General features: G+C 37.9%; 2 long non-coding RNA genes across 3 annotated transcripts in view; both read left to right on the forward strand.

The window, feature by feature from the left end:
- Positions 1-5,324: 5,324 nt before the first annotated feature.
- LOC136872015 (uncharacterized) lies at positions 5,325-35,017 on the forward strand. 2 transcript variants are annotated; one of them, XR_011018053.1, is made up of 5 exons: positions 5,325-6,241; positions 6,399-6,545; positions 7,145-7,291; positions 11,727-11,872; positions 30,288-35,017. It is a non-coding gene; the product is annotated as an uncharacterized lncRNA (long non-coding RNA). The 2 variants fall into 2 exon arrangements; XR_010859858.2 differs by lacking the exon at positions 11,727-11,872.
- A 29,006-nt stretch (positions 35,018-64,023) lies between these two features.
- The window catches only part of LOC136872016 (uncharacterized), a 47,460-nt gene continuing 39,394 nt past the window's right edge, over positions 64,024-72,089 (forward strand). The window contains exon 1 of the long non-coding RNA XR_010859859.2: positions 64,024-64,131. This is a non-coding gene — a long non-coding RNA (uncharacterized lncRNA). The remainder of the gene's footprint in view (positions 64,132-72,089) is intronic.

Genomic DNA, 72,089 nt, shown 5'->3' on the forward strand with positions numbered 1-72,089 from the left:
TGGATAAATTCATGCACATCCTAAATGAGGTTGAATCCGACGAAGACTTCGACATTATTGACAAACGTCTGCAAAATTTATTGCCAACCATTCAGGCCCGCAAATCTGCATTTTCACTACCTCCAGTTTCACCAGCAAAAAAAAAAAAAAAAATCTAAATTTGAACCTCAGAGAAGATTTAACCCTGAAATGGTATGATACTTAAAACTTACATAATTGGTATGATGTCGTATTTTTTTACGATCTTAAGAAAAAAAATTTTTTTGTTAAAACGGAAATGAAAAATCAAACTTGTAGAACATATTTTGATTTTACATACTTTTAAAAGCTGAAAATACATTCAATATAAAAGAAAAGTTCATTGAGGAATAAAGTCAACCATTGTCTATTCGTCGACGTCACCTAGTAGTTAGGCCCGTCTGAAAAATTAAAAAAAAAATAATTTGAAATTACTATATTTAATTTTTAAAAAAGAGTCGGGATGTATAGAACTATCACCGATAGAGCACACTGCTGTTGTACTGGGTAAGCGCAATGCGCTTTTCATTTGTCTCCTGTGTACTCATGCCGCTAAATATCCACAAATTTAAGTTGTTTAAATTGTTATTTTCGTGACTATGCCGAGCTATTGCAGTGTTCCTCTTTGAAAAAATCAGGGAAGCCCATTTTCGTTTCACGAGTTTCCACAAAATACAGAAATGAGGAAGAAATGGTTACATGCTATTAGAAGAAAAACCCTCTGCGGGTGGGGGACGCACATGTGGAATACACCCGCGGTATCCCCTGCCTGTCGTAAGAGGCGACTAAAAGGGGCAACCAAGGGCTGACTGAATTAGAACCATGAAACTAATTTTGAATCGTACCATCACGCGGGGAACACCATAGGTTGCCTGTACTTGCGAGTAGTACCACTAAATTTGGTACGAAATAGGTTTGTGATTAGTAGCAGTAAAAGCCTGGCCTGGTGGATTCCAGTACCCATGTGAGCAACACCGCGGGTCTGGGCGTAGCCTGTGAGTTGTACCACTATATGAGCAGCACCGTGGGTCTGCGTTGCCTGTGATTAGTACCCACTATGTGAGGAACACCACGGGAATACTGGCGCCCGTGTTTAGTACACCTAGGTGGGGAACCTTCTCGGTTTGCGTTGGCTATGACTTGCGCCATTGTGTGAGACATACCATAGGTCTGCGTTACTTGTACGTATTGCAATACTTGTGAGTAGTACCACCTTTTGTGGAACACCGTGAGTCTTTGCTACTTCTGATAAATACCCCAACATGACACATACCATGGTTCTATTTTACTCGCGACACGTATCATTCTGTGGGGCCTTAGACATGGATTTTGCACCCCCTTTAGACACCAAGCATCATTGTGCTTTATAAGTGGTTCCTTGGTCGGTAATAATGTTATTTTCGATCTGTTTTGAGTCTGATCCACTGGTTTTTGTTTGTTTGTTTGTTTGTGTGTTTGTTTGTTTGTTTTGTGTTTTGTTTGGTTCCTGTCCATCCATCCATTCATTCTTCATGACATATTTTATTTTTATTTTGGTCTGTGGATGCCTTTGAAATTTTTGTTCTTTCATTTCGTACCATTAGGGGCCGATGACCTTCGATGTTAGGCCCCTTAAAACAACAAGCATCATCATCATTAGAAGGGAAAATGTAGGTAAGTCGAATCTGACCAAAAATATTAAAGTGTGTTCCCATTCTTTTCAACCCAGTAACTTCACAAAAACTTTGTTGGGTAAGTGCAATTTACGTAGGGAAATAATTCCTATTTCCTACCTATAAACTGATCAGGCATTTCGATAACAACCACCGAATTTATGCATTTGTATTTAAAGGCAAGAGAGCAACGTTAAAACCGGGCCCTTGCCGGATTACCATGATAAGGCTACAATATAGGAATATGCTGAAATGACCTCCTTTTAAGTACGGGTAGAAATCGTGAATATACCCAAAGAAGTAAATGTAACATTTGTGACTCCCATTTTCAAAGATATCAGCACTCAAACATATACTGCGGGTAATTTGGTTGTTGAGCAAACAATGCGTAATCCTGATGCCATATTGCTTTATACAGGATTTGTAGACGTGCAACATTGTAATTTGGTGTTCAGTTTTCTGGGAGAAAACAGATACAATTTACAGATATTCCCTCTTGAACCCAGACTGTGTAACTTCTTGACAGTTATGAAGCTAAGGACCAACAAGTCTGACAAGGAACTAGGCCTTAACTTCGGAATCCATAAAACTACTGTTGGGGGAATATTTAATTTCTGGATTAATTTCTTGTACTGCCAATTTAAAGAGTTGAACATTTGGCCTGATAGAGAAAATTTCCTTGAAAACAGCCCCCTTGCATTTAGACAGAAATACCTCTAGACTAGAGTTATAACTAGTGCAGCTGAGATTATAATAGCAAAACTTGTTCCAAGGGCAAACATTCCACTTTCATAGGGCTAACTGGCCTCAACCGTTTGGTAGGGGGATGCTGAAAAGTTTATAAATCTTGGCTGCATGTTTCTAAACACTGAATAATACCAGTCTTAGGGAAGTGCTCTTATGCATAGCTTACAGCAGCAATATGCTTACAACATCCCTTGGGGCCTGATCCAGCAAAACATTCACATTCTCCTCCTATAATATCACCAGGTATGCCTACTCCTAAAATAAGCTTCACATTATAGGTCTTATGTTTTGTGTGTTCGGATTTCACAGCGCTGCATTTTAGAATTTCACCTGATTGAAGTTAACCTTTTATAAACAAAACAAACTTTTCACTGAGAAGTATGTATCCAGCATAACACAATGATTTGTAGTTGGAAACAGGTGCTCCATCTATTTCCGATTTTCTAAATACGAAATAATCCATCAGATGCAAATTTGTGATAGTGATCTTCACCTTATGGCTGATGATCAAATCTTCAAAGGAACCGGCACTGAGAAACTCAAGAAATTCACATGCCTTTGGTGGTGGACAAGACTGTATCTGCAGTTTCATGTAAGCCATCAACCTTAAAAAAAATACATGAATCGAAGTCTATAAGCGAGGGGAGTAAGTGCGTATTTAAATCTCTATTTATGATTTAAGTCTTGTGGAGGTATATTTACATATTTATCAAGGTACAATACTCAAGTTATTGTAATATTTAGGAAAAGGCATACTGACTCCTATTAATTATTTGGATAATAAAGCGTGTTAGAATTTTCTAATTACTGCTGCACTAATTCTTCCTTCCTCCCGCTAGTTTTAGCGTCGCTGGTCCGTAGCTCATTTTGCAGCTGTGTAACGCTTAAATGCTGAAAATCGTCCGTAATATACTAGGGGATTTACCTACACAATTAATTAATATAGTCTTGGAGTAAAATTAGAGAAGATATAATCGGCTTTAGCTCAGAAAACTCGGTCACATTCTCTACATTACTCGCAGCTGACTGGGAGAAACATAAGGCGATCGCCTTGCGCTTACCCAGTACTACACGAGCGCTATCTGGGGCGAACTTTCTCTGCCTACATCCCTATTGTATGTTAAAACAGAGGGCAAAATGATCAGAAAGTTTTGGTAATAACTTTTTAAAAAATCTTACTTGCAATGATATGATGTCTTGATGATGCTGCAGTTGATTCAGGTGCTGCAGATTTTGCAGATATTCCCGAGGTGCTCCACGCAGAAAGCAGTGTTGCACTTGCTGCAGTAGTTGGCTGTCATTCTTCGCTTTTCAGCTGGGCCTAGTTTACAAGTTGTTGTTTTTTTTATCCATCGTAGGAAGAACTGGATCTGCTGCTTCTTTTCGACCAAGAACACTGAAGATCATACTTCTTAGCTCCCTTGAAAGATTTCTGATAGTCAAGCACTGTTCTAGCCATGGAAAAACCAACTGCTGATACAACTGATTCAAATAAGCTGATCTTGTCATGGTTTGTTCTTTTCTAGAACGCAAGACCCTGTTCAAAGTAATAAGTGAGTTAACTCCTCCAATGTCGATCAAGTCATAAAAAATGCACAGTGGCCATCTTTTTGTTTTCCTTATGCTAGATCTGACTGAAACCTTTTGGTCAAGAGTATCTACTCCTCCTTTGGTCTGGTTGTAATGGTCAATCATAATTGCTTTGCCTTCGTGATTCACTCCCTTGTCTTGGTGCATTGTGGAAATAAGGCAAACTACCTTGATCTTCTTAGCCTTGTGCGATAGAAGTGTTGTCGTGTTGCTGAAAAGGTATTTTGCATCACCAATGTCCCTGTTCTTTGTTGATCTCATACTCAAAGGTATCTCTGCTTTGTTTAGGCGGATTGTTCCTAAAAGTGTCAGCTTATGAGGAGCCTTGAGCAATTCGTCAACCAACGGAACGGTTGTGAGCCAGTTATCCATTGTTATGTTGTGGTTCGATCCGTGAAACGGAGCCGTTAACTTTTTCACATAGTAGTGGGAAACAGGGCCTTCGACGGTTGTTTTGTTTCCCTAAATATGGCTCAGCAGCTAACATATACTTAGAACCAGCATCACAAACCGTAACAATTGTTAACCCATATTTAGCTGGCTTTTTAGGCAAATACATTTTGAATGGACATCTGCCCCTAAATGCAAGCAGCTGCTCATCAATGGTGAGATACGGGCCAGCCTCATAGTTGTCTATGCATGATTTCATGAAAGCTTCCCAAAGGTTCCTTATAGGTGCGAAGCAATCCGTCGCTACTCTCTCAGCTCGGGTAGTTTTGTCATCGAATCTGAGACAATCTAATAAAAATTGGAATCGCTTTTCACTAAAGCAAACTCTGTAAACATTACCACTTACAAAAGAATCAAACATTATTGCTGTATTTAGGCTATTGTCCTTGTGGAGAGCAGAGAATATTAGAATGCCCAAGAGTACCTTTATCTCTGTGGGAGAGGTTTGACTGTTTGAAAACTGAATTGTTTTGTATTTGGCTTGTTTTCTCACTATTTCTTAATTTGTATAAGTAACGATTGAGTTTACCATAGTATCAGTAAAGAACAACTGAAACTCATCAAAAGGGGTTAGAACATCTTTACCGCTACCTTTAGGCCATTGTCAGATATTCACAATATTTCTAAGAGTACTGTATTTCTTGTACTTATGGTTGGAAGATTTTCAGTCCAGGATTAACCGTTTTTTCCTTTGATTATTTTTGTTGTTCATTGTGGAGTCGACCTTGCAGATCCTAAAGAACCAGTAATAGTAGTAGTAGCAGTAGTATTACTACTATCAGGTCTTGATTCAGCAGATAGAGTTGTAACAGATTTTGTCCCACAACTACCAGAGGGATGAGAGGTGTAAAGAACTTGTGTAGTAGTGCTGTATGGGCCAACCACTCCTGATGTGAACATTGAATCTTTTTCATTTGTTGAATGAACACAACGTTTTCTCTGCAAACGTCCACGAAATTCATCATCTGAGGATGAAGGTATATAGTCGTCGCTCCCAGAGTATTCTAAAATGTTACTTTCTGACTCACTTCTGCTATCTCCTTCATCTTCATCAGTATCAAAGCTATCATCATTTAAAAGTTTGTCAGTCTCTAATGGTGACAAAGCCATTTTATAAAAAAAACTAGTAGTCTAAAAAACAGTGTAAAACTTGACAAAAACAAATAAAAAGATGTACTTAATATAGACTATCGCACTAATTATCAACACACTAAGTCAACAACAACGATGAATATTTGATATAACAATTAAACTGAAACACAACACACCGTAAAATAGTTACACCATCGGCATGATATCATAACATTCACAAACTGACATCAAGAGCTCAAAAACCATTGGGAGGGCCAGAACAGTCCATGCAGCAACCTGTCTATGCAATCAAATTTATGTTACGTTTCGTAAAAATTACGACATCATACCATTCCAGGGTTAAGCCAACCAAGAAACCTCATAAAAAGATGTCGTTATCCATCGCAAAGCCCACGGCCACAGAAGAGCAAGACATTGCAATAAAATTACTGTTACCTAAATCTGAACTGCAGTGATCAATTATGGGTATTCTAAACACGATAGAAGGTGATAAATAGGAATATTTATATTATAATTATTGGCAGAAGTGTACTTCAAAAATAATTTTCAATTAGCCACCAATAGACTGGTAATTAAGTTAGTGAAGTATGTGATTTGTGAATTTACAAACTCTAAAATTCATACATACAGTATGAACTTAAAGTATGTCATCTGAAATCATCATTCTTCTGCTTTCCTCGAGACAAAACAATGTAAGTAAATTCCAATATTGTAAAATATAACATTAGGTTTAACATTCAGTTGTCAACAAGTATTCTTATCATGGATGAATTACATAAATTGAAAGTTGACAATCGCATAATAGTTGCAGGCATATGTTAGATTTCATTTTGTTATTTCTTTTTGTAGGTGTGATCAGTGGGTTATCAAGTTATCAAGTGATTTGGATAACATTTACAAGAAAGAAGGACCTACCTACTTCAATAGCACATACATGATATGTTGAGATCACTTCCAATCCACAGATTTTAGGAATCCTCGGCTGTATAGTCAGGGGTAAGTTATGAATTAATCAATCACTACTGAACTGCATTTAATGCAATCGCCTAGGTGGCAGATTCCCCATTTGTTGTTTTCCTAGCCTCTTTTTAAATGATTGCAAATAAATTGGAAATTTATTGAACATCTCCCTTGGTAATTTATTCCAATCCCTACCTCCTCTTCTTATAAACAAATATTTGCCCCCATTTGTACTCTTGTATTCCAGCTTTATCTTCATTTTGTAATCTTTCCTACTGTTAAAGACACCACACAAACTTATTCATCTACTCATGTCATTCCACGCCATCTCTCCTCTGACAGCTCAGAACATACCACTTAGTCCAGCAGCTCGTCTCCTTTCTCCCAAGTTTTCCCGCCCAAACTTTGCAACATTTTTGTAACACTACTCTTTTGTCAGAAATCACCCAGAGCAAATCAAGCTGTTTTTCTTTGGACTTTTTCCAATTATTGAATCAAGTAATCCTGGTGAGGGTCCCATACGCTGGATCCATACTGTAGTTCTATTCTTGGATTAATTACATAAATCAAAAGTACACACTGGCATAAATGTTGCACTCATAACTTAGAATTTAATTTGTTTTCTTTTGTTGTAGGTGTGATCAGTGGGTTATCAAGTTATCAACTGATTTGGATGGCATTTACAAAAAAAGAAGGACCTACCTACTTAAATAGCACCTACAAGATATGTTGAGATCACTTCCAACCCCAGATTTTAGGAATCCTCAGATATATTGTCAGGGGTAAGTTATCAATCAATCACTACTGAACTGCATTTAGGGCAGTCGCGCAGGTGGCAGATTCCCTATTTCTTGTTTCCCTAGCCTCTTCTAAAATGATTGCAAGGAAATTGGAAATTTATTGAACATCTCCTTTGGTAAGTTATTCCAATCCCTACCTTCCTTTCCTATAAACGAGTATTTGCCCCAATTTGTCCTATTGCATTCCAGCTTTATCTTCATTTTGTGCTCTTCCCTACTGTTAAAGACACCACTGAAACTCATTCGCCTACTATTGTCATTCCACGCCATCTCTCCACTGACAGCTTGGAACATACCACTTACATATCAGATGTAAGGCTTTTCAGGTGTTTGCTCTATTAACCAGCGTTTCGTCTTAGGTCTGATAATAGACTTGTCAGAGTGGGATGTGTCAGACCCTACCCACTGACGCTGGGTGTATGCAGGTGGACTTATCAGAAGCCTTATAAGAGGCACAGTCTGATAACTGCATACGGGAGATAAATCTTCACAATGGAATTATTGCCCGCCTAGCAATTCCGAATGGAAAATTCTAAATTCCCATGGAGGGAATTAGATAATTTTCACCAATAGAGCATGTCAAAAACATATCACATTTAGAGCTTTTCAGGCGTTTGCTTTATTAACCAGCGTTTCGTCTTAGGTCGGGCACTAGACTCGTCAGAGTGGGATGTTTAAAGTTAAGAACTTCATTTTGGTCTGTATTGAATCTAGATTTACGCTATAAATTGAGGATAGTTATGTCCACCTTTTCAATACAAAACAATGTGACGTCATTAACACATCACATATTTATTACCTTTCAAACATTGGGACCGGTTTCGGCATTATTTGCATGCCATCATCAGCCATAGGAAACTTAGTGACAAGGCCTAAGTACAATATTAACATAACTTACAACATATATATATATAAAAATGAACATATTCTTACAATGACTATTAAAATTTTTGGTGTACACCATAAAACCTTAGATTAAAATTGGTAGCATATTTTATGCGACATATTATGACTTTATACAATTATTTGACTAAAGTTAAAGCTTTTGTCAGTTTTTATAAATATTACAAAATGTTAATAGAGCATCCAGATAACAATTTTCAATCTTTAAAAAACTTTTATAACTACTAGGCGTTAAAGATAATAGTGCATTTGTTTGGTCGATAATACTAAATTGACATGCATTCATTCTCGACAACATAGTGCTTAGGGTCGAGATATTTCTAGAACCTCAAAGACCTTGAATGTAATGGTCGAAGAAATTTTAGTTCACCAGTCCACTTCTATCAAGTCGATCTACATTTTATGAACATTAGCATAAAAGACGGAATATTACATTACGAACATTGCTCAACGACATTAAATTACGAAATAAGAAATTTATTCAATCCAAAATCCACCTAAAATAGAGTGAACCTGCAATCAATTCTAAGAGGAACTGTTTTGCTCACTATATATCTTCACTGAAAAAAGGGACCTCTACAATGGACTATTAATGTTTTATAGTTTAAAATATCAGCCGATTTTATAATTTTATTCGACTTGTTATTAAATAATCAAACTATATAAACGCAAGTTACAGAATTACTACAGACTTATAATGTAACTTATCCCCATACCTAGTACAAATAGGTCACTGTTTTCCAATCTGACAGTAGGCGATTTCATTTTAATGCATGTCAATTTAGTATTATCGACCAAACAAATGCACTATTATCTTTAACGCCTAGTAGTTATAAAAGTTTTTTAAAGATTGAAAATTGTTATCTGGATGCTCTATTAACATTTTGTAATATTTATAAAAACTGACAAAAGCTTTAACTTTAGTCAAATAATTGTATAAAGTCATAATATGTCGCATAAAATATGCTACCAATTTTAATCTAAGGTTTTATGGTGTACACCAAAAATTTTAATAGTCATTGTAAGAATATGTTCATTTTTATATATATATATATATGTTGTAAGTTATGTTAATATTGTACTTAGGCCTTGTCACTAAGTTTCCTATGGCTGATGATGGCATGCAAATAATGCCGAAACCGGTCCCAATGTTTGAAAGGTAATAAATATGTGATGTGTTAATGACGTCACATTGTTTTGTATTGAAAAGGTGGACATAACTATCCTCAATTTATAGCGTAGAGTGGGATGTGTCAGACCCTACCCACTGATGCTGGGTGTATTCAGGTGAACTTATCAGAAGCCTTTCAGAATTGCTAGGCGGGCAATAATTCCATTGTGGAGATTTATCTCCCGTATACGGTTATCAGACTGTGCCTCTTATAATGCTTCTGATAAGTTCACCTGCATACACCCAGCGACACATCCCACTCTGACGAGTCTAGTGTCAGACCTAAGACGAAATGCTGGTTAATAGAGCAAACGGCTGAAAAGCCTTACATGTGATATGTTTTTGACATGCTCTATTGGTGAAAAATATGTAGGTAATTCCCTCCATGGGAATTTAGAATTTTACATACCACTTAGTCCAGCAGCTCGTCTCTTTTCTCCCAAGTTTTCCCAGCCCAAACTTTGTAACATTTTTGTAACGCTACTCTTTTGTCGGAAATCATCCAGAGCAAATAGAGCTGTTTTCCTTTGGATTTTTCTCCAGTTGTTGAATCAAGTAATCCTGGTGAGGGTTCCATACGCTGGATCCATACTGTAGTTCTTATCTTGGATTAATTGCATAAATCAAAAGTACACAGGGCCGGTTCTACCACCTACTGGTAAAGTAGCGCTTAATTTGCCCTCCGCGTAAAAGGATGTTTCCGTCCAACCACTCCCAGGTAGCGCTATCGGCAGCATAAATCGTCGTTACCCAGCGCGTAATTTCTCGGCCACTTCGAGGGCCCGATAAGACTTTACCTGCCGGGCAAGTTCTGAGAGCTGAACATTATTAGCTGTATTTCTGGTGATATGCAACTCAAATTAGCTTAGTATACTGAAAAAAGCAGTATATTGTAACAGTGATAGATATTGTATTGCAGGATTTTGAACATTAATGCTTCCCTTTAGTTGCAACGGTCACACCAGCCTCTCGCATCGGTAGCGCAGGGAACACATTTTATACGTCAAGCTTTCGTAAAGAAACTCTAAAAGGATGTAAAATCAAAATCTATTTGGAAATCATTTCAAATGGGCTTTAATTTTCTGCTTTTTCAGTTTTCGGACACGAGATATATATTACAGTATGTATCCTACATAACTCAAGCGTTTTCGTAGTGTAGTGGTTAACACGTACGCTTCGTAATACGAAGTGTGGAGGTTCGAGTCTTTATTATGACGAATCTTTTTTATTTCCATTATAGCGTTGTGTTAATCTGTATGCCTCTTTTCATACGTTCTTATCACAATATTATGTCTACTAGGAAAATTGCTTTATATGTATGCTACCTATAGCAAGTGATGTTATGATTAATAGCATATAGGACTGTCGCCCAGGCAGCAGATTCCCTAATAGTTGTTTACATAGTCTTGTAAATTATTTCGAAGAAATTGGAAACTATTCCATTCCCGAATTAATCTTCCTATGAATGGATATTTATCCCGATTAGTTCTTTACATTTACAGTACCTTCCAACTTTATCTTCATAAAGTTAAAAATTGAAATGCTTTATCAATAAATGGAAGCATCTGGAACTAAGCGAGGTCACAGAACTAGTTGCAAATAGAGCATCGCGGAGATACTTAATCAATTCACAGAAGCCTGCAGATAGAATGCTCAAAGGCAATAAGTCCGTAAAGAAGATGTGTGTGTATATATACGTATATGGAAGCGCGTAAAAGAGAGTTAAGAACAACGGCAGGGAACGGAAATACACTTTAAAATGTAAATTAGAAATACGATGAAAACCTGCGTACCTTCTATTACAGAGCGAGTGACTTGACCAGTCTACTACGAGAATACCTTTCAAAAACGCTGCCTTGCATGGCAGGTTATAACTGGCGTAAGAAAATGTAATCTCGAGATTTTAATCCCAATTAGGTATTGATATTGAAGATCATAGATTAAAATCACGAAAGCTTGACATGAATCGTTGTCCATAACTCTTAAGACTCCCCTTATTAGGCTTTTTGGTGATAATCAGCAGACGCAAGCACAGGGAAATAAGACAATCGAAATGGGTTTCATGCATCTGACGATAGATAGGCACCACACTCGAAAGCGAGAAATCGCTGAAAATCAGTCTAGCCAACTTCGTATATCGGTGTCTAGCTCCGGGTAGCTACCTAGCGCTTGCGCGGAGGTGGTTGGACGCAAGCCAAAGTACCAGCCGATTTACACCTCCAGGTAGTTTACCTCCCGGGCAGCTGCCAGCCACTTTACCAGCAGATGGTAGAACCGGCCCACAGTGGCATAAATGTTGCACTCATAACTTAGATTTTAATTTGCTGTTTCCTTTTGTTGTAGGTGTGGTCAGTGGGGTATCAAGTTATGAACTGATTTGGATGGCATCTACAAGAAAGAAGGACCTACCTACTTAAATAGCACCTACAAGATATGTTGAGATCATTCCAATCCACAGATTTTAGGAATCCTCACCTATATAGTCAGGGGTAAGTTATCAATCAGTCACTACTGATCGGAATTTAGGGCAGTTGCCCAGGTGGCAGATTCCCTATTTCTTGTTTCCCTAGCCTCTTTCTAAATGATTGCAAGGAAATTGGAAATTTATTGAACATCTCCCTTGGTAAGTTATTCCAATCCCTACCTTCCCTTCCTATAAACGAATATTTGCCCCAATTTGTCCTCTTGCATTCCAGCTTTATCTTCATTTTGTGCTCTTCCCTACTGTTAAAGACACCACTCAAACTTGTTCGTCTACTAATGTCATTCCATTCCATCTCTTCACTGACAGCTCGGAACATACCACTTATAATACGCTTACAATATCGTGATTTTTTATTCCACCTTTTCAATACAAATAATTTTATGTTTCTAGACAATCATAATGTTACAACACTATTTTATAGTGACATGTTTCGCTTGATTTCAAGCATCCTCAGCCTATGTAATCATCTCAAGGTTAAGACCTGTCATATTTAATTTGCTTTGGCAAATTTGTGCTTAATTATAATTCTAAAATTAAGTAGTTAAATACATAAACATATGAATTTGTGAACATATTAATAATTTAACAATATGAATGACTATACAGTAGAAGTCCATTATAGGGAGAATTCACAACAGCGAAAAATTTACTCGCTATAACGGATTGTCGTTATATCCGTTTTTTTATAAAAGTCGTAAAACCCTCCATGCACTTTAAAGTCGGTATGAAACGGCAATCAGTTTGTTCAAAACTTGCGTTTCCGCAGATGATATCCACATGACTTACTTGTTTGCTGATTTTCGTAATCCGATACTATGTGAAAGTGTATGTTTAATTTCATTCTGAAAAAAATATAGTTCTGTATTCCTCTGAATCCAAGATTAACCCCACTTTTTCCTTCAAAAAATTTAAATCAGGCTCAAAAAGTTTGTAAAATCATACAAGCCTATGCATTTTTAGACGCCGAACATTGACTTTCGTCACGCCGTATTTCATTTTTTTGCGGCTGCACAATTATTCTTTATTTCCGCGGGTTTAAGGACCATTAACTTAACATTGGCATCATAATACCGAAGATAACTCGTTGAAAATTTTCCGGCAATACCTATTCCATGCGTCTCTACAATACAACGAACCATCAGGAAATTATTCTTGCTGTCTATAAAACTGTTACTTTTATGCAGCGTCAGATATAACCGGCTACCGCTACACGCACGTTTTGCTTCTCGTGTGCGGCCAAATTCAACGGCTAGCGATGTATAGGCCTAATCGCGAACGTTGAAAGTCAACGAACGAGTTTATTGCGCCACGGTATGGCCAACCGCCCTTGCGTTTTTCGTGCACATACTTCACAATTGCATCATCGACTTCTTTAAAGCATCCTTGTTGCGGACCACTGAATGCATTTTTTGTACAGTACCTACCGGTACGCATTTTTTCTTTTTTTTTTTTGTCTTCACGCTAATGCCAAATATTGGCTTTAGTTAGGCCTATGCCGTATTTTCTTGAGGCTGCACAATTATTCTACATTTCCGAGTGTTTAATAAACATTAACTTAAACTTGGCATCATAATATTGACTAGAACCTGTTGAAAATTTGCCGGCAATACCTTTTCCACGTATCTTAACAATACGATTGTCCATCACGAAAATATTCCTGCTGTCTATAAACCTTAATTTTACTAACCGTCAAATGCAATAGACGCGTTATGACTTGGCCACTGAGTAGCCATGGCTTTTCTAAGAATTCGAAGGGTCGCATGTTTTGATGCCATTCTGCAGATTTTGAGAAACACACAGGCACTGTACGCTGTACAACCAGTAGCGATGTGTAGTAAAGAGGCGGTCGTTTATTGTCAATGAGTTCTGTGCGCGTGTGAAAAGAAGCAGCGTGGTTACCGCTGTAGTTGCCAGTGGTATCCATTAACTTACTGTTAGGCCGCGAATGCAACAACCCTTGAGTTTTCGCATGAGATACTGAGAAAAAAAGTCTTGGAGTCGGAGAAAAACGGTATCACTCCAGAGTTTTCTGTGGCAAACACCTGAGCTTTCTTCTTCAAACAGTGTCACCTAACCTAACCGTATATGTAGCCTATCATGAAAACATATTTGAAACGCATGTAGAGAAATAACCTCCTCGCGAAAAATTTACATGTAAATAGCCGTAACTAGACGCGAGAAGATATGAAATATCCTCTGAAATCAGTGATGTACTCTGCCATATCTTGAGGTGTATGACATTCTGACGTAATTTCCGTATATAACATTAAAATTAAGATATTGTTTATTCAGTCTTTAATTTTACGAGTTAACAACTGCTATCGGCCACGTCATTTACGCATTTATTATGAAAACGTGCTATCCTCTTTTTCATTTCGAATTTTCTTTAGAGAACAGCAGTCGATGGGTATTACTAATCAACTCCAACATCGCCTTTGAATGTCAACGAGAGAGCTCGCAAATGCACAAAGTGAAAAAACTATACCGTACCGAAGATGATCGATCGCATTTTGTTGCAAACGTTTCAGTTTTCTTATTCAAACAGCGTAACGTATCCTAACTTAACCGTACTAAACATATGATGAAAACACACTTCAAGCGCTGGTAGAGAAATTATACCTTTCTCGCTATAAATTTTCATAATGGCCTTTCCGTAATTTAACCAGATGTGACAAACTACAAACTAACGTATGAAATCAATTAAGCACTCTGCCATATCTCGAGGTGTATCCCATTCTTACTTAATTGCAGTATTTAGCCTCAAAATTAAGCGGTCGCTTAGTCAGCCTTAATTTTTAACGAGTTAACAACCGTTATCGGACACGTTATTTATGCATTTATTACGAAAATATGTTTTCTTTCATTTTGAATTTTCTTTACGGAACAGCTGTCGACGGATGTTGCTAATCGACTCCGACATCGCCTTCGAATGTTGACAAGAGAAATCGCTAGTGCACATAGCGAGGAAACGATGCTGAAGGTAATCGATCACATGCAATATCATCGCTGGGGTGCATAAATATCGGTAACGGAAAAATGGGCGCGCTTAATCGCTCGTAATAACGGCTGCGCCAGTGATCGGGTTCTCCCTGTAACCGAAGGACGCTACACAGTTTAATATAGGAATTTTGAAGGGACAGAAAAAAGTCGTCGCTATAACGGCGTTCTCGTTATAACGCCATACTCGCTATAGCGGACTTCTACTGTACTAAAAATGGAATATCCGTTAATTCTAAAGTCATTGACGTCCAAAACACAGTATCTTCAAAATGTTGAAAATTTGGCTAAAATTGTTTTCCCAAAGTTCTAGTTTATTAAAACAAAATAAAATTAATTGTATTGGAAAACGTGGAATAAAAAATCATGCTATTGTGAGCATATTATAGCAAATTTCAATACAGGACTAAACATGAGATTAATTACATGTAACATACAGTCGAGCAGCTCGTCTCCTTTCTCCCAAGTCTTCCCAGCCCAAATTTTGCAAGATTTTTGTAACGCTACTCTTTATCGGAAATCACCCAGAACAAATCGAGCTGCTTTATTTTGGATGTTTTCCAGTTCTTGAATCAAGTGATCCTGGTGAGGTCCCATACACTGGAACCATACTTTAGTTGGGGTTTTACCAGAGACTTATATGCCCTCTCCTTTACGTCCTTACTACAACCCCTAAATACCCTCATAACCATGTGCAGAGATCTGTACCATTTATTAACAATCATATTTATGTGAATACCTCAATGAAGGTCTTTTCTTATATTAACACCTAGGTACTTACATTGATCCCCGAAAGGAACTTTCACCCCATCAACGTAGTAATTAAAACTGAGAGGACTTTTCCTATTTGTGAAACTCACAACCCGACTTTTAACCCCGTTTATCATCATACCATTGTCCACTGTCCATCTCACAACACTATCGAGGTCACCCTGCAGCTGCTCACAGTCTTGTAAATTATTTATTACTCTGTACAAAATAACATCATCTGCAAACAGCCTTATCTCCGGTTCCACTTCTTTACACATATCATTGATATACATAAGAAAACATAAAGGTCCAATAATACTGCCTTGAGGAATTCCTGTCTTAATTATTACAGGGTCAGATAAAGCTTCACCTAGTCTAATTCTCTGAGATCTATTTTCTAGAAATATAGCCACCCATTCAGTCACTCTTTTTTCTAGTCCAATAGAACTCATTTTTGCCAGTAGTCTTCCATGATCTACCCTATCAAATGCCTTAGATAGGTCAATCGCAATACAGTCCATTTGGCCTCCTGAATCCAGGATATCTGCTATATCTTGCTGAAATCCTACAATCTGAGCTTCAGTGGAATAACCTTTCCTAAACACAAACTGCCTTCTGTCAAACCAGTTATTAATTTCGCAAACATGTCTAATATAATCAGAAAGGATGCTTTCCCAAAGCTTACATGCAATGCATGTCAAACTGACTGGTCTGTCATTTTCAGCTTTACGTCCATCACACTTTCCCTTATACACAGGGGCTACTATAGCAACTCTCCATTCATTGGTATAGCTCCTTCATGCACACAATAATCAAATAAGTATTTCAGATATGGTACTATATCCCAACTCATTGCCTTTAGTATATCCCCAGAAATCTTATCAATTCCAGCAGCTTTTCTAGTTTTCAACTTTTGTATCTTACTGTAAATGTCATTGTTATTGTTCCGGGGTATCTGTGGAACGCAGAGGTGAAAGAAGGTGCGGGCTTGAATGGGTCTATCTACAATATCAAAAATTGAGTTAAAACTTCAGAAGGTTATATTTATTTTCCGAATACAAACTTAACAATCTTTTTCATAACAATTTTACCGGTACCAATAGCGATCATTAAACAAAATTGGGAAAATCCAAGATTATGATATATACAGACTGGGCTTCAAGCCCCTAGTTTTACAGTTCCGGAGATACCAGATCCAGTTTACACAATTTAAGTTTTTAAAAATCGGGAACCATTAAGTCAAGGGCAGAAATCCCCCAAATCAAAAGCACTTGCTACCAAAATACAATATCTAGCGTTCCAGAGGCACACTTTACAATTACAAAACTTGAAAAAGAACTAACAGGCTCTCCGTTTCTTTCAGCCTCCTCGAGGCAACATCAAAAATCTTACACTCTCTGGCATTCCATGGCTCAACTTACAATTTGAAACAGGGGTATCTCGTATCCAACCTATAGGGCGTTTGCGGAAAAGAACAGGTTAAGTAAATGGCCCGAAACACAAACTGAATGGAGGCGTACTGCGCTCCAAGATAATGAACACTAAAAAACCTAAAGGGCTCTAGGCCGATGAAACAGGGGCTATTCCCAAACTACTGAGGTGACTCGTATAGAAATTACATTAACACATTACAGTAGGAAAAACAGTTAGAGAAAAATCTAGACACCCCAAACCAAGATGAAGGGAAGCTCGAGAGGGTACTTCACTCTCTATCCATGGTTTACAGTTAAAGATTTTATGAAGTTTTTACATTAGCCGGAAGAAAGTTACATTTTAGAAAAGTTGTTACATACTAAATAGTCGGACCTTTCCCTCGGGTTAAACTGCGGAGATAGCAAGAAAGAATAAAGTTATTTGGCCATTACCTTATAGATGTTCTGCTGCCGACGAAAGAGGCCGCCCTTCTCTTGCTTAATACACACACTCGGATAGATGGCAATCAATTGGCCAAGAAACGTGAAAATCCGCAGTTCATAAACCCTCAGGGAAGGTTTGAGATCATTCAAGACTAAACTAGCCACACCCCCTCGATTTTATTGGTAGAGTTCAAAAGTAACACTCAGAATCGAACAAGAAGCTTGTGATAGGTGGAAAATTAATTACAGAAATTAGTGAATGGCTAGATTCAAAACTGGCGGAAATAAACAGGAAATATTGCCAACCAAAAAATAAATGAACATCAATCAGTTACAAAAACCTAGAAATACAAATTTTCTTAAAATTATAAGCTCTTTCACTTTGCACCAGGGTGCGTGATCATAGTCTTTTGGTAGTGTCATCTGTGGAAAAATGTCCAAACTTCTTGATGAATGGCAAACAAAACAAGGAGAACTTCACTCAGGTTAGGAAACTGCACAATAACAAAATTACATAATATTTTGGGGGTGACATCTTCTGATTAAAATTCTAAGTTCCTGTTGTAGTGGTTTCCACTTTAGTTCGATAGAGGAGTTTATCTAGGTGCTAATTTTGAATGCGCGGTGTTGAGGTGTACCTCCCGGTGCAGACCTCCCCCCCCCAAATGTCCTTGCTTGGGGTGACACAGAAGAATTTTAAGAAAACATTTCCAGTTGAAAATTTCTAAGTCTTTTTCGGACGTTGATTTGTAGAAAAAATTATTAACTGCAGATTTAGATTGTCCTTGTTGTTGTAGAATATTAAATGCATGTTGATAGATTTGACAGCAAGTCCTGCCACTGCTTGCCGATACCCAGATGAAGGTTGCCCGGACCCCCCGAGTACTCTGAGATACACCTCTCCCGCTACTATGAGAGGGGTAGTCGTGGTTATGGTCGCCACAGATTAGAAGTTAAAATACAGTCCCCAGATGAGTTGGCGGTAGGGTGACCGCACTTTGGCCTCTGCCGGGAGATGGACTCCGGCGCGCCGTTCACAAGGAGGCATAATTAGAGCGAAGTGGGCCCTTTCTTCTCTCTTGTGTCCCTCAAAAGATGTTACAGTACGGCGGCAGACAACTGAGGGGGCACTGAAACAGTAAGATCTAGGCGACAGAGAAGAGTTGTTGCTTGAAATTAGAGTGTGCAATGTTTATTGGTGATGCAGAGGGGCGGGCAGCGTGGAAGGTACTTATGTGCCAAATGTGCGTAAATGCAGGAGACGGGGGCTTGGTAATGGCCACCAAGGAATTTGACAGCAGGAAAACCAGAGGAGAAGATCGTACATAACAGGTCATACACATAAAAAAATAAAACCATAGGGCAGAAGGCCTTCAATAAAAAAAAATATAACCTTCAAAACTCCTGCTAAATTTTAATGGCAAAAGGTACTGCAATTATACATGTTTCACCTGGGAGAGGTGCACTCTAAAGATCCTCTCTGTGGCTGGATTGCTTACCAATAATGTAACTGGCGTCAAAAAATCCAATATAATGCACGGCCCATGAAATCTGGGGGCAAGCTTGCCTGCGGGAACAAAGTTTCTAACCATGACTTGATCTCCGACCTTTAAATTGGCCGGCCTCCGTCCACGATCATATCTTTTCCTAAGCTTTTCATGAGAAACCTTCAGGTTGTGCTTAGCCTTCTTCCGTAGATCCCTAATATTATCAGGATCTATTGTCTCTGGTAAAATATCGAGTGACCAAAGGTTAGAGAGCGGCGTGTTAGGAACAAATTTAAACATAAGAGAAGCTGGAGTAAATTTATGGGACTCGTGAACCGCCGAATTTAAAGAAAAGGCCAACCAATGCAGGGACGTATCCCACCTGGAATGATCTTCATGATGAAATGCGATGAGAGCCGATCGGAGATTACGATTGACCCGCTCAGGCAGAGAAGGTTGAGGATAATAACGCCGAAGTAGTTACGTGTGATATAGACAGATCAAAAGAGAATTTACGGAAGAGGTTGGATGTAAAGACTTTAGCATTGTCAGAAACTGTATATTGACAGGGACCAAAAGGAGCAAATATGGTATTTAAACAAGAAATGGTGGACTGAGTGGTTGCCAGCTTAGTCGGAAATAACCAAGAAAATCTCTTGAAACCATCTACACACACTAGAATGAATTTGTTGGTGTTCCCCTTTGATTGGGGGAAGGGTCCGACGTAGTCTATATAGAGGCGTTCCATGGGGCGCAATGCTTGATGAGAAGACAATAGACCTAGCTTAGTGGACAAGGTGGGCTTACTAAGCCAAAAAGATTTACAAGCTTTTACCAGTTCACGAATTTCCCTGTCCATACCCTTCCAAATGAACATTTCTCGGATCTTTTCTCAGGTTTTGAAGATGCCTATATGCCCGCCTAATGGGGTCTCATGGTAGTACTTGAAGATCATAGGTACAAGAACAGCTGGAACCACAACTTTCATCTTCTGATCATGCCTCGACGGGCAACACAAAACCCCATTCCTCAACACATAAGGGAGGACATGTTCCCCAGAAGAAAGAGTTTCCATAATAGGAGCCAGCAATGTATCTTCACGTTGATACATTTCAGTATATCCCTAAACAACATGGGGGCATCAGTTAGAATGGCATTTACACCAGGAGGTATGGGCACGGGAAGAGAATAACTATCTTCCTGTTCAGTGGTCTCCAGATCATGAGAAAACATGCGGCTTAGTCCATCCGCAACAACATTTTCAGATCCTCTGATATGCCTAACATCAAACTGGAAGGCAGAAATCCTGATGGCTCAACGGGCTATACGACTTGTACGATGTGGCCTAGCTAATACCGAACTTAAGGCTTGATTATCTGTTTCCAGGTCGAACTTGACATGTTCCAGATAGAGTCGGAACTTCTCTAGCGCAAATAAAACTGCCAAACCTTCAAGTTCATAGATGGAATATTTGGCCTCTTGGGCCGATAATGTCCTAGTCGCATAGGCGATGGGTCGCCTTCTGAGTTCGGTTTCCTGAAGAAGCACAGCAGCCACGGCCGATGATGAGGTGTTGGTTTGAACGATGAATTTCTTCGAAAAATCAGGCATAGCAAGGGCAGGGGCATTGCAAAGAGCTAATTTCAGGTCTTCAAAAGTGGCTTGTTGAAACGGTCACCACTCAAATTTGACGCCTTTCCTACGAGGTAAGTTCAAGGGTGCCGCTCTGTTAGTTACGAATAAATTTCCTGAAGAAATTCACCATGCCTATGAACCTGGCAATACCTTTGATGTCCTTAGGAGGTTTGAAATCACGGATGGCCTGTGTTCTGGAATGATCAATAGAAACACCATCGGGTGACACAATATGCCCTAGGAATGACATAGAAGGCTTAGCAAAGGCTACCTTGGATAATTTGACAGTTAACCCAGCTTTACGAAGGCGATTGAGTACTTCTCTCAGATGATCTAGGTGTTCTTCAAGGTCTCCGAAAATACGACATCATCAAGATAATGATACAAGTATTCAAATTTGATGTCGGCGAAAACCCTATCTAGCAGTCCAGTGAGAACAGCTGCCCCCATGGGGGCCCGAAAGGCACGCGGTTGTACTCATACAAGTTCCAATCCCTGGCAAAAGCTGTTAGATGTTTTGATTCTTCAGCTAGAGGGATCTGATTGTACACCTGATTGAGATCAAGGATGGTAAAAAACTTAGCCTTCCGAAACCACGAAAAACAAGAGTGAAGGTCGGGAAGAGGCACAGATTGTAACACCACCTTCCGATTTAAAGCCCTATAGTCAATCCCAGGCCTGAAGCCACCTTGGGGTTTCGGCACCAGAAAAATGGGTGATGAATACGCTGACTTAGAGGGTCGGATAATACCATCTTTGAACATCTGGTCGATGATCTCTTTAAGAGCCTTCATTTTAGGTGGAGATAGCCTATAAGATGGAAACCTAACTGGGATCGAATCCGTAACCTCAATCTTGTATTCAGTAAGGTCAGTAACACCAAGAATATCAACAAATGCATCCAGAAATGACTGACACAATTTATGAATACTGTCAGCCTGCTCCTCAGGTAGATGTCTAAGGTCTAACAACATCTCATCCTGGGTAGGCGAAACAGATGGACATGACACAGAGTTACATTTTAGCAAAGGAATCTTACAATTATTAGCAAATTTGAAGGTACACGACTTGCTCTGACTGTCGAGCACCAGACCCGTAAAAGACATGAAATCCGCTCCCAATATTATGGGGCAAGACAAGTGCTTAGCCACGAATAATTTTATTTTCCAAGTGAATTTAGAAATGTGAATTCTGGCAAAGATGAAACCTAAAATTTCTAATGGAGAAGAATTAGCCAAAACGCATTGGACCAAAGACGAACAATATTCAGGAAACTTACAGACAGACTTTAATTTCAGATCAAAAATTAGATGGATGGCTTTTCCGGCGTTTGCTCTATTAACCAGCGTTTCGTCTTAGGTCTGACACTAGACTCTTCAGAGTGGGATGTGTCAGACCCTACCCACTGACGCTGGGGTGTATGCAGGTGAACTTATCAGAACTTCCATTTAGACTTTAATTTGGAATATCAGTCGGTGGAAATAATAGAACAAACACTCCCTGAGTTTAATAGAGCAGTGACTGGTTCACTATTCAATTCGATTTTGAGAAACGGTACAAGTGCGGGGGTCACCGCCGCAATCCTGAGGCATTCTTTAGGACCTTCAAATGATAGATTAGAAGAACCCTTATCCTTGCCAGAGCTTTCGCTACGTGTAAGAGGGACTGAGCCTTGGGAAGATGAACATGCCGACTCAGCCGATGATACTAGTCATTTCCATTATTGGAGTTCGCGGAGGTTGCACCGGAAGTTGAGCAGGAGGGGGTGCTATTGGCATTACGGCAATTTTTAGCGAGGTGGGTAAACGAACCACATTTGAAACATACTTGAGATGACCCTGCTCCATTCTTTGTCCCACTCGATTTTATCAAAGGGCACTTATTACGCATATGTTCCGTAGACCCACAAGCGTAACACTTGCGGGTGGTGAATGTTCGGCGAGGTGAAGGGCGAAAATTACTAGAAGACAGAGGTGGCTCCATAGCGACTCTTAAGGTGTCGGCATACCGCACTCCTTCGGTTGATACAGCCATAGCCTCTAATTCTGCCAAGGTTTGAGGACGAGACTCAAAAACATAAATAGGATCTATAAGGTGGTGAGATAACTTCAACAATCACTTGCACTGTTGGGTCTTCCGAAAAAATGCAGGGCGAACACTCGGGTATAAAATTTGATATCTTGGATGTAATCTGCCAGATTTTCGTCCAGGTGTTTTACCATACAATAGTACTTCTGGATTAGAGAGGACATTGCCCTAGCTGGAATGAAATTTGCCAGAAGGTAAGCCTGGAAGTCTTCTATGGATGATTTGTCCAGCTATAGCTTTAACTATCTCGTCCGATAGGACACCTACAGAATATGGGTACATGATTTGAACAATTTGGGAGTGAGAGAGAGAAAACACTAGTGCGTGATCCTGAAATTCAACTAAAAACCTGAGAAAAGAAATTACATCATTAGTGGAATTTACTGAAAATTTTGAAATTCCCCTAATCAACATAGCCAGTGGATGGGGCAGACCACTAAAACAGGGTGACATAATTGGTGACGGCCTAGATGGTTGAGAGGCTTCAGGCACAGCATTGTTCAAAAAGAGTGGTGGAATTGGTGTACGACGATCAGACTCGTTTTCTATTGGAGCAGAAGTTTGTTGAGTTGCCACAGATTTTCTACTTTCTACACCCTTGGAAGAATCCTCCTCACTTACAATGTTTATCGTCAGGGCTTGGTCGGTTTTGGGAGCAGCTGCCACAGTTAACAATTGACTGACTGTATTTGACATTTTAGAAAGGTGTTCAACAGGATTACTAGCCTCCTTAACATGAACTTCTTTCAATTTTAGAGACAATAGTTCGCCAACCCTGTTATAAAAAGGGAATCGTCTAGCCTGTACTCTCTTAAGTTGATTAGAAGATGGATCACTTACTTCAAAAAACTAACTACATGTGCTAGCTCGGTGGTATTGTCGGTGATAGTGGAGAGAGCCTCATCAATTTCTTTTTCCCCCAAGGTTGGGATACAAATTGGTAATTCTAATGATTCTTTAAGTTTGGTAGTATCTGCCGCAACCGTGCCTCCAGATTGAACATTTCTAAGGAGTAACTCATAGATCAATAGGGATGTAGGCAGAGAAAGTTTGCGCCAGATAGCGCTGGTGTACTACTGGGTAAGCGCAAGGCTATCGTCTTATGTTTCTCCTAGTCAGCTGTGAGTAATGTATAGAATGTGACTAAGTTTTCTGAGCTAAAGCCGATTGTATCTTCTCTAATTTTACTCCAAGACTATATTAATTAATTGTATAGGTATATCCCCTAGTATATTACGGACGATTTTCAGCGTTTAAGCCTTAAACAGCTGCAATATGAGCTACGGACCAGAAACGCTAAAACTAGTGGGAGGAAGAAAGAATTAGTACAGCGGTAATTAGAAAATTCTAACATGCTTTATTATCCAAATAATGAATAGGAGTCGGCATGCCTTTTCCTAAAGATTACAATTACTTGAGTATTGTACATTGATAAATGTATAAATGTACCTCCACAAGACAAATCATAAATAGATATTTAAACACGCACTTGCTCCCCTTGCTTATAAACTTTGGTTCATGTATTTTTTTAAAGGTTGATGGCTTACATGAAACTGCAGATGCAGCCTTTGTCCACCACCAAAAGCATGTGAATATTCTTGAGTTTCCCATTGCTGGTTCCTTTGAATATTTTACCATCAGCCATAAGGTGAAGGTCACTATCACAAATTTGCATCTGATGGATTATTTCGTATTTAGAAAATTGGAAATAGATGGAGCACCTGTTTCCAGCTACAGATCTTTGTGTTATGCTGGATACAGACTTTTCAGTGAAAAGTGAAATCCGAGTACACAATTAAGACCTATAATGTGAAGCTTATTTTAAGAGTACCTAGTGACATTATAGGAGGGGAATGTGAACATTTTGTTGGAGCAGGCCCCAAAGCATGTTGTAAGCATATTGCTGCTGTAAGGTACGCATTAGAGCACTTCCCCTAAGACTGGTATTATTCAGTGTTCAGAAACATGCAGCCAAAATTTTTAAACTTTTCAGCATCCCCTTACCAAATGGTTAAGGCCAGTTGGCCGTATGAAAGAGGAATACTTGCCTTTGGAACAAGTTTCGCTATTACAATCTCAGTTCCACCAGTTATAACTCTAGTCGAGGGGTAATTCTGTCTAAAAGCAAGGGGGCTGTTTTCAAGAACATTTTCTCTATCAGGCCAAATGTTCAACTCTTCAAATTGGCAGTACATGAAATTAATCCAAACATTAAACATTCTCCCAACAGTAGTTTTATGGATTCCGAAGTTAAGGCCTAGTTCTTTGTCAGATTTGTTGGTCCTTAGCTTCATAACTGTCAAGAAGAAACACAGTCTGGCTTCAAGAGGGAATGTCTGTAAATTGCATCTGTTTTCTCCCAGAACAGCAAACACCAAATTACAATGTTGGATGTCTACAAACCCTGTATAAAGCAATATGGCATCAGGATTACGCATTGTTTGCTCAACAACCAAATTACTTGTAGTATTTTTTGAGTGCTGATGTCTATGATAATGGGAGTCACAAATGTAACATTTACTTCTTCGGGTATATTCACGATTTCTTCCCATACTTCAAAGAAGGCGATTTCTGCATATTCCGATATTGTAGGCTTATCGTTGTAATCCGGCAATTTTTTGGTGTATGACCTCTTCCTTGTTTTTGTTGTGTTCGTGGTCCATGGAAAAAGCGATGGAACAGCGCCCGGTTTTAATCTTGCTCTCTCACCTTTAAATTCTAACGCATAAATTCGGTGGTTGTTATCAACATGCCTAATTAGTTTATAGTTAGAAAATATGAATTATTTGCCTTTGTAAATCGCACCTACCCAACAAAGGTTTCGTAAAGTCATCGGGTTGAAAATAATGGGAACACACTTTAATGTTTTCGGTCAGATTCTTCTCACCGAATTTTTTCCTTCTAATAGCATGTAACCATTTCTTCCTCATTTCTTTATTATGTGGAAACTGGTGAAATGAAAATGGGCTTCCTTGATTTTTTTCAAGGTGTTACACTGCAATAGCTTGGCATAGTCACGAAAATAACAATTTAAGCAACTTAAATTCGTGGATATTTAGCGGCATGAGAACACAGGAGACAAATGAAAGGCGCATTGCGCTTACCCAGTACAACAGCAGTGCGCTCTATTGGTGCTAGTTCTATACATCCCTATTCCTCCTTGCGCAAGTAGCCAGGATGGAGGACTTCGTGAGGGCCAGACATGATGAAAGAAAATTTACAAATTTAGAAGAAAAAAATTCATGCGACTGAGAAAATTCTTAGAGTTCGAAACGGATACTATGATTAGCCGTCAAAATGTGCTTAATTAAGACCCATTCAACCACGCTCTGCTACCACTTGTTCCGGGGTATTTGTGGAACGCAGAGGTGAAAGAAGGTGCGGGCTTGAATGGGTCTATCTATAATATCAAAAATTGAGTTAAAACTTCAGAAGGTTATATTTCTTTTCCGAAAACAAACTTAACAATCTTTTTTCATAACAATTTTACAGGTACCAATAGCGATCATTAAACAAGATTGGGAAAATCCAAGATTATGATATTTACAGACTCTGGGCTTCAAGCCCCTAGTTTTACAATTCCAGAGATACCGGATCCAGTTTACACAATTCAAGTTTTAAAAAATCGGGAACCATTAAGTCAAGGGCAGAAATCCCCCAAATCAAGATCACTTGCTCCCAAAATACAATATCTAGCCTTTCAGAGGCACTCTTTACAATAACAAAACTTGAAAAAGAGCTAACAGGCTCTCCGTTTCTTTCAGCCTTCTCGAGGCAACGTCAAAAATCTTACACTCTCTGGCCTTCCATGGCTCAAATTACAATTTGAAACAGGGGTATCTCGTACCCAACCTATAAGTCCTTTGCGGAAAAGAACAGGTTAAGTAAATAGCTTGAAACTATGGAGGCATACTGTGCTCCAAGATAATGAACACTAAAAAACCTAAAGGGCTCTAGGCCAATAAAACAGGGGCTATTCCCAAACTACTGAGGTGACTCGTATATAAATTACATTAACACATTACAGTAGGAAAAACACTGTAATGTGTTTTTCCTGTCAGCGTACTGACCTTCGGTTCAGAGGGTCCCGGGTTCGATTCCCGGCTGGGTCGGGGATTTTAACCTTAACTGGTTAATTCCAATGGCACGGGGGCTGGGTGTATGTGCTGTCTTCATCATCATTTCATCCTCATTACGACGCACAGGTCACCTACGGGTGTCGAATAGAAAGACCTGCACCTGGCGAGCCGAACTTGTCTTCGGACACTCCCGGCACTAAAAGCCATACGCCATTTCATTTCAGTAGGAAAAACAGTTAGAGAAAAATGTAGACACCCCAAACCAAGATGAAGGGGAGCTCGAGAGGGTACTAGACTGTCTATCCCCGGTTTACAGTTAAAGATTTTATGAAGTTTTTACACTTGCCAGAAGAAAGTTACATTTTAGAAAAGTTGTTACATACTAAATAGTCGGACCTTTCCCTCGGGTTAAACTGCGGAGATAGCAAGAAAGAATAAAGTTATTTGGCCATTACCTTATAGATATTCTGCTGCCGACGAAAGAGGCCGCCCTTCTCCTGCTTAACACACACACTCAGATAGACGACGATCAATTGGCCAAGAAACGTGGAAATCCACTGTTTAGAAACCCTCAGGGAAGTTTTGAGATCATTCAAGACTAAACTAGCCACACCCTCTCGATTTTATTGGTAGAGTTCAAAAGTAACGCTCAGAATCAGACAAGAAGCCTGTGATAGGTGGAAAATTAATTACAGAAATTAGTGATTGGCTAGATTCAAAACTGGCGGAAATAAACAGGAAATATTGCCAACCAAAAAATAAATGAACATCAATCAGTTACAAAAACCTAGAAATACAAAATTTCTTAAAATTATAAGCTCTTTCACTTTGCACCAGGGTGCGTGATCATAGTCTTTTGGTAGTGTCATCTGTGGAAAAATGTCCAAACTTCTTGATGAATGGCAAACAAAACAAGGAGAAATTCACTCAGGTTAGGAAACTGCACAATAACAAAATTACATAATATTTTGGGGGTGACAGCTTCTGATTAAAGTTCTAAGTTCCTGTTGTAGTGTTTTCCACTTTAGTTCGATAGAGGAGTTAATTTAGGCGCTAATTTTGAATGCACGGCGTTGAGGTATACCTCCCGGTACAGTTATCATAGGTATATTTTAATACTTCTTTAGTATTACTCATCTCCCCTATCTGGACATTATCTTTGTAACCAACAATCTTTACATACTGCTGACTGAATACTTCTTCCTAGCATACACAATCCCCTTGTTCATTAATGATTCCTGGAATGTCCTTCTTTGAACTTGTTTCTGCCTTAAAGTACCTATACATACCCTTCCATTTTTCACTAAAATTTGTATGACCCCCAATTATGCTTGCCATCATGTTATCCTTAGCTGACTTCTTTGCTAGATTCAATTTCCTAGTAAGTTCCTTCAATTTCTCTTTACTTCTATAACCATTTCTAACTCTATTTCGACCGAGCTCCTTAGCTGCAGTCGCTTAAGTGTGGTATCCAGTATTCGGGAGATAGTAGGTTCGAACCCCACTGTCGGCCGCCCTGAAAATGGTTTTCCGTGGTTTCCCATTTTCACACCAGGCAAATGCTGGGGCAGTACCTTAATTAAGGCCACAGCCGCTTCCTTCCCACTTCTAGCCCTTTCCTGTCCCATCGTCGCCATAAGACCTATCTGTGTCCGAGCGACGTAAAGCAACTAGGAAAAAACTCTATTTCGTTCCAACCTGCACCTCCTTAGTCTCTTTACTTCTCTGTTATAATATAGTGGATCTTTAAAGGTACAAACCTATTTTCACATTCCTCAACAATTGCTTTAAACCCATCCCAGAGTCTGTTTACATTTTTATTTACCATTTTCCAGCGATCATAGTTACTTTTTTTAAACTCCCTCATGCCTCTTTTATCAGCCATATGGTACTGCCTAATAGTCCTAATTTTAATACCTTCCTTTCTTTCATATTTATTTTTAACTACGACAAAAACAGTTTCGTGATCACTAATACCATCTATTACTTCGGTTTCTCTGTAAAGCTCAATAATAATAATAGTTATTATATAATGAATGCACCAAATTTAACATTTCACTATTCATAATGAATTGTAAATATTAGTTGCAGCAGAAACATGTCAGCGATTCTTTTCTCTGAGGACAGATGAGAGTGTGATACCTATCACAAGCTTTACCGCGTGGAGCGCAGATACACTGCGTACTTGGCCCGTGGTAACTGAATGCTGAAACCTGCCCTCACTTTGTCATTCCTACAAGATTTTGTTTTTTACTATCTTTACAGAGGGTTGTTCCTAGGCATTCCCTTGCTGCTTTTACTACCGCATCACTGTGTGCCACCCATTCTCTTTCTATATCGTATGCCTGTATCTTGGACTGCATTACTTCCATAGGTCCGAGGCTTGCTTGAATTGTTCCAAGCTTCGTCGATTCCCCCTATGGGTGGGGGTGGTAGAATAACGACCCCGGTATATCCTGCCTGTCGTAAGAGGTGACTAAAAGGGGCCCCAGGGGCTATGAACTTTGGAGCGTGGGTTCGCAACCACGGGGCCCTTAGCTGAGTCCTGGCATTGCTTCCACTTACTTGTGCCAGGCTCCTCACTTTCATCTATCCTATCCAACCTCTCTTGATCAACTCTTGTTCTTTTCCTACCCCAACGGCATTACGGACAGGGCTTAGGACGTTTTTCACGTTTATGTCCTTCGTGGCCCTTGTATTCCTTTGGCCGATACCTTCATTTTTCGAAGTGTCGGATCCCTTCCATTTTTTCTCTCTGATTAGTGTTATATAGAAGATGGTTGTTCAGTTGTACATCCTCTTAAAACAATAATAACCACCACCACTCTGTGTCCTGCTCCATGGCTAAATGGTTATCGTGCTGGCCTTTGGTCACGGGGGTCCTGGGTTTGATTCTCAGCAGTGTCGGGAATTTTAACCATCATGGGTTAATTCAGTTGGCACTGGGGCTGGGTGTATGTGTCGTCTTCATCATCATTTCATCCTAATCACGACGCATGGGTCGCCTACGGGCATCAAATAAAAAGACCTGCACCTGGCGAGTCGAAGTTGTCCTTGGACACTCCCGGCACTAAAAGCCATACGCCATTTCTATTTACCACCACTCTGTGAAGCAGTATGCTACCTTACTTCTAGTCCTAGTGAGGACCTCTCCCCTAATGGATCGTAGCCACCTGAGCGCAAAGCAGGCCATGACTCAGAAAATGTTAGGGTATCTCGAGTCTGAGGACCACGTGATAGGCCACTCAGCCGTTACCCATGATTCTTGAAGTAGGAGGTGACTGCAGTAACCCACACCATGAATCACAAAAATTAATAGTATAATTATACATCTTGGGGGCTGTTACACAACTAGTATGAAATTTAATGATATTTCACAACAGTTCATCATATTCTTGTAATTTATATGCTGTATTATTATAGCTTGCCAGTTTTTATTCCATAGTACTAGAACATGGGATTATTCAAAAAGCCATGTGTATAATTAATACGAATATTAACTTTGTTTCAATAACCCCTTTTTTTAGGCTAAAACCCAATTCTGCGCCAACACAAAATCTTCCCAGCAGCAGCGTGAAGCGCATTTTGGGATCAAGAAAAAGAAGGAGTTCAAAGAAGAAGAAGAAGTGGAACACAATGGAACATCTCCATCCACCAGTACTGCTCACGTGCAGCCAACAGACAGACTTCTGCAAGGTGTCCGAAAAGTGTTAATAACGAAGTTAAACAAATTGAAGGGTGAGGTGTGCAGGTTAGAGAAAAGTAAAGTGGAAACAGTCTGCCTTAAGTAAGTACTTTGGTCATTCCAGCTCATACTCAAAGGATTTTTTTAAGGGTCAAGTGAAAAACTTTGTTCGTAAGAGCAAAGGAAGGCGATTCACTGACAGCGATAAAACTGTTGCTCTTGCAATATATTATTGTTCTTCTAAAGCATACCAGTTCACCCTTATCACGGGAGCACATCGTGTGGAACCACTCGGAACATTTCTGCTCTCTTCGATTCCACGATGTATACACTGCATATGTCAGTTGTTGCGGTGGGTGTGGCACTTGCAGGCTGCTTAGCGCGCCACGCTTAAGTATGAATTTCCTTCATTCTTAAGCAATAGTACAAATAAAATCTATCCCCCCCCCAGACGCTGCACATGTTTGTGATGGACTTGAGTTCCAGTTGTCAGATCGATAAACCCCGCTGAAGAAAGATTATTCCAGATGACATACTTTAAGTTTATACTGTATGTATGAATTTTAGTGTTTTTTATTTCACAAATCTCACACTTCACTAACTTAATTACCAGTCTATTAGTGGCTAATTGAGAATTATTTTTGAAGTACACTCCTGCCGATAATTATAATATAATTATCACCTTCTATCGTGTTTAGAAGATCCATGATTGATCACTGTAGTTCAGATTTAGGTAACAGTAATTTTATTGCAATGTCTTGCTCTTCTGTGGCTGTGGGCTTTGCAATGGATAACGTCTTTTTATGAGGTTTATTGCTAGGCTGAAATCTTCTCTGATGTTCAAATTTAGTTTTTTGCTGGTGAAACTGGAGGTAGTGAATATGCAGATTTGCGGGCCTGAATGGTTGGCAATAAATTTTGCTTTTTTGTCAATAATGTCGAAGTCTTCGTCGGATTCAGCCTCATTTAGGATGTGCATGAATTTATCCAGTAACATTTCTCGCCTCTTCACTTTACTGTCACATGACTTTGCTGCTCCAGGGCATTGTAGTTCTTGGATTATTGCACGTTGTTGTCGATCTTCTTTGCGCAGCTGTGGATGGGCTTCCAAACTAACTCCCTGAGGTTTGTAGAACCGGACTACGGAATCTATTTCTTGCATTTCTTTCACCCAAGAGTCCAGACTCATGCTGTCATTCGCATGTCTAACTGCCTCGGCTTTTAAGTTATAATCTCTCGCTATGTTGTGAAGATCTTTATTTGATATTAAATTGCAGTGCTCTTAATTTGCTGCTTTTAATTGAAGACCTAACAGTCTAAAATGTAGTCAAACGGAATCTGCAGTGATATTTTCCTTGCAATTTCATCCCTTTCTGATTTTGAAAGTCTTAACCGGCATAGCTCAGCCTAATGACCTACATGCATTTTGCAGAATGAAACCTCAACTTCGCCAGAAGGATGACATGTGACATCTGTGCTGGCTGGGCAGTATCCATCAATTTTATTACTTCCTAATATTTTCTGGTGGCGCTCGTTTTGCCCTCTGGATTTATAAACACCACTACGATGACAGTGGAATGACAATTTTGAGCAATTATCTGTAGCTCTAACCCAATATCCCCTGCTGCATACAAACTTGCATAGATGATCTTTTTTTGAACTTAGATTTCTAGTTATAAAAATCACTCTCACTAAATTCCACAGTTTCATTAACTACGTCTATACCATGTTGCGACAAGTAATGCTGAAGCATCTTGCTTCGTGATGCACAGACATATTTCCATAATGGACAAAGTATTTTTGACTCAACTTTTGCGGAGACCTTTTCATGCATGCTGAATGTATGCCGCTTAAGAGAGCCACGTCTTGCAGTGGAGAATTCGCATAAGTTGCACTTAAAACTCTCATTTTGGTTGCCACGATGTTTGGTACTGATGTGTCTCAGTAAGTTTTTATGTACACTAAATAACTCACTGCAGAAATTACAATTATACCTATCCATAATTGCAAGATAAATTACGAATATCCACCCGTTCAGTAATAATATCTTCAACTCACTACGACACTCTTATAAATCACAGGAAAACTTTAAAATGCCTAGAGAACCTGAACACAAACACAAGATAATTACGCCTATCCACCCCTTCAGTAATAATACCTTCAACTCAGTACGCCACTCTTAATCACAGGAAAACTTTAAAAAGCCTAGAAAACATGAACACAGACACATCACAAACGGGCGTGAACCTTCACCCGCACGTTACTTCCCAGTGGTGCCTTATGCTAGCCAAGTCTAATTTAGTTCATGTACCGAAGAGAGCCGAAACAATCCGAGTGGCTCCACGCACTGCGTGACGTACCGAATTTTAGTTTGTGGAACCGAAGAGAGATGAAATGTTCCGAGCAGCTCCACACGCTGCGTTCCTGAGACAAAAGTGTCACTCCCTCTTGTATGTGTAAATTGTAGAGATGTGTTTATTGACAAAGAATTAAATGTTTTAATGAAATATTATCTGAATGAAGAAAATGAAAAAAGGAATGGGAATCGAGATAGAAATATTAAAGCAAAGAAGATCATGCATGTGTAAATAATTGCATTAGAAAGGCTCGACGAAGATGAATTATTCAGGACATGTTATTTTATATATAGAGTTATTCAGCTGAATGTACATATGTGTGAGACTAACACATCACAGTTTGCAGAGTTCTTTGAAGTACTTTCAGTGATCAGACTTACGGTACATTTTCGTGGTGTCTGTATGTTCAAAGATAATGGTACAAAGGTTTTTTTAAAAAAATAATGTAACAAATTTAATATCGCCATAGATAACAGGTAAATGAAAAAAATGAAAAAGATATTTGCAACTGGTTTCCTTCCCTATCCGAATTCATTGAAACTATATCTTGCGCACCTTAATATTAGGGCTGCGGGTCACCACTTGTATTTAAAGATAAAAATTTCATTGTTCCGTATTGAAATTATTGATGTTAAAAATTAAATAACTGGAAAGGAGGTTCAACCTATTAACATCACCACTTGTATCGCAAACATCTAAGCGCAGAATGACTGTCGCTGGGGTAATGTTGATTATTACATAATCTGCAGATTTCATTTTACAAAACTTTTACAGTATTTATGTACATTTTTCTTTTGGGTTTGTCATAGTTATTGTGATCTTGCGTTCTGAGATTCTAATCTGCAGACCTCATGTTTTAATTTACATATTGCTTGTTCCATGCGTATATTTACTATATGCGAGAGTGGAGAGTGACACCGATCTGTGTAAATTATGTGTGTACCTTTGACCTTGATTTGAGACCCTGTTTAATTTTCTTCGAGTCTACGACTGGCTGAGCTTGTACGGTATTGATATGTTTTGACGCTAATGATACGCATCTCATGTTCACCAAAAGAGAGGTGATATGAGTATGGAATGTAGCTTGCATTATATGTGTGGATCACGATTGTATTTGGGATGAGCCTGGGTTGCTGCGCGGCCATCCAACGTTGTGATATGTGTATCTTGTTCAAGCTCACAAGCCTCTGGTTTTATTTGTCATGCAGTGCGAGCATTCTCGTATCCTAGCTTGACCTCCTATACTTATTTGGATTTGCTCATATTGGTTTCTAGGTTGTGTGTGCGTGTGTCTGTATGCATTGATAGATGAGATTTGTGTTGGTTTCCGCATCTCGCAAATATTATTTTTTGTGCCTTCCTTATTTTCTTTCGGGTTGTATGCCCGATTAATTATTATTTTAAAAATATTTTCTTTCCATTAACGTGTTTCATTGTTTGAGATATTGATTGATCTCAGTAACTATGGCGACCTATCATCTTCCTAGGGTTTTTTTTTTTTTTCCGGCTGGGGTTTTGTTTCTCGGTGCCTTTCTGATAGCTGGGAATGTGAGTCTCGATGGAGCTATTGTTAGAGTGGCCCACGTCTTTTGAATGGACGTGGCTGTTGAGGCCTGTCATTGCCGTATACTCCATTACGCAACTTTCTGAGTTATGTGTGTTCTTTTGCGAATGTTGTATTTTTCACAGAGAGAAAAGGGGTGGTTCCTATTTTGACTTACTGTTTCGTGAAAAGGTTTGTTTTATTATTGATGTAATTCTCACTCATCGCAACGCTTCCATGACAACTCTGTTAGTGTTTGTAAAAGATAAATTTTTCTGAATTGAAAGGAAATTGACTATGCACATGTTATTCCTTGGACAGAACATGTAAGTTATTTGTTATTTGTATCCCCAGGTTTTGTTCATTGACTCATTTAATTTCATTTTTATGTTAATAAACCCATTTATGTTATCACATTTCTTTTATTGGAGGTTATGCCTCTATTACCTCCCCATAATTTAAGAGGCACGAGTTCAGCTCGAAGCAGTTTTCAGCCTGTTCCTATACAGTCCACGAGGTAAGTATTTGTGTTGTGGCGAGTATATATTTACTAATCTGTGTGGGTTGGCGGACCTCTCATGGACAGCGTGATTGGGTGGTGCACAAGGCTGCCAACTTGTCTACTTGGGAACTAAGACAAGCACAGAATTATGTTGGTTTTTTTTTTTTTTTTTTTTTTTTTTGCCGTACAGATATTATCCACCGCGACCATAGAAAAAAGCCTCTCAAAGGGAGTGTGGCCCCAAAAGGGCCTCTGTTCTCATGACAGAGATTGGCCTGGATGTGCGAAAATAGGTTACAGGTCCTAAATGCCATTTCTTTCTTGGCGTGTGGACAGTATACGCCTTTACAGGGTGTATTTACTTGTGCTTTTATTATGCGCTGGTTGATGACGGAATGTAATTCTCATCATTGCTGGGAATTATTTCACACCATTTTACGCTGGCCAGTAGCAATGCTTCTAAAGCAATGGAGAATGGTGAGTGCTGCTCTTTATTATGTAATAAAAAGTAAATGTACTTCTGGGGGCATGTTGATGTGTTCCTGGACATCGCAATTATCACATCTCTCCTCTGAAAGGAATTCCACATAACATTTGCATAATTTCTACTTCTTTATAATGTTATCAAGCTTGCAATATACAGTGTATATTTTACCCTCACCTCCCTTAATCAATCCTAATTCTTTTGCTCATTTTTCGAAGAATCAAACCATTACTTTCTTTTCCTTCTGATTAGTGTTAAGCAGGGGTGATTGCCCAGTTGTACTACTTCTTAAAATAATACTTCCAAGGGTGACTTGCCTGTGGTTAGGGGCGCCCAGCTGTGAGATTGCATTCGGAAGATAGTAGGTTCGATCCCCACTGCCGGCAGCCCTGAAGATGTTTTACCATGGTTTCCCATTTTCACACCAGGCAAATGCTGGGACTCTTCCGCTTCCTTCCCACTCATAGCCCTTTCCTACCCCATTGTCGCCATTAGACCTATCTGTGTTGGCGCAATGTAAAGCAACTTGTAAGAAAAACAATTTATGAAGATAAATATCAGATAAATATGCTGGAAACGGGATGCCATGCGAAGACCGTCCTGTTCATAAATGGTATTCGTAAAAGAAAAGTAGTAGTTGTCAATAGCAAATTTAAGGAGAGTCATAAAAGAATTATTTCGATTTTACTCAATTTGCTATTATTATTGAGATTCAGCTATCGGTATGTTGAAATACATGTTGGTGATATCATGGTAATAAATGGAAAACTGAGGTAACTTCGTAACTGCAAAATGATGTTTAGAAATTTTTTAATAAATTGAAATTCTGTAAGTGGGTCTGTTCCTAAAATTTTAGGGAGTGCTCTTGCAGTTAGTAGTTTGGGGCTCATGTTAATCAGTTTCAATGTGTGCTGTTCATTTAACAAAGACTGAGAATTTTTGAGTATTTGTTTGAGCTTCTTTTGGATGGTGTTAGTGGGGTCTTTCTTGACAATACTGAATTAATTATCTGTGAAAAAATGTTCTGTCTTCAGTTTTATCCTTGATTACTGTACAGTAGTATTACCTTTATGTAAATTGTCCTTGATTTTTTGTTTTAGGTGGTCAAGTTGTGTGTTAGCTACTGATTACTTATTTTTATTCTCGTATTGTTTGTGAATATTAAGAAATTTGTGTTAATATATTATTTGATGAAAAAATTAAAATAAAATGCATAAAACAAACAAAATTCTTCTTCTTCTCCTCCTACTGCTTTTCCCATATAAGTGGAGTCGGGAGCGCGACCTGGCTCGCACGTGGATTTGGCCCTAATTTACGACCGAGTGCCCTTCTTGATGCCAACTCTATATGGAGGGATGTAATCACCAGCCCTCGGATTTTAGGTAAAGACCTATTTTGTTCTTGAAGAAATTACTTAAAATGAAGTTGTATTTACACGTTCCATGTATTTATAAGGTTAGAAACTGTGGTCCTGTAGTGCCTAAAAATGTCCAACTTGACGTTAAAACCTATAAGTTGTATTTTTATCCCTAAATCGGTTAACAATGCGTTTCACTATATTCCAAGAAAACAAAATATTTGCTGATTCGTTTTCAGTATCTTAAACAAAATTTTACAATCGGGAAGCTGTTAACCACACTCCCCGAAATGCCTTAAAAACCTCCAACACGCCCATAGCTTGTCAAGAGGCACAGTAGCCATTGATCTGCTGGAGAAAAGAACTGCATTTCATTCTGTGAGAACACTTAGGTATTCCCGTTTGTTCAGTGTGTGAATTATGCCGCAAGTGTCAGGTTCCAACTCGTCTTTAATTAAAAAGTGGTTACAGGAGTTGCTCCTGTGACGTTTGCAGCAAAGAGTTGAGGTAAAGTTGTTTATTTCCCCTCAACAAGTTATTATCAATTAGCAAAATAAGTATGGTATTTTAATTGATGCCTATTAAAATACGTAGAATTGAAGCTGCCTGAAAGTATTTTAGAACCTACTTGAGTCTTATCTAACATTTCCTCGTCACCTCTTTTTGTCTCTCTTCCTGCCGTAGTAACATAAGCATTAAGCAAGTTGCGGATACTACTTAATTACCAGAAAATGTGTTCTCCAAATCACACTCAACAACTGGCCAGAAAAGTTGTATGTGAGAAAAGTTGTGCCATAAGACTCGCATAGTGTAAACACTCCATGCAACATTTCTATTCATGAACCACTATCCTAGTGATCTAACAAGGAAAAACATAAACTTGAGAGTTGTGTGTAAACAATACATTATACATTATTTTGTTGTGCAATAGAAAAGTTGATTCTAGTAGTGATTAGAAGGAAATTCCTCCAAACAGTGTTATTGGACCTTTGTATTTTGTTATGCATATAAATTAAAGGAGTAAAGAAATGGAATCACAGAGAAGGATTTTTGTAGATGTTGTTACACTGTATAGAATAATAAATAATTTACAAGATTGTGAGAGACTGAAAAATTACTTTGACAATTGTGCGAGATGAACAGCAGACAAAGGTATGATGGTAATAAGGGTGGAAAAATCAGGTTGTGAGTTTCACCAAGAGGAAAAGTCCTCTTTTTTTAAAATTTAAATGTTTTTTACTCTTTTTGCTATTTATTCCGGGCGTTGACCTAAGATCTTTTGCCCCTACTTTGCACTATATGTTGTGAACCTACATGAATTTTGAAATGGCGGAAGTGTAAAGTGTTGACACAAACACCCAGGCCAAGTATATTAATCATTTACAATTGAAAACCCCCTGAGCCGGCCAGGAATCAATCATGGGGTTCACTAAGTTTGTCTGTTAGGTCATCAGCCCAGAGGCTGGTTGGATCCTCAAATAGCACCACCAAAGGTTATGCGGTTATAAGGAAACCGCAAAAACCAATGGCAGCACCAAAATGAGGCGTACTAGGCAAGGCGAGGAGTGAGGTAGTTTGCTATTGCTTCCCTCACTGGGTCAGAAAGTGCTATTGCAGCACGACTGACCCTATGAGCTACACCTTTCATAACACTCAGATGTACTAGTCGTGCTCTGAATGTCATTACTCAGCACCACCCATACTCCAGCAGCTTCCATATTGTCACAGCCATGGATGAGACTGGGACTTCATTGAAAGCTACACTTTGCTCTGACCTGTGCCAAGAGATGGATACAAAAGTACTGTATCCATCAAGAAATGGCAGCAGGCAAGATCACTAAGAACCTATGTGTTAATAGAAGGAAAGGTCTTCATTGGGGTAATCACATAAATGGGATTCTGGATCGAGGGTATAGATCTCTGCACATGATTAAGATGGTATTTAGGGGATGTAGTAAGGATGTAAAGGAGAGGGCATATAAGTCTCTGGTAAGACCTCAACTAGTGTATGGTTCCAGTATATGGGACCCCCCATCAGGATTACTTGATTCGTGAACTGAAAAAAGTCCAATGCTCTTCCTGTTATGTTAACAACGGTGGTGAAATCGGACTGATAGCGATTTTTTTTTTTTTTTTTTTTTTTTTTTTTTGAGAAAATGAGGTTACTTTGTTACTTCCAGATACGCAGTTCAAATTGACAAACTCGCCGTATTTGCTTCGCCATAACACAAAGCCGCTGCCGTCCTTGATGGAAGGTGAGGGAGGGGAATTGGGGTATATGATGGAGACAGAGATGATGCTCGGTGCGTATGCACAAGTTTCCTTGTTCAATTTGCACAGAATTGTCCTTGTCTCTTACAGGCAATATCACAGTTCATTTATTAAAGAGCCGTAACTGCACACACAGTACAAGAATGCACTGTAATTAAGATACACTTGTCAGTCAAGGAATGCACCAAATCGTTTCCCCTCTCGTCTGTTGGTCACAGTTAATGTTCTTTATTATTGAACATGCTTGAAGATGCAACACTACCACCCCACAATTGTGTATTCCTTCACTTGCAACATTGTAGACACAATGAAATACTGAACGAAGGAAACAATGCACCCAATGGTTTGGTTGCAGTAGATGTTCAATATGCCCCCCTCCTACTTCCATGCACAGTTCACAACGGTGTTTTAGTGACCTTTGGACTCTGTTCAGGACATGTGATGTGTCGTGAATGACCTGGAAAGCTGCCTGTATTCTTGGTGTAAGTTCATCTTCTCTTTGTACTTGGTTTGCATAGTAGTAAATTTATGCAGAACAAACTGTGCACTGGCTACTGGAGCTGGGAAGCAACTATGCAAAACGAACAAGGTTTTTTTTGCTTTATGTCACACCGACACTGATAGGTTTTATGGCAGTGATGGGATAGGAAAGGAAGCGGACGTGGCCTTCATTAAGGTACAGCCCCAGCATTTGCTTGCTATAAAATGGGAAACCACGGAAAACCACACGGCCAACTTGCCCCGTAAATGAACGAGTAACTTGTGCATTCGTACCAAGCATTACCTCTCCCACTTCCCCTCCCTTCCCTTCTCTGACACACAGTAACAAGCAGCAGCTGGCTCTCTGGCATAGCAAATACGTCAAGTTCGTCCATTTGAATTCTATGCCTGGAAATAACAAAGTAACCTCATTTTCTGGAAAAGAAAAATTTTCTCAATCAATCTGATTGCACCATCATTCTTAATGTAACACAAAGAGCATCATTACCTGACTTTACATACTGATTTTCATTCAATTCTGTTCAGCCATTTTCTCATGATGTGCATACGTACAGACAGACATGACGGAAAATTAAAGAGCTCATTTCCTTGTTACTATGGATATGACTGATACAGAAATACCATTCTTTTTAAATTCTAAGCAATGCATAGATACAACTTTTATTCTATATACGAGGGCAAATCAAAATGTAAGTTACACTTCCAAGTTATGGCCATTTATGAAACCACCTACACATAGGCAACACGGCTATGTCAACATACAATGTACTCTTCACATAATCCCCAAGAGACTGTAAACTCTTCTCGGAATGGTCAACCAACTTTTCGATTCCGGATGCGTAGAAATCACCTCCAGCGCTATGTAACTGCCTAGAGACAGCTGCTTTCATCTCCTTATCATTTCAGAATTGTCCACCAAGATCCTTCTTCAGCTTACTGAACACACGATAATCGCATGGCGCTAAGTCTGGACTATATGGAGGATGTTGCCATACCTCCCACTTGAATCGCTGCAGCAGTTCGGACGTTTGGTGGGCCGTGTGAGGTGTTGTGTTATGGTGCAACAAAATCACACCAGCGCTCAATTTTCCCCGCTGCTTTCCCTTGATTGCCTTGTACAACCGGTTCAACGTTTGACAGTACGAAGCCGAGTTGATTGTCGTGCCTTTCGGCATAAACTCCACGTGCACCACACCCTCCGTGTCAAAGAACACTGTTGTCATTACCTTTCCAGCTGAAGGTTGGACCTTGGGCTTCTGTAGTGGTGGTGATGTGGTGTGCACCCATTCTATCGATGTTCTCTTTGTTTCGGGGGTGAAGTGGTGGACCCATGTTTCATCCCCTGTGATGATTCACTGCAGAAACTCGTTGCCGTCCACAGAATACCTTTGCAAAAATGCCAGTGATAACTGGAAACGTCCCTTGTGAATATCGGTGAGCAGACGTGGGACCCATCTTTGACACAGTTTAGGAAATCCAAGGTGCTGGTGAACAATGGAGAACACACTGCCATATGAAATGTTCAGCATGCTGGCAAATTCCTGCAGTATTATGCACCGATTCTCTCTAATGATCCCATCCACATGGTCAATATTTGCAACGGTACTGAACGTTGTGGGCCTGCCTTTGTGATATTCATCCGTGAGATCTTTGCATCCGGTGTCAAATTGCTTACACCACTTTACAATACCTGGACGACAAATTGCACGCTCACCATATACAGCAGTGATTTCACGATAAATGTCCGTGCAATTGAGTTGTTTAGCCCATAGAAATCTGATCGCTGCACGCACCTCCAATTTGGAGTGAACATTCAATTGACGCGCCATTGAGCCTAGCGCGCTCTGCACACACAACACGACAGGATACCACACCAACCTTCCTATCGGATGTGTCAGCAGTTACCGTAGCTTGCTCCACATTGGCCATGGTCTCAACACACAGTGTGCTCTCGCAGCGAGCTAGTGTAACTTACTTTTTGATTCACCCTCGTATATAGATAAGAGAGGCATGGGAGATTAAAAAAAGCAATTATGAACAGTGGAAAATGGTAAATAAAACTGTTAACAGAGTATTGGATGTTTTTTTTTTTTTTTTTTTCAAAGTACAATTTGCTTTTCATTGGATTGACAGAGATAGGTCTTGTGGTGACAGTGGGATAGGAAATGGTTAGGAGTGGGAAGGAAACAACTGTGGCCTTAATTAAGGTATAACTCCACCATTTGCCTTGTGTGAAAGTGGGACACCAAGGAAAACCATCTTCAGGGCTGCCAAATGCAAGCTGATAGCTATGTGACTCAAACCGCGCAGCCACTTGTTCAGTTTGGACGGATTTAAAGCAATTGTTGAGGAGTATGAAAATAGGTATGTAGCTTTAAAGGTGGTAAGGAATGGTTGTGAATGTAAGGAAAGAGTGAAGGAACTTACTAGGAAATTTAATTTATCAAAAAGGTAAGCTAAGAATAGCATGATGGCAAATATAATTGGCAGTCATAAGAATGTTAGTGGAAAATAGAGGGATTTGTACAGGTATTTTAAGGCAGATAGATTCCAGGGACAAGTGAGTGTATATGTGAGGACTTGCAGAAGGCAGAAATATTCAGTCAGCAGTATGTAACAACAATACTTGGATATAAGGAAAGTATCCAGGTGGAGGTGGTGACTAATACGGGTGACGTACTGATATTTACCTTTAATAATAAAGGTATTTTCAAAAACGTAAAAAAGTTGAAAGCCAGAAAGCAGCTGGGATTGATGGGATTTCTGTGGATGTACGAAAGGCTACGGGTAGTGATGGGCAGTCAAGATTTCTTGAGAGTAGTGCAAGCACCTGTTTCTCATGAGAAATGTCAAGAGATCTTGAGAGCATTACCCTGCATTGTGCGGCGATCAGTATATCGTAGGCTTAGAGGTGGACTGAACTGAATGTTGTATGTACCAAGTATGCGAATAGCCAACCAAGGGCCTTCTCCATTCCATAAATACGTGCCAACAAGCGACCTGGCCATTCATTTCTACTGAGGTCTATTATTGACACAGTGTCCGACTCGTTGACTGAATGGTCAATGTACTGGCCTTCAGTTTAGAAGGTCCCGGGTTCGATTCCCAGCCGGGTCAGGGATTTTAACCTTAACTGGTTAATTCCTATGGTATGGGGGCTGGGTGTATGTTGTCTTCATCCTCATCACGACGCGCAGGTCGCCTACAGGCGTCAAATAGAAAGACCTGCACCTGGCGAGCCAAACCCGTCCTGGGATATCCCGGCATTAAAAGCCATACGACATTTCATTTCATTGACACAGTATAACATAATTATAAAGGATACGCATTCTAGTGTTGTGTGCAGTAGCAAGTGCACAAATTAGTAGGCTAAGTACAGAATCTAATGGCTGCTATAGGTGAACATAGTTATCACTAGAGCCTGGATTTCCACACAAATGTATGTTTTTAAATAAGCTAGTTATACTTCTCAAACTGTACAGATATTCATTTTATGACTTAATGATTCCAAATAACCACTTTTTTCCCCTGCATGTTTGCATGAATTGGCCTTTTTAGGAGAAAATTAATGCATATTTTGAAGATTTTATATTTAATAGGGAATATTTGGACGTTTATATTGCATAATATGACATTTCTTCTGACTTTGGTGCATATATAATTCTAACTTGCATGATAGTGACTTTTATGAATGCTGGTTTGCAGAATTTGGGACCATTTTTCCACATTATACAGTATATCTGTTATTGAGAGATGGAGAGAACGTATTCCTGACAACCAAAATTAGTACATAAGGTAGAGATCCTATAAACCAATTAACCAAGCACTTTCTTACCTGTTGCTTGAGTAAACATTGATGTGAGCCGGAAGGCCCCACATCGATCTCTGTAATTTTTAGAAATAAGGTGTCCCAGATATAAATTGCTATAAATTGAATCATGAATTTTATTGTGCATTACTAAATGACAGCTCATATTTTTTTCTACGTTACACGAATAAAACAAAACTTGTATCACACTTCTGTGATGCAGTGTTACTGAGATAGCAGCTTATACATCTTAGTTTTGTGCTGAACCTTCCGTTGTTATCCTGGAATTTCCTACCCGGAACTCTCACTCATCACAGTCTTTGTTATCGCAGCTTCAATCGTTAGCAGTTATTGAAGACATCTTCATCTGCAATCATCGCATGGAGAAGTAGCTGCGGCAGCTAGAGATAAGATGAACAAAATTATCTGTTCAAATCCTGATTTTGAATTAGTCTAGCTTATAAAAGACAGATTGTGTTGAAAATGCAAAGATGTACAATTGGACCTCTCTTTGTCCCAAATTTCTTCATTTAAGTATACACCTGTCACCTCTTAGTACCTAGAAAGTTCATTTTCTGTGCTTAAGACTGTGCTGACAGATAAATGGATGAAGTTAAATCAAAACAATTTGGAAAAATTAGTTTTTGTACAGTGTTTCAAAAGGAACTGAATTTTGATCGTGCATATTTTCCAGTTTATTGTGCATGTTTTGACACATGATAATGCATGAATGCATGCATATTTTGAGATTTGTTAGTGCATGGAATTTTAGGCCTAGCTATCACCCATAATTTATCAGACCCCACATTCAATATCCATTTGACAAGAGCTTGTATTTACAGACATTATGGTGAGGAAGGAAATAATTCCCTACAATGCTATACAGTACTCGTGTCATAATTAAGTACTTCGGTGTATAACGGTACAATGTGTAATTGTGTCTAATTAATAAACTTAACCATGATAGGTTAATATTGTGTTTGGTCCGTATTGACTGGTCTAAATGTACAATATAACTATTTATAATAGTTTATTTAAATCAAGGCGGATTTAAATAAACTATTATAAATAGTTATATTGTACATTGTGTCTAATTATACGCAATAACTTTTGGAAGATGTCCAAAACACAATGTAAGTCGTGGATGTTGGATTATTTTGAAGAGATGTCAAGTAGCACAGTCCACTATGTTCTTTGTTCAAAAGAAATAAAATATGTCAGCAGAAATACTTCTGGGATGATCTAGCACTTAAAAACAAATAATATCACTGAAGGGTCAAACAGAACCCCTCTGGTCTGTTCTGCATCACAAGAAGCTACACTTTCGACCACAACCGTGAGGTATCCAGGCAGGTGTACATCATGTATGTATGTTCAGTCTTCAGCCCTAAGGCTGGTTGATTCTCAACAGCTCTGCCATCAGCTGTCATAGATGGCCTAGGCATCACTGAAGAGGCATACTAGGGAAATGAGGAGTGAGGTATTTTCCCGTTGCTTTCCTCACTGAGCCAGAAGTTGCTATTACATATCAGTTTGCCAAGCCCACTGAAATGCATGCACCGACTGACCCTATGAGCAACATTTTCATACCATTCATAGCAGGGACTGGCTGTACAAGGAATGGCATTACTAGCATCGCTCATACCTCAGTCACTTTTATAATTGTCAAAGCCAAGGATAAGACAGAGACAGATCAGTGAAAGTAACAAAATTGCTCTAGCCCATACCAGAAGACATAGTGCACTGTAAACACTAGGTCCTGCCAGCAAAGGATCTACAGTTATTAACAAATTATACACGGTTATTCAGCTAAGATGTCCACCACAAATAACACGAGAACTATTTGAGATACAGACATTCTGTTTTCACTTTCGTTAATTGTATTAAGGGGCTCATAGTTGAACATGCAGTACTTTTCCAGGCTTTTGGCAAAATTTATCGGCACATATGTTTCCATATGAGAACGTAATTTTATGCAATATCTGCTAATGATATACTATCAAGCTTACGCTCGTAGTTAATGGGATGTCATACAGATCGTAGCTCAGGAGAAATAATCTCCAGATTTTCACAAGAGTCTCGAGAGAGAGCATTGCCAATCATTAGCTAAAGTACTTAGGTGTTAATATAAGGAAAGATCTTCATTGGTGTAATCACATTCGTGAAGGTGTATTTTATTTTATTTTATTTTATTTTATTTTATTTTATTTTACTTTATTATACAATCTTCCTGCAACAGCTGCAGGTTGCCCAAAGACAAAGAGTACCTGAACAACAATAATAGATACACGAGATAGTATGAAGTTTAGGCAAAAGAGTGAGGCACATCAAACATTTATCCAAGGTCCACAAGCATGGTTCTTAAAAGATTATGATGGACATCTTGAGAGTAGTAACGGTGCTGTTATGGATGAAATCTCTATTCATCCCAAAGGTGTTGCAAAAATTAACAAAATATATTTAGGAATGGTTCCACAAGCACCTAACATCAAGCCAATTACATACTGTTTTTTCCCCTGCATCGACCTCTTCTGGCTGGTTTTTGTTGGTTTCAAATCTAATATTTGGATCAATGATGAAACCTTCAGAACGGGTTGACTTAAAAGCAATAATGTCAATGCACTGATTGCTTCCTCTGTTGGAGAGATTGTGTACTTCATAGACATTATAACCTTTTCCTCTCAAAGTGTTAACATTGATCTGGCTACATTATGGCGTGAGGTGCATAGTAAATCACCATGTGGATAGGTTCCCAGGACATGTGAAAGAGTTTCAAACTCTCTGTGGCAAAGCTGACAGAGGCTGTTGTCCGGGATCTGCCAGGTACTGTATGCACAGCAGAGACATTGGCATTCATTTTTATTGCCTTACGCCATTCATTACCAGACAAGGCTTTATTATTACAAATCCATGTATTCACTGGGGTATACTGTGTAAATAGGACTACACCCTTGCCTCTATGTTCTTTGTTGCTCCAGTTGTCAAAAGCTCTTCTTCTCAATTCGAGTCAAACTTTCCTTGTTTATACAAAAGCATGCCTTTTATCTTGAATAGATTCTGCTTCTGGTACATTCCATGCAGCAAGCCTCGTGCTGATTTCTTGACATAAGTTTCTCGTTGAGTGTAAAAAAACATTATTGGAAGAGTTAAAAATGTTGCATGCATTAATATGTTTCAGATGCACAAAATAAACCAGACCTTTAAATTTCATTTCAGCATATATCATATCATTTGGGGCATCTATGGAAAGTTGCAAAATTTTCTTTAATGCTCCCCTAACCATCATATCAGCATCATTTATAAATTTGACTGGAATTTTTTGTGGCGGTACTGTCTGAAATTTGTATACTAAATTGGAACGGATTGAAGTGTTCATAATTACAAATTTTTAATCGGGCTGAAAAAGCGGGGAAAAATTAGGAGCTCTAGGGTGGTTTTGAGCTTATTTAGGATCTTGATGGACTGGAAAGTAATTTCATTGGAGAAATTTACACTCAAATACTTTATAGATTCTTCTTTCTTCAGACATGGTATCTGTTTTTCATTTGCCATGAATAGTTCGAGGTTGAGAGTATTTAGGGGTTGTAGTAAGGATGTAATGGAGAAGGTGTATATGTTTCTACCTTTTCCTCTCAAAGTGTTAACATTGATCTGGCTACATTATGGCGTGAGGTGCATGGTAAAGCACCATGTGGATAGGTTGAATGGTGGAACATCCCTCAAACTCAATCCTATTAGTTAAACGTCAACACGGAAATGAAGATCATAACCTACGACTTATTTACCTAGTATGGGTATGGTTCCAGTGTATGGGACCCACACCAGAATTACTTGATACGAAAACTGGAAAAGATCCAAAGGAAAACAGCACGATTTGTTCTGTGTGATAACCGACAAAAAGGTAGTGTTGTAAAAATGTTGCAAACTTTGGACTGGAAGACTTGGGAGTGAGAAGGCGAGCTGCTCGACTGTGCGAGATGTTACATGTAATAAATATCATTTTTGGTCCGTATTGATGATATTTGATTGAAATAATAACATTAAGTTATTTATTAGACCACCTAATCAATACAAAATCGTCTTGGATGATTTACATAAATTTGTTAGCTAATAGTGGTACATGTTTCGCCTTCCCTGAAGGCATCATCAGCCATAGTCTTAACCTTAAATTAAAAATAAGCATCTAAATAACATGTAGTAATGAAATGAATTTTAAAATCTTGAAGAGATTTGAAGTAAAATAACATTAAAAATAACAATGATGGTTTGAAAATACAATGTGATGAGATATAATAGTGGAAGTATTAACAAAATTAACATTAGAAGGCTGCTAAAATAAGTACAATGGATAAAACAACAGATTGTTATACAACAAGTAGTAAGATTGCATAAAAGTAAAGTTGATAGTCTGGCGGTTATAATTAGACGATGGCGAAAAATCGTATATAATCAAAGTAAAGAAGAGAGAATAGAAGTCAAAGTTAGTCGAGAGATCCGAAGTTAATCATGATCTTGAAGATAAAAGACGAAAGTCAGATACATATGGTGAAGTTGTAGAACACGTTGAGGATATGAAGTTGGTGAACAGAAGTTGAAGAACAGTTTCAAATAGGATCACTATGGACCATCTCAAAATTTGAAGTGATGTTCAAATGTTGTAAATTGTGAGTTTGTAGATATTCTAGTTGAAAAAGCATATAAAAGTGGAATCTGTAAAAGGAAGCAAGAAACGTAGAGTTAATTGTGTGAAAAGATATTTGAAAAATATTGAAGTAGAATCATGTGCACTTACCATTTGACGGTGACAAAGATAGCTTGTAACATTATGAGTTAGAAGTATTTGCAACAGTAGACTTCTTGTTACGTGTGTTATAACTGAAGTTTTGTGCTGGAGGGGGATCTGTTTGCGTTGACTTAACTATTGGAGGGGGGCTGCTATTGGTGGGAGGGAAGGAAGAGAGTGTATTACTGCGCGTGTTGTAACGGTGTAAGGCTATTGGAGGGAGCGATGTTACGGTGGGTGTGGCTATGGGTTTATTGGTTGTATTTGAATTAGTGGTACTAGCGGCGGGGGGAAGGGAGGGGGGTATATTAGCTGTAGGGGAGGTGGGAACTCTAATTGATGTGAGGTTGAAGATTTTTAAGAATTTGTTGGTGAGGGAAGTTGATTCTCGTAATAAAATAAGAATCTGTTCATACAAGGGGCTTTTTTTTATCAATAGTGTCATTTAGATTCTTATCTTTATTAAAATGTTGGTCGAAGAAAATAAATAAGTTTTCATATTCTGTCATGAGTTTGCTTTTATCGACTCTTTTTAGGATATGGAGGTCTTGTTCTATTGTGGTGAATTTATGCCCGGTGTCCCTCATATGGTTGGCCATTGCGGAGAATTTGTTGTGTCTTTGGGCATTGTAATGCTCGGCGTATCTGGTAGAGAAGCTGCGGCCAGTTTGGCCAACATAAGAAAAATTACATGTAGAGCATTTCAATCTGTATATTCCTGATCCAGAGTAACTATTGTCTGTGATGTTAATAGAGTTGTGATTGAAGAATAAATTACGATTAGTGTTTTTTGTTGTGTAGGCTATTTTTATTTCGTGCTTCATTAATGAATTGGTTATCGGGTAAATGCTATGGTCAGTGAACGTGAATTTAGCGTATTTTGGTTTGACGGGTTTCAATGGAGTTAAATTGGTAGCTAGTTTCAGTTTAGTTTTATTGATGATTTTATCAATCATATTCGTGTTAAATCCATTGAATTTAGCTATTTCCTTGATGAATAGTAATTCTTTCTTTAAATTAGTAGAGGACATAGGGATCTTTAATGCTCTATATATTAAACTGTGATAAGTGGCTTTTTTATGTGAGCTGGGATGTAAAGAATCATTTTTTATGGTTGTTGGAGAAAAGGTGGGTTTTCTGTATATTTGGAAGTCGAATTTGTTCAATGCTCGTGTGATTTTGATATCTAAGAAGTTCAAAGAGTTATTGAACTCATCTTCTTTAGTGAATTTAATATTATTATCTAAGTTGTTGAGAAATGATAGTATGTTATTGCTGTTGTTGATTTGTTTATCAATGATAGCGATGCCAAAGACAGAGTCCGTTGATGTTATTAATAATCTTACTATGTTCGAGATTATCTAAGTATATATCGACTAGTATTCCAGATAACGGGTCTCCCATCGCTAGACCTTCTTGTTTGTAAATTTTCTTATTGAAGGTAAAATAGTTGTTGTCTAAAATGAAATTTATTTTAACCATTCATCAATTTCGATTTTACTCAATGTGCTATGTTTCAACAGATTGTTTTTTATGATGTTAATAGTATTGTTGATAGGGATATTAGTATACATGTTGGTGATGTCAAAAGAACATAAAACGTGGTTTGGTTGTAGACTGAACTTATTTAGGGAATTACAAAGTTCGATTGAGTTCTTTATGGGGTTGGAGTTGTGAAATTTGAAGTGTTTTTTTAGGAATTTGTGTAGGAATTGAGAGGTTTTATAGGTAGGACTATTGATACTATTAATTATAGGCCGAATGGGGACATCATTTTTATGAATTTTGGGCAGTGATCTGACTGTAGGTAATTTTGGGTTCATTACAGTTAATTTCTGATAATCTTGATCATTTAAAATGAAGTTAGAATTTTTAAGAAGGTTCTTTAAGTTACGCTGTATTTTGTTTGTTGGATCTTTGTTAATTAAGGTATAGGTATTGTCTGTAAAAAAGGTTTCAGTTTTATTGATGTAATCTTGTTTGTTCATTATTACTATGGTGTTGCCCTTGTCTGCTTTTGTAATTACTACGTTGTTGTTATGGATTTTGGATTTCAGGTTTAGAATTTGTTTCGAGACGTTGTAGTTATTATTAAATGTTATCTCATTAATCAAAGTTGGGAGTTTCTTTTTTACTTCATATCGTACGTCATTCTGTTTATCAATTGGGATTTGTTTATCGATATTAGTTTCGGTTTCAGCGATGGTAGTGATGATGTCTTCTGCCTTTTTGTGATTAGGCCAATTATGTTTGATGCCTTTATCTAATAGATTTAATTCTTGGTTACAGAAGGTTGCATTAGATAAGTTGATTGTAGTGGGAATGTTAGTCAAATGGGAAGGGGACACTTTATTGTTTGTATTTTGGTCAGGAGTTTTACATTTGTTTTCTTGAAGATAAAGTAATTTATGGTTTAGGGTTTTCTGTTTCTTGTCTAATACATAAGATAGTTTGAGGTCAGTGTACCTTAAAAATGAGCTCCATTCAAGTGGGGGTAATTTCTGAGAGATGGTCAAATGAGTCCTATATAATTGTAAATTTAGTAGAGATTTCTTCTTGTATAATAGTTTAATTTCATTTTTCAACCATATGTTGTTTAATTTTCTTTTGAGTGGCATTAGATTTTGAATAGGGATGACTTTTTCTTTGTAAAGATTTGAGAAATTTAGGTACCAACTCTAATTTCAAGCAATCTTTAAGAAACTTGATATCTCTAGAAATCTTGCCTATTTTAATTTTTAGGTTCAAGTACTTGTTAGGTCTTACTATTGCCTGGTTGGCATTGACATTACGTGTAACAAATATCATTTTTGGTCCGTATTGATGATATTTGATTGAAATAATAACATTAAGTTATTTATTAGACCACCTAATCAATACAAAATCGTCTTGGATGATTTACATAAATTTGTTAGCTAATAGTGGTACATGTTTCGCCTTCCCTGAAGGCATCATCAGCCATAGTCTTAACCTTAAATTAAAAATAAGCATCTAAATAACATGTAGTAATGAAATGAATTTTAAAATCTCGAAGAGATTTGAAGTAAAATAACATTAAAAATAACAATGATGGTTTGAAAATACAATGTGATGAGATATAATAGTGGAAGTATTAACAAAATTAACATTAGAAGGCTGCTAAAATAAGTACAATGGATAAAACAACAGATTGTTATACAACAAGTAGTAAAATTGCATAAAAGTAAAGTTGATAGTCTGGCGGTTATAATTAGACGATGGCGAAAAATCGTATATAATCAAAGTAAAGAAGAGAGAATAAAAGACAAAGTTAGTCGAGAGATCCAAAGTTAATCATGATCTTGAAGATAAAAGACGAAAGTCAGATGCATATGGTGAAGTTGTAGAACACGTTGAGGATATGAAGTTGGTGAATAGAAGTTGAAGAACAGTTTCAAATAGGATCGCTATGGACCATCTCAAAATTTGAAGTGATGTTCAAATGTTGTAAATTGTGAGTTTGTAGATATTCTAGTTGAAAAAGCATATAAAAGTGGAATCTGTAAAAGGAAGCAAGAAACGTAGAGTTAATTGTGTGAAAAGATATTTTTCAAATATCTACAAACTCACAATTTACAACATTTGAACATCACTTCAAATTTTGAGATGGTCCATAGCGATCCTATTTGAAACTGTTCTTCAACTTCTATTCACCAACTTCATATCCTCAACGTGTTCTACAACTTCACCATATGCATCTGACTTTCGTCTTTTATCTTCAAGATCATGATTAACTTCGGATCTCTCGACTAACTTTGACTTTTATTCTCTCTTCTTTACTTTGATTATATACGATTTTTCGCCATCGTCTAATTATAACCGCCAGACTATCAACTTTACTTTTATGCAATCTTACTACTTGTTGTATAACAATCTGTTGTTTTATCCATTGTACTTATTTTAGCAGCCTTCTAATGTTAATTTTGTTAATACTTCCACTATTATATCTCATCACATTGTATTTTCAAACCATCATTGTTATTTTTAATGTTATTTTACTTCAAATCTCTTCAAGATTTTAAAATTCATTTCATTACTACATGTTATTTAGATGCTTATTTTTAATTTAAGGTTAAGACTATGGCTGATGATGCCTTCAGAGAAGGCGAAACATGTACCACTATTAGCTAACAAATTTATGTAAATCATCCAAGACGATTTTGTATTGATTAGGTGGTCTAATAAATAACTTAATGTTATTATTTCAATCAAATATCATCAATACGGACCAAAAATGATATTTATTACATGTAATGTCAATGCCAACCAGGCAATAGTAAGACCTAACAAGTACTTGAACCTAAAAATTAAAATAGGCAAGATTTCTAGAGATATCAAGTTTCTTAAAGATTGCTTGAAATTAGAGTTGGTACCTAAATTTCTCAAATCTTTACAAAGAAAAAGTCATCCCTATTCAAAATCTAATGCCACTCAAAAGAAAATTAAACAACATATGGTTGAAAAATGAAATTAAACTATTATACAAGAAGAAATCTCTACTAAATTTACAATTATATAGGACTCATTTGACCATCTCTCAGAAATTACCCCCACTTGAATGGAGCTCATTTTTAAGGTACACTGACCTCCAACTATCTTACGTATTAGACAAGAAACAGAAAACCCTAAACCATAAATTACTTTGTCTTCAAGAAAACAAATGTAAAACTCCTGACCAAAATACAAACAATAAAGTGTCCCCTTCCCATTTGACTAACATTCCCACTACAATCAACCTATCTAATGCAACCTTCTGTAACCAAGAATTAAATCTATTAGATAAAGGCATCAAACATAATTGGCCTAATCACAAAAAGGCAGAAGACATCATCACTACCATCGCTGAAACCGAAACTAATATCGATAAACAAATCCCAATTGATAAACAGAATGACGTACGATATGAAGTAAAAAAGAAACTCCCAACTTTGATTAATGAGATAACATTTAATAATAACTACAACGTCTCGAAACAAATTCTAAACCTGAAATCCAAAATCCATAACAACAACGTAGTAATTACAAAAGCAGACAAGGGCAACACCATAGTAATAATGAACAAACAAGATTACATCAATAAAACTGAAACCTTTTTTACAGACAATACCTATACCTTAATTAACAAAGATCCAACAAACAAAATACAGCGTAACTTAAAGAACCTTCTTAAAAATTCTAACTTCATTTTAAATGATCAAGATTATCAGAAATTAACTGTAATGAACCCAAAATTACCTACAGTCAGATCACTGCCCAAAATTCATAAAAATGATGTCCCCATTCGGCCTATAATTAATAGTATCAATAGTCCTACCTATAAAACCTCTCAATTCCTACACAAATTCCTAAAAAAACACTTCAAATTTCACAACTCCAACCCCATAAAGAACTCGATCGAACTTTGTAATTCCCTAAATAAGTTCAGTCTACAACCAAACCACGTTTTATGTTCTTTTGACATCACCAACATGTATACTAATATCCCTATCAACAATACTATTAACATCATAAAAAACAATCTGTTGAAACATAGCACATTGAGTAAAATCGAAATTGATGAATGGTTAAAATAACTTAATTTCGTTTTAGACAACAACTATTTTACCTTCAATAAGAAAATTTACAAACAAGAAGGTCTAGCGATGGGAGACCCGTTATCTGGAATACTAGTCGATATATACTTAGATAATCTCGAACATAGTAAGATTATTAATAACATCAACGGACTCTGTCTTTGGCATCGCTATCATTGATAAACAAATCAACAACAGCAATAACATACTATCATTTCTCAACAACTTAGATAATAATATTAAATTCACTAAAGAAGATGAGTTCAATAACTCTTTGAACTTCTTAGATATTAAAATCACACGAGCATTGAACAAATTCGACTTCCAAATATACAGAAAACCCACCTTTTCTCCAACAACCATAAAAAATGATTCTTTACATCCCAGCTCATATAAAAAAGCCACTTATCACAGTTTAATATATAGAGCATTAAAGATCCCTATGTCCTCTACTAATTTAAAGAAAGAATTACTATTCATCAAGGAAATAGCTAAATTCAATGGATTTAACACGAATATGATTGATAAAATCATCAATAAAACTAAACTGAAACTAGCTACCAATTTAACTCCATTGAAACCCGTCAAACCAAAATACGCTAAATTCACGTTCACTAACCATAGCATTTACCCGATAACCAATTCATTAATGAAGCACGAAATAAAAATAGCCTACACAACAAAAAACACTAATCGTAATTTATTCTTCAATCACAACTCTATTAACATCACAGACAATAGTTACTCTGGATCAGGAATATACAGATTGAAATGCTCTACATGTAATTTTTCTTATGTTGGCCAAACTGGCCGCAGCTTCTCTACCAGATACGCCGAGCATTACAATGCCCAAAGGCACAACAAATTCTCCGCAATTGCCAACCATATGAGGGACACCGGGCATAAATTCACCACAATAGAACAAGACCTCCATATCCTAAAAAGAGTCGATAAAAGCAAACTCATGACAGAATATGAAAACTTATTTATTTTCCTCGACCAACATTTTAATAAAGATAAGAATCTAAATGACACTATTGATAAAAAAAAGCCCCTTGTATGAACAGATTCTTATTTTATTACGAGAATCAACTTCCCTCACCAACAAATTCTTAAAAATCTTCAACCTCACATCAATTAGAGTTCCCACCTCCCCTACAGCTAATATCCCCCCTCCCTTCCCACCGCCGGTAGTACCTCTAATTCAAATACAACCAATAAACCCATAGCCACACCCACCGTAACATCGCTCCCTCCAATAGCCTTACACCGTTACAACACGCGCAGTAATACACTCTCTTCCTTCCCTCCCACCAATAGCAGCCCCCCTCCAATAGTTAAGTCAACGCAAACAGATCCCCCTCCAGCACAAAACTTCAGTTATAACACACGTAGCAAGAAGTCTACTGTTGCAAATACTTCTAACTCATAATGTTACAAGCTATCTTTGTCACCGCCAAATGGTAAGTGCACATGATTCTACTTCAATATTTTTCAAATATCTTTTCACACAATTAACTCTACGTTTCTTGCTTCATTTTACAGATTCCACTTTTATATGCTTTTTCAACTAGAATATCTACAAACTCACAATTTACCACATTTGAACATCACTTCAAATTTTGAGATGGTCTATAGTGATCCTATTTGAAACTGTTCTTCAACTTCTGTTCACCAACTTCATATCCTCAACGTGTTCTACAACTTCACCATATGCATCTGACTTTCGTCTTTTATCTTCAAGATCATGATTAACTTCGGATCTCTCGACTAACTTTGACTTTCTCTCTCTTCTTTACTTTGATTATATACGATTTTTCGCCATCGTCTAATTATAACCGCCAGACTATCAACTTTACTTTTATGCAATCTTACTACTTGTTGTATAACAATCTGTTGTTTTATCCATTGTACTTATTTTAGCAGCCTTCTAATGTTAATTTTGTTAATACTTCCACTATTATATCTCATCACATTGTATTTTCAAACCATCATTGTTATTTTTAATGTTATTTTACTTCAAATCTCTTCAAGATTTTAAAATTCATTTCATTACTACATGTTATTTAGATGCTTATTTTTAATTTAAGGTTAAGACTATGGCCGATGATGCCTTCAGGGAAGGCGAAACATGTACCACTATTAGCTAACAAATTTATGTAAATCATCCAAGACGATTTTGTATTGATTAGGTGGTCTAATAAATAACTTAATGTTATTATTTCAATGTGCGAGATGTTCCGAGTTGTTAATGGAGAAATGACATGGAATGACATTGGTAGGCGAATAAGCTTACGTGGAGCTTTTAAAAGTAGGAAAGATCATAATATGAAGATAAAATTGGTTTCAAGAGAATAAATTAGGGCAAATATTCATTTATAGAAAGAGGAATTAGCGAATAGAATAATTTATCAAGGGAAATGTTCAATACATTTCCGAGTTCTTTGAAATCACTTAAGAAAAGACTAGGTAAACAAGTCGTAGGTTATGATCTTCATTTCCGTGTTGACGTTTAACTAATAGGATAGAGTTTGAGGGATGTTCCACCATTCAACACATTGTAAAATATATTAGTTCCTGTTGAAAATTAATTCAGGGGGAATCTGATAACAATCATCATAATAAGAAAATTTAAAGGTGATAGCTGGAAAAACATCAATGGGTTGCAGGACATTACTTTGAAATGGAATGCATACCTGACAAAGCAGCACTGGAAATTAATATCGTATGTTCCTAGTTTTGGCCTAGACTGTCCTGTGTTCATGGAACACGTAACACTGGAAACACATGCACTGTTGAACATATGACATGGACACTTATAATGATATGAAACCTTGGCTCTCTAAGTGCGTTCGAGGACTTGACAGTTCTGTTTCTATCTTAAAAAACTAGATAAAATACATACACCTTGAAACAAATGTACAAAGACATGGTTCTGGTCTAGACTGTCGCGCATTCATAGACACGGAATACTGGAATTCCTTGCACTGGTTGAAAACACACTTACAATATGAGACACTTACAACGGTATGAAACAATTGGCATTTCAAGTATGTTCCTGGGCTTGACAGTCTTGCCTCCAACTGATTAAATTAGATGAAACACATATACATTAAATGTACAAAGACAAACCACATGGCAATTAAAGTTCTTGGTTTGGTTTCAAAAAATTTGTCATGTGTTCGTGGAATTAGAATAGAACCGTTGGTCCTGCTAGTATCTATTGGAAACAAATGCACTATCATAGTTTAGAATATACACATTGATTGAAAGTTTATGTACAGATATGAAACACATGGCACTTTAACGTTCTTGGATATGAGTAAAAATGCTGTCGTGTGTCCGTGCAACTCGGCAAGGACCCATCATGCGGTCTTGCCACACTCAACTGGAATATGCGAACAAACAAAAACAAAACTTGCTAACCATTATGACCCCACAATCACAAGAAATGTTTGGTAATCAGTTGAAATTATACATTGGCTTGAGATGCTTAGTATTACAGAAAGGTCTTGGGTCTAATTTAGAATTATTACCGTGTGTATGTGGAACACGGAACTTGATTGTCGGCCTTGATTAAAATGACTTGATATAAGACATAGTTGAAATGAAAATATGTTTTACAATGAAAATATTTAGAACTTGGCGGTTTAGTTTATATGTTCTTGCAGTGTTTTAGGCTAGATGGATAAACTTATTAGTAGATTTAAGTTGGTAGAAGAGCTGGGGCAACATCCTTCATTATGGATTACTTGCTGATGCAGTTGTAACCGTCGTCAAGGCCATACCATCACCATTCTACACCAACAACAGTTGACAACGGTTACAACTGCATCAGCAAGTGATCCATAATAAAGGATGTTCCCCCAGCTCTTTTTTTTTTGCTAGGGGCTTTACGTCGCGCCGACACAGATAGGTCTTATGGCGATGATGGGATAGGAAAGGCCTAGGAGTTGGAAGGAAGCGGCCGTGGCCTTAATTAAGATACAGCCCCAGCATTTGCCTGGTGTGAAAATGGGAAACCACGGAAAACCATTTTCAGGGCTTCTACCAACTTAAATCTACTAGTAAGTTTATCCATCTATCCTAAAACACTGCAAGAACATATAAACTAAACCACCAAGTTCTAAATATTTTCATTGTAAAACATGTTTTCATTTCAACTATGTCTTATATAAAGTTATTTTAATCAAGGCCGACAATCAAGTTCCGTGTTCCACATACACACGGTAATAATTATAAATTAGACCCAAGACCTTTCTGTAATACTAAGCATCTCAAGCCAATGTATAATTTTAACTGATTGCCAAACATTTCTTGTGATTGTGGGGTCATAATGGGTAACAAGTTTTGTTTTTGTTGGTTCACATATTCCAGATGAGTATGGCAAGACTGCTTGACGGGTCCGTGCCGAGTTGCACGAACACACGACAGCATTTTTACTCACCAAGAACGTTAAAGTGCCATGTGTTTCATATCTGTATATATAAAATAAGAGTTTTGTCTGTACATTGCTCAGAATTTGAAAAGAATGGTATTTCTGTATTGGTCGTGTCCACAGTAACAAGGAAATGCACTTTTTACTTTTCCGTAATTTATGTATGTATGTATGTATGTATGTATTGAACCATTCAGTTCATGTTCGGAAAATATGGATTTTAGCATAAATTATAGGAATTACATGAGACCACAAAGAATATCGCCTTGGGTGGCATTTTATTGTCAGAATGGCTGAGAGGCTACACTTCTCGTGGGAAAGTCGCATCAGACGAGACCTGAAGTTTCTGGAAGCTCATAAAAATTTATTAACCCAAGCTAGCCTCTTGAGATGAGCATGGGACGCGTACATCTACGTGAGAAATCCCGCGGAAACTTATAGGGGCGGGAAACAAATTTTATGCAATATCTGCACCCAGATAGGGAATCTGCAACATTGCATTGAAAAACTGCAAGTAGAATATTTCACTGGAAATTTTGATATGTTGCACGACATTAAAGACATCATAATTGAAGAATAAATAAGTGTGCATCAGGCCGTGGGAGAGTTTTCAGCTTCGCGGGCAAACGTGTGAAGCGACCACGTTGAGCTCTGTCGCGTGGATGCCTGATTATTTATAAATACAGCCGTAGGGAGCGCAAGCTTGATTCTGCTGGGTACGTCGACGCTGAGAAGCTGTTACTCGCACAACGATCCAGTGCGGAGCAGAGCATCATTGTCTTCGACCAGAGTAGTCCGAATCTATTGTCTACAGGAATCGTAAGTAACAACTTGGTGTGACTTTGATAACAACTTAGTTCAGTGAAAATTTACTTGATTGTCTGAAAGAACACTTCTCTGCTTGTAATTTATTCACGTAAAGTCGTGCAGCATAAGTTGAGGCTCATATTGTTCTAAACTGAGGATAAATGCTAGTGTAAGCTCAGAGGTCTGATGTACATTCTATCCGTTCTGTATTAATATTGGTCTTGAACAGAGTTTACTTGATCCGCAGAAATACGGGTGTGAGAAAGAAAGTACTATGAAAGAAGCAGTCCAAGGGAAAATAATCATCGGAAGGGAGCTATAGGCATTGACTTCAAAACACATTGTAATGTGACTTTCCTTATAGTTCTCTTACGTCACGAGTGTGCCGGACGCTGTACCTTCATCTGCGACAAAGCAGCCATCAAACAGAGCCTCAGGACCCACTTCACAACGTCAAGGCGCTAACCTGGGCCAGCAGCGAAGTCCAGCCGTCGCATCAATTACATCAAGGAGGCGGCAAGCACGTCATCCGCACGCGCTGAAGTGAAACAACCACCGACCAGGATGACACCAGTCAGCAGTCTACGAGTGATATTGCCTGTCTACCGTGTCATCATGATGGCTTGAGCCACCAATGTCCAGTCGGGGAACTGTTTGGGAAATGTCACAGGACCAAGGTTAGATCTTTCCATTATTAGCATGCATCAGCTAGTTAAAATTCAGGGTCGTAATAGACGAATTTTGGCCTTCCGCCAATATGTACATAATGAGGTGTCAGTGGGCACTTAAAGGAAGAATTTATGCCCGGATCTCGAACTCAGTAGTGTAGGTAAATTTGCCTGTAATTTGTCTTATTGTGCTTCATTTTATGTCAGATTTATGTAGCGGTATGTTTCCGATAGGGAATTTGATGTTGTGTAATATCATCTCAATGAGACTTAAGCAGTCACAAGGACATTCCTTCTTGCCAGAACAAGCCAGTAGGGAATAGTTAAACGCATGTAGCATGATATATGGTAGCGTCTCAGTCAGGAGATAACGAAAGTACAAGGTCTTCTATAAGCCTCAATGGTCTTGAACTATGTGTGGAATGGAGCGGGGCAGGAACCAAGGAGCCCTTAAGAAAGGAGGATTATGTAATTAGCCCAGAGCATTGTGATAATGCCCATAAGGAGTATGATGTGTAATGAATTCTGTTGCGATTTGATTATTTGTGCCATTGAGAGCAGTCTGATAGCGTGCTGAGTATATTTGGGTGTAAAAATGCGAGGGGGTTGAATGCGTAACCTACCGAGTCCATAACATGTGAAAGGTCACTGGTAATTCTTTGAAGAGAATGCTCCGCAAGGGAGAATGAGCGGGCGAAGACAGAATCTTGGCCTGGTCTGTTTACTACTGTCAAGCTATGAAATATGGCTTTAAACATGGCCGCTCCATTCATACTAACTCAAGGAAGTCTGGGGCCAGAATCTCGGTCACAGTGACGTCACCATGGGGTTGACGGCCAGGGGGAAGAATGCGAGTTTCTGGTAAGGGAGAGCGAAGATATGTGACCTGTTAGGTATGCCGCAGGAAGGAAAGATTTTCTACACGTCAATGTGTGTCATTGACAGATGTACATAACCTATTGTTTTAAGATTGTACCTTGTTATTCATGTGTTTCTTAGGAGATGATTAATCATGTGTCACTAGGTTTAGGGAGTAGTCTCGTGTTCGAGTCCGGGACGGTAGAAGGAGTAGTACATTTAAAATGTAGTTTATATTCGTTCTGAGTACCGTGGCATAAATTTACTGTAAAGAAGTGTTACTGTCTTTATGTGTAATTCGGTTACGACAGTAAAGTCTAACGGTTCCGTTTTCTTTTCTTTCTGGTTGGAGTTATTAAGCTAGCTGGTGCGGGAGCCTTGGAAAAAATGCCTAGAAACTCATCTAGCAGGATGCCTCTCACGTGAAGAAATCAAGCTTCATGTATGACGACAACGTCCTTTGTATTATATGCGACGGATCATTTGTAAATTCTAGATTTCCTTCTTTATTGTAATAAATTAGATGTTGATACGAATTTGCAGCTCAGTGTATGTTTGTGTTGTTGGTATTATTAGTTTTCCCTTAGAATTTCATTCCTCTCCATTTTATTTTATGTTACTGAGTCGCCCCTTTTCCTTTCTTTACCCATTACCCCTGAAGAATTGCTGTACTGCCGGTGCAGATGGAGAAGATCAAACATGTAAGCTATGTGCCAAGGTTATTCACGTGCGGGTGAGGGTTTGTTCACTATGGTCTCCCTGGTCAGGTTTCAGCAGTGGCTTGACGTTGACAAGGGGACTATAGGGCACATTATGTATGTATGTATGCACACGCATCACGAGAAAACGGCTGAAGCGAATTTAATGAAAATCGGTATGTAAAGTCGGATGATGAACCGCTACAATCTAGGCTATATTTTATTCACGCTGAGTGAAATGGTAGTTTAGGGGAAGGCCTGAAGTTTAATTCTCAAATATTTATGTTATAAGTAGCCATGTCTTAATGAAAATCGGTATGCAAAGACGCGGTAATAAGTCGATATAATCTAGGCCATCAAAAACTGTATTCACGCTGAGTGAAATGGTAGTTTAGGGGAATGCCTAAAATTTAATTCTCAAATATTTATGTTATTAGTGGTCGTATCTTAATGAACATTGGTATGCAAAGTCGGGGAATAAATCGCTATAATCTAGGCCACCAATAATTTTATTCACACTGAGTGAAATGGTAGTTTAGGGGAAGGCTTAAAATTTAAATCTTAAATATTTGTTATTAGTATCATATCGATAAATACTACATAATTAACATTTTAGTTATGTAGTAAGTTAGTAGTAGTTACGTAGAAAGTTATTACATTTACAATTTACTAGGGGTGTGAAGTAAGGGGCCTTTGCCTTAATTAATGTACATCCCCAGCACTTACCTTGTGGGAAACCACTGGATACCAACTTCAGGGCTGCCGGCAGTGGGGTTCGAATCCACTATTTCCCGGATGCAAGCTCACAGCTGCGCGGCTCTAACCACACGGCTAACTCGCCCGGTCGTACCGGTCTTATACATTGTTACCGTACTGCCTATAATAACAGAGATATTAATGAATTTGGATTTTTGTTACTAAGTCCATATCAGCGCTGAGTCACGAGAAAATGGGTAAACAGAATTTAATGAAAATCGGTGTGTAATGTCTGAGAATAAGGAACTACAGTCTACGATATAAATAATTTTATAAGACGCCCTAATATTACAAAGCCGAAAGAAAACTAATGTGAAGGCCTACAGTATAGAAAGCTCATAAAATTAATCAACAATAATATTACATTGACCATTGTTTGTTGTGATGTGCTTTGTGTCTTCTGTTTCCACTCATATCCGATAGATAGGATTACTGTTGCGTATGGAGTATTTATTTTTTAAATTTGCTTTACGTCGCACCGACACAGGTAGGTCTTATGGCGACGATGGGATAGGAAAGGGCTAGGGGTGTGAGGTAAGGGGCCTTTGCCTTAATTAATATACATCCCCAGCACTTACCTTGTGGGAAACCACCAAATACCAACTTCAGAGCTGCCGGCAGTGGGGTTCGAATCCACTATTTCCCGGATGCAAGCTCACAGCTGTGCAGCTCTAACCACACGGCTAACTCGTCCGGTCGTACCGAGTGTAACAGCCTGCCTGAATATTGGCAGAAAGTAGCTGGGGAGTTAGATAACTTTCTTTTTTAGCATGCCATTCCTCTGGTTCATAAATTTTCTGATACTACTGGTACGTAACACATTGGTTCATCATAGCATTCGAACTATTCAGTCCCTACTCTGAAGCGCTGATTGGAATGAGCAGTGTGCAAATTTAATGGAATAATGGCAGAGGAGTGTTCCTGGCAGTCTGTAACCTGGTCATTCCAGCTCTGGAACTTTGTACTGTTAGATCGGCACCATAGTACTCTTCGTTGAAAGTTAGAAAGTGTGCGGTTTTTCATTTGATCGAATATTTTATATCATAACATTGCTCTCAATCGCTACATTCCTACTGACGTTTTTGTAATGACCTATGTTAAATTCAGTTAGGAAAACCACAAAGTCAGTCTTTCTGAGAATCCCGCAGCGAAGCACGGGTACATCAGCTAGTCTGTACATAAACTTTCAATCAGTGTGTATATTCTAAACTATGATAGTGCATTTGTTTCCAATAGTTAGTAGCAGGACCAACGGTTCTATTCTAATTCCACGAACACATGACAAATTTTTTGAAACCAAACCAAGAACTTTTAGATGTCAAGTGGTTTGTCTTTGTACATTTAATGTATATGTGTTCCATCAAGTTTAATCAGTTGGAGGCAAGACTGTCAAGCCAAGGCCGCACTAGATAGCCAGGCCACAAGGCTCGGACCGTGATGTCACAAGAGTGGCTGGCGTTCAGCACGGCAGTGTAGGGCCCGCTCTCACTTTCACCATGATATTGTTCATCTATTCAACCTTAACGATATAATTGGACACTCCTTCAATTGTGGCTTTATTTAGGTTTGTATACTACATGAGTTTTATGCGGGGAGAAAACTGGCTGGGCAGTGTATGTACATTTCTTTACGTAAAATTGTGCTGACATCTGTCATTTGTAACTGAACACGGTTTCATGTAAAAGATTAGAACGCATAATATGTATACAAATAGTTGTAATGTTACTAAGCAAATACATGATGGCAATTCACAACAATAGTCTGAAACCTTTCTTAGAAATTAAGCTGCAACTTAAAACTTACCTCACAATTCTAAGGTTTCAGTTTATATATTTTTCTTTTCCTGAGGATTTCTTCTTCTTAGCCATGAGTTTGTCTACGGTAACTTTTCTATTGTTATTCAATAATATATTACAAAAGATGTATATACATTTGTCAACAAAATGTTTATTTATTTATTTTTATTTATTTATTTATTTATTTATTTATTTATTTATTTATTTATTTATTTATTTATTTAATTTATTTATTTATTTAATCACTGCATGTTTTAAACATGACGTTTTCGTTTTCCAGAACATTGTTGACAAGCGAAATCAGAATTTTTCTCTGAGAATCCTCATGTAAAACATTAGTATACAGGTTTACATTTTGCAGCTCTAAAGGAGTCTGGTACAACATCTTTTGGTCCAGGGCAGGAGCAAGCCAAGGCCGCAGATTCAGATAGACATTTTTTTGTCTGACACATGGTTGTCAAAGTCAGGGTAAGTTGTCAGCTTGATTAAACCAGTTATTTATTAAGCTTTTAAATAAATGACCAGTATCAAACAATTATTTATTTTTTGTGTTTCGTCAAATGGGTTTTGAAAAGTGGTTTGTATATTGCTTTTGCACAGCTTTTCAAACATTTTCCTACTAATACTGTTATTATTAGAAATTATGCATTCTACCTTATAACCTATAGGCCTATCTGTTAATACTTTAAAGACTTGCGAAGTTAGTTCTTCTAAGAAATGTCACGTTGGGTTCTTACATGGAAACAAATCAACGTCTTTATTTTTTTAAAGACTGGATGACAACATAAAAGTTTGTGCAATTGTAACTAATGTTATTTTCTCCGCTTTTACTACTGAAAGCAACTCCCTCTACCTTTCCTCCTATCGGGCGATTTGGCCGTGCGGTTAGGGGCGTGCGGCTGTGAACTTGCATTGGGAGATAGTGGGTTCGAATCCCACTTTTGGCAGCCCTGAAGATAGTTTTCGGTGGTTTCCCCACTTTCACACCAGGCAAATGCTGGGGCTGTACCTTAATTAAGGCCATGGCTGCTTCCTTCCAGCTGTTAGGCCTTTCCTATCCCATCGTCGCCATAAGACTTATCTGTGTCGGTGCGACATAAAGCCACTAGCAAAAACAAAAAAGAAAACCTTTCCCCCTTTATAGTTCAGCTCACGTTTTACGTAGACTCCATCCAACAAGTTACAAAATCTTTCATGCTCATTTAACAATTCTAGTCTCTTTTTCAAGTAATTCCAATGTGAATCATCAATACCCGAATTTTCCGTGCCTAGTTTTGCAGTAAAAGACTGTAAATAACCGGGTGAAGCATTGTAAGAAACGTTGATTGTCTTATCTTCTTTTACGCCCCAGGAAATGCGAAAAATATTGAAGTGAATCATGTTATTAGTATACAGGAGTAAGATACTTTCTTTGCAAAGGCTATATTTAACTGTTCCTTAGAAAATTCTAATTTAGCAGTAATGATACACTCATCAACTTCACTTTCAGTATCATCGATTATTGTGTGCACAGATTCTATTTTGTCGTGGACAGTCACTTTTGAGTTACAAGCAAGTCTAAACAGGAAGTTACAAATACTTTTCTAATTTGACCATTTTAATATCTTGCCCCCATCACTTAATGCACTATATCAGGGTTATCACTCATGAAAATATCATGTTTAATGGCTTTAAAAATCAAGAGCCTCATTTAATGTTAAGGAAGTACCAATTTTCAGAATATTTTCCTCAGTCATATACATTTTGAAAATACAGAGACGTTGGCTGTTAAAATTGACAAAAACTTTGTCCAAATCTAATTTGCGTTTAATACTGAAATTGCCCTGAACGTTATCGAAGTCCTTGATCCTGTCATATTCTTCCTCAGCTTTCTTTCTTTCCTTCCTTTTCCCGTTTTTCAATTTCTTCTTGTCTTTGAAGAGGATTTTTGCCCGGTGTCGGAAGATTTTTAGACAGATTGGCAGGCACATTTTCTAACTTAGGAATAGCATCGTTTGAGAGTTTTAAATGGTTAGGTTTTACAGTTAAAATAGACTCATCAGGTCTTTTAACAGAATCGTCCCTAATTACGAAATGTTCGTCGAAGTGTTTTATGCACACAACTGAGTTTGCTGAAGGAACAAATTCGGTTCGATGGATGGCTATGATTCACTTTTGTTTTCGAAACAAGTCAGTAGGAAATTTAAACACTGAAATATTAGGCTGTTTTGAACTGTAGTTGATTCTACAACCAGGAATACAACACGACGTGGCCATAATTCACAATGTTCACACACGTTTAAATCATTCTACACCATCGATAGCCTCACTGCTGCGAGGTTCAGATCAGCCTACAAGTCACTGGCGAGAAGTGAAGCAGCCAGCGATTTGTGTGACGTAGCGTCCGAAGTGGAGGGGGAGCCTTATGGCCTGTCTATCTAGTTGGCCTTGGTCAAACCCAGGAACATACTTGAAAAGCCAATTGTTTCATACCGTTGTAAGTGTCTCATATCATAAGTGTGTTTTCAACCAGTGCAAGGAATTCCAGTATTCCGTGTCTATGAACGCACGACAGTCTTGACCAGAACCATGTCTTTGTACATTTGTTTCAAGGTGTATGTATTTTATCTAGTTTTTTAAGATAGAAACAGAACTGTCAAGTCCTGGAACGCTCTTAGAGAGCCAAGGTTTCATATCATTATAAGTGTCCATGTCATATGTTCAACAGTGCATGTGTTTCCAGTGTTACGTGTTCCACGAACACAGGACAGTCTAGGCCAAAACTAGGAACATACGATATTAATTTCCAGTGCTGCTTTGTCATGTATGCATTCCATTTCAAAGTAATGTCCTGCAACCCATTGATGTTTTTCCAGGCTATCACCTTTAAATTTTCTTATTATGATGATTGTTATCAGATTCCCCCTGAATTAATTTTCAACAGGAACTGATGATGACTCCAAGGGAGTCGAAACTGGTATTCTTATAATTTAATATATTTTACAATGTGCTGAATGGTGGAACATCCCTCAAACTCTATCCTATTAGGTAAACAAGTGACGTTGTGTCCTATTAGCAGTGAGTGTTCGGCAAATGATAACTACTCTGTTTGTTCCGGCTGACTGTGTTGGTTGTTCTGCTTCAGTCAGGTGGCAATGCTGCGTTCCATTGTTCCTATGTACACTTGCCGAACACTCACTGCTAGCAGTACAGCAACACCAAAATACTGTCAACTATAGTGTCTTATCATGCCCAGGTACAAAGGGAAGCCATTGAGATCCCGAAGCAAAGCAACAGTTTCCGCTGTAAGGAGGAAGGGAAAAAAGAAAAATTTAATTTACGTTGCACTGACACAGATAGGTTTTATGGTGAAGATGGTATAGGAAAGGGCTAGAGGTGCGGTGGAAGTGGCTGTGGCCTTAATTCAAGCACAGCCCCAACATTTGCCTGGTGTGAAACCGGGAAACCATGGAAAACCACATTCAGGGCTGCTGACAGTGAGGATCAAACTCACTATCTCCTGAATGCAAGCTACAGCTGACCCTACCTGCACAGCCAACTCACTCGGTAGGGATCAAAAAGCCTGGTTTCCAGTACTTAGAAACTTGAAGCCTGGAGGACATGGTGGTTGTGGTAGGCTGGATAAAAGCAACAGAATATCAATTGCCTGTCTCCACCAAGGCAGGTCGGCCAATGCCAGGCTCAACATTGCTTTAACAACTGGCCATAAAAACAGCCAATCAGCGACCGCCCCACCAACACAGTGAATCAATAGGCATGCAGCATGCTACAGTCTGGAACTGTGATACCGCTCCATTCCACGGAGAGCTTCATAGCAGTTGAAGACAGCAGAACCCTTGAAAACGCTGAATGCTGTTTTTGATGAAACATCGGAACTACCATATGTTCTTGGACCGTAGCCTATAAGAACAAAAAATGTAGGTATATATATTATAATGCTGGCCGTGAAAATTATACATGACAATAAGTTATCATTTAATTCTGTTTTTAAATACACAGTATCTTTTAAGGTATAATCTGGTATTCAATTTTTCATTATCAGATATTTTGTCATTTTATCTATTCTGAATTAGTTTTGAGAGATTTATAATATACATGATACAATATCCCTCATTTCTGAAAGTTCTACCAGTCTGCCATTCTGTTTAAATTGAATAAACACAAAAAGAGGATACTGGTATCTGTTACCCATGCATCTTTCCAATATTAAAGTAGAGATTTTCACAATCTCCATACTTTTGGTTTTATCTCAATCCGTTAAGTAGGAGCTGAGAACTTACATTTTAACCTTGAAAATACTGCCTTTCAACCAGAGAGAAGTAAACAAGGAGTTCAGCGACTTCCTTCAAGGGCCACCAATACCATGCTCAGGATTACTGTTGCTTTCTTGCTAAACATTAGTGGTTGTGTTAGGTAGTTTCTTGCCTTCTGACAGTTTTCCTTTCCAATTTTAAAGACTGCAGTTCCCGTTAAGTGCTCTCTTTGCTATGGCAATAAATAAGCCGCAAGGGCAGAGTTTAAGCAAAGTAAGTCTGGAGACATGGACCGCAGTACATGGCTTACTCTAGAATGGGTATACATAAAAATCTTCACATTTGTATAAGAAACAATAACAATAAACTACAAATATAATACGTAAAGATGCTCTTCAGTGACAGGTAACTAGAGAATAAAACCAATAACAGCAAGTGACTACAGAAGGAGTTAAAAAACTGTCTGGGGACATATTATACTTTTACACCCCTAATCTCCTCTTTCTGAAAACATTCAACTTCTATGAACAAATCAACAGAAGCCAACATGTTCCAACATTACTCAAAAGAAATATTGAATCCACTCTCACACAGTTTCCAGTGTTTATCAATTCTATAAATGGCCACAAAATTCATTTTCTTGCATGTGAAGCTATAGGCTAAAGCTAGTAAAAAACATTAATGGGAAGAAAGGAATAAGCAAAATAATTAATTATAGACTATGAAAGGATATTAATTGGAAATATAAAGAATCTTTGAAATGGAAAAACAGGAAAATGAATAATTACCACTTTGGGTGTACTACATAAACTCATAGCAGATCCTACGAAAGAACATTGAAAAAATGAAGGGAATATTTAAAACAGCTCCTCAGCATAGGAAGATAAAGCATAACATTTCTATCACATGGTATAAAGTATAGCTACTAACATAATAACAACCTGCTGATCTTGTCAGTTTTCATTCTCGTATCTGTTTGTATTGTAGACTTATCAGTTTCCAGGCATATCACTTGCTTTTCAGGCTCTTTGATTTCATCTTTCCTATTCTTTGGGAACATGATTCTTCTCTTACTCCATCCTGATTTTCTTGCTTGGGAAAACTTGGTGAGCCAGGCTCAGGTGGTACAGCGTTAGCCTTCTGAGCTCAAGTTGGTAGGTTTGATCCTGGCTCACTGTTGTGGTAGATTTACCAGCTCATAAAAGAACTCATGTGGAACAAAATTCCAGCAACTCGGCATCTTCAAAAACCATAAAAGTAGCTAGTGAGATGTAAAAATCAATAAGACTTTGTGTCTTTCCTCACTTGCCTTTCATTACCTATTTCCTGCCAGACTACTCACTCTTTGATGTGCTTAGAATCTTTTCTTCATCATTAGGCCTGTGTTTTTCAAATTTAACATCTATCTACCTATCAATTATGGCAATGGAATAACAACTTATTTTAGGCAAAATGGCTTCATGGATGGTTTCTTCAATAAATAAGTCACAAGGGCAGAGTTTGAGCAAAGTAGGTCTGGATCTGTGAACCAAATAATGCTTTTGACATGGACCGCTGTATGTGGCTTACTCTAGAATGGGTAGGGTATTTCTATGTCATATAAAATTCAAATCTTTTGACATAATTAGCAAAGTCGTCATTTCTCTGGAGTACACAAATCAAAAGGCTTTGTAAACTGTCACAAATTCAATCCATTTATCTAGTTTAGTTTAGTTTAATTTAGTTTAGTTTAGTAATGTTTTATTTTACCTGGCAAGATAGCTTCACATAACTTAAACTGAAAAGACATTTCTTGTTATTAAACTTCTTCAGAATTAATATAACCTTTTAGCTGAGGGAGATTTTGAGTTCTTGTTGGGTGAGGATTTCAGAATACAAACTCCATCGTGTAACTAGGAGTCCACTTGACCCTCAACAGTTGCCATTGGGTTTAATGAGCTAACTGCAAATTGAAGTATTTCACTTCCTTACACAGGAACCATTTGTGTTGGACCAGATAGATTTTAATGAAACTTGGGTGAATAATCAATTAATATATCATAAGTTTAATATTAATAATATCATTTTGCTGTAAATTTTTAGTTCACTGTACCTGTAAATCTACAGCAATACTGTTTTGCTTTTTAGTCCCATGTCAGCATTAATCTCTAAAGGGTTAATTTATTTCAGAAGGAAAGAAAGAAAACTTTCAACTATGGTGCCATTTTCTTCTGGGTGCCTGTTTTCCTTTTTATTTGCAATAACTATTGTATTTTTGGTTGCTCATATAAAAATGGAATGTATTGTGCTTATGTTAATAATTACATAGAATCAAATTATAAATCAGTCAATTACATTTATGGGATTCTTTCACTAAAATAAAACTCTACAACTCTTTTAAAATATGGATAAGTAGAGTGAAAACCATTAGGATACTTTTTTTTAGGATCATTGTCCAAAAAAAGAGATATAAAGAACCAGGAACTTTGAAAAACAAAAAGAATCCCCTGCCAGTTAACACTGATGATCTGGAATCATAGCTTGGGAAGTCAACGTACAGGGAAATACATTACATGAATAATTATTATATGGATACTACTCAGAGGACTTCAAGATTCTTGGCTTCTAATGCAATAACTTCAACTATTAAAGGACAAAATAATGAAATCACTCCCAAAGCAGTAAGTGAATCCTTACTTTAATGACTCATCTGCAAAGGGGTATTTTCTCTCTTGAACTCCAGTTGCTTGCATTGTGCTTTCCATTTTCATACCCTGCTTAATCACGGAGATGATTCTTCCAATATTCAATTTTCATGTAGACTATGTACAATTATTTATAATGGGTAACTTTTAACTGAGACACATGCCAACCATAAATATATTTATGCATATATGTGTTTTTAATTTTAAATATTCCTTGGATAGTCCTAAAAATACAATTCTGTAGATTTTACAACAACCTGTATTATGAACATATCCATTATACTAAATAAATCCATTCTGATTTTATTACATTTGGTAAATTATAAGCACATATGTCCTGTGCATTTCAATTCTTAACAATTATGTATGTAAACAAGGTTAATTAAAGACAGTCAACAGAAAGAACATATTATTTGCATTTATACAATTAATGATATAATCATATTTACACATATATGGGAAGTTCTGGTTGGTTTAGGATTTCAGAGTTCTGCCAACCTGAAAAATTATCTCATTTTATATTATATATACTACTTTCTGAATGACCTCAAATCTGATGAGAGGTTAACTGACCTCTCAATAAAATGTATTTACAGTCTCCTCATAATACCATACAACCAACCTTGTTCAAATTCAATTAAATAACAAAACAATGAATACACACAACACCCATATAGAATAATAATACTGTCTTCTTTAAATGAATTAACATATGGTACTTAACTGCATTTATGGCTAATACTATTCTGTTTTGTATAGTAACAATCTATAATATTTTCTAAATACAGAGAGAATTATCTATATTTAACAAATTGTTTATAGGAAGAATCCTTCTGCATTGCTGAATGTAAGCCTATCAGTACTTTCTTGAGCAATTGTCCTTTATTCCACAACTCTATCTTCACTGTCAATTTTTTGCTGAGGTTTCGAAAGCAACTTGACCTGACAAACTCCTAGCTATTTAAATTTGGACCCTCTTTTAGAATGAAAGTGAGACTGATCTATACTGTAGTCTGTTGGTCAGTAGCGACTGGTGGATATCACATTGGAGCATGTGCATACCCGGCATTTAACTTCAAATCAGATGAACTCTTTAAATAAGCATTTCTTGAAGCTCAACAGCTCTAGGTGCTCCTTGCGCTCACACATGCAAACCACATGAGGGTGTGTGGAGGGTGGATGCCGTTAAGGGAAAAGTGAAGCATGTGCCAATTTCTGCAAGTGCGCCTGTGCATAATAATCTATCATGCATATGTACTGCTTGAAACTCATCTAATATTGTAACGATGGCATGCTTTCCTGTCGCCTGGTGCCATCTGTAAATGATCTACTTAGTCTCATTTGTAAGGTTGCTAACTTAAGAAAAGAAAACTGAAACTCCACAGTTTCCAGCAAAGCTGATGGAAAAAAAACTCTTGAGAAGTAACTGCATTGATAAATATCACCAAGAATATTGGTTTTCAAGGTTATTTTAAGGCTGTCGAACAGC

This window comes from Anabrus simplex, chromosome 4 (genome assembly GCF_040414725.1).
Source record: "Anabrus simplex isolate iqAnaSimp1 chromosome 4, ASM4041472v1, whole genome shotgun sequence".
NCBI lineage: Eukaryota > Metazoa > Arthropoda > Insecta > Orthoptera > Tettigoniidae > Anabrus > Anabrus simplex.